We start from the raw sequence: 72089 nt of genomic DNA, 5'->3' as shown, positions 1-72089 counted from the left end.
GCTGAATATAAAAGATGATGATGCAGAGGGAAAAGACAACAAGAAAACACAGATATGGAGTTGCTCTGATTTACCTGCTATCATGAATATTTTAAAAGGGTTGCATTGCCATGCTAGAACTAATACATTTGCTTGCATTTAGCACCCAGCTGATCAATTGTAATAATAATAATTTCCAGCTTGTCCATCTCCACTTAGCTTTCCTATCTTTTGTTTTAGATATTGTTTCCTATATTTGGGCTCTTTTTTTTTTTTTAATTTTGTCTTCCCATCATTCATCTCTGGTCATTTTTAAGGCAATGTTTCACTTTGAAGCTGCTCAGGAAGCATGCTTCTGCTTCCATAAAAAAATATTATTAGTTTTTAAGAATCATAAATAAAGATGAAATTCTGAAAGCTGATTTTTTTTTTAATGAGAGTCCAGAAGCTATATTAAAAAAAAAAAAAAAAAAAAAGCAAAATATTCCAAGGGCTGAGTCCATGTTTCTGAAGCCAACAGTGTTGCCTGGGTTCCTTATTGGGTGGGTGTTTGGGCAGTGACTTCTGAAGGACTCTGAGCTTCCCAGTCCTTTTACACACTGCATTGCAGTGGCCTGGAAGGACTGAATGCTTGGGACTCAGGAACCCGCAAGATTCTGAAGAACTAGTTAATGAAAACCCTAGGATCTTGGTGCCTAGGTCAGCTGCCAAGGTATAAAACCCACTTTGTAGAAAAGCCAAACAAGTGTCTACAGAGATCAACATCCCCAGAATATTTCCATTTTCAGCAGATTAGTTTTCTCCAACAGAAAAACTTCACATCAGAAAATGCCCAGCTGTCATTCTCACCTTATTTGCATTTCTGCACAACGGGCCTGTATGTACAAAATACGGCGCTTAATCACGGCGCCAGCTTCCAGCTTCACTAATCATACATTGACCTCTTCTCAATGCCAAATCTGCATTTACCTTTCTAGACATTTTGGAAGCCTATTTTATTGTAGCATACATGAACCCTTCTGATTTCTGCAACAGTCCTTGATGTAGGTGCTTTGGGTTTTGTGCTAATATAAGGAAATATGAGCTTTTCCCTGTCAAAACATTGTGAAGCAGGCATTCAGTAATCATGTTGACAGCTTGCTCTTCCCAAGAAATTCTTTGGGCTGGACATCATTAGCTCATGTTATATATCACAGCAACAGGTGTCATACCAGTGGTGTTTGGTGACAGCTTTGCATTAGATAAAATGAAAGACAGAAAAAAAACTTCCCTCCCCCAAAAAATGCAGTTAAAGAACTAGAAAAGAGCTGTTCAGTTTTCTTGTCTAGTTACCATATGTTTGTTCCTTAGCAGTAGAGTAATGAGTTGCCTCTTGGAATAGAGAAGTTATGGCCTCATATTAAAGAACTGTGTTTTTCCCCTTGGTTTAGCAAAAAAACAAAAGATTTTTATTGATGTCTAAGTTTGAAGATGGTACTGAACCTGGCCAATAAAGAAACCATAACATATAAAACCATTAAAACCTAAAAGAGACAAAAAGGAAAGGTTACAACTGAGGTAGATCGGGAACCGAAAAGCTGAATACAAAAACAGGGGAAAGATGTGAAAGTTCTGGGGAGACTGGCTGACTATTTATGAGTGATCGTCTGCTGTCAGAAATATGCATAACGTGAAAAGAGTCTACTTTATTGCTCCTGATTCTCATATTTTTACACTCCAATCTGGCATTTGCATATAGGACATCTAATTATGAAATATCTGTTGATACATCTATTGTCTTCTCTTTGATTAGCAGTGATATGGCTGGAACAATATTCTCAGTGGCATCAGTCTCACGCACCTTTTATGAGATGGGAGGTTATGCTGCTTGATTTGCGTCAAATCTGTTCTGACACTGGACCCCTACCTTGAAATAATACTTCATTATATGGCTTCAGATATTTCACAGTGTTCTTTTGTCTAATGCTCCCATGCAAGAGAAAGTGCAGTTGTAGGAAAACAATGTCTTCTAATTATTCTAATTATTTAGCAATATTTTGAATTCTTAATTTTTAAAATTCAATTAAATAATCTTGTGTTGTTTTCATTACTCTAACAAAAGCTCAGTCTTAAAGAAAAGTTATACCACTTAATTTCTTCAGTTTTCATTATAGGCTCTCGTCCTTGGGGCTCTGGAGACAGAGAATAAAAATACATTCATTTCATGACCCTGTCAATAACATAAAAATGTGCCATAGTCAGTTCAGGCCCTCAGTATTTACATCTAGAAAACAGAGCAATTTTAAGTAAATTTTAAACTGCCAAACCCCAAAATTATATATATCATTTGGATTTTACCAGTAAAAATCGGAACACCTGCACAAACAGAATTTTCATTTAGAATATAATATGGACTACCCCAACTAATATTTGATGCCATATTTTGATGGAAAAATCTAGACAAGCGTTAATATCACTATATGTCACTAAACCATCATTTCCTTTTTAAAGATTCGACGTAATTGGTTTCCATTTGGTAAGACATTTGTATTTCATTAGTTTAGATTTCATCTCCAGATATGACTTTGTCTTCTAAGATTGCTTTGCTTATCACCAACGTTGTGTGCAAACCATTGTGCTGTACATTTCGGTGCGGGGGAGCTTTTTTGGTCATTGTGTATAATGTGGGTGGGGGGCATGTCAGCCTTTCTTGTGGGTTCGTGTTATAAAGTATTCTGTTTTCACATACTCCAACTAACATAAGAATCTCCATTTGTGGTAGCTTATTGTGCTTTTTTTAAACTAAAGTACTAAAAACTCTCCCCATTGAGAATATGTAGAGACTATTCATACCTGGCTTTCCGTGAAACTTGCTTTAGGTTTCATATGTACCGAACTATGTATTTTGCTGAAACTTCTTAGAGGCAGCAGAAAATGAATATGCAAGAGCAGAAAGGCAGCTATCCCTATGCTTCTCATGTTCTAGTTTTCAACAAAAGCCAGATTGGCCCCTGAAGTCTGCTTTGAAGGGGATACACCAGCTTACAGTTGTCTGTACACGTCTGCCTAAGAGGGGCAGAGGGCTATCTATTCCAAAAAGCTTCTAGCCTGAGACTACCCAGGGTAGGTAAGGAACTATCCTGGCCCTGCCAAAACAGCCCAAGAATTCCAGCTGTGCCACTGTGCAAACATCTGGCAGGCTCTTCGTGCACCCTGGCAGCACCTAGGATCAGCCCTGGAGACCTCACCGCTGAGTGTGAGACCAGTGCCACCAGTGAGAGCAGAGTAACTGAAAGGGAAGCTCGCTCTGTGCAATGCAAGAGAGGTTCCAGCATCGCCTCTTACCCCCCTGTTCCTGGCTCCTGGGCATCCAGTTACCTTATTCTATGTTGTCAATACCCAAATATCTCACTTTAATGCCATGCTCTACCACCACCAAAAAATTTGATGTGATCCAGAATACATGGTGGTACCACAGTTTATTTAGAAATAGTCATCTGGCTTTAATGTCTCTCTTGCTAACACTGAAAGTGCATTTGTTCTGAATATAGTAGCTCAGCTTGCCTGACAGTGTAATCATTTAAAGTATTGCTACTGCCTGAAGAACCTTGCCACCATCCACTGATCTGTTGTCTATATGTCGCGTGGAGCGTGCATTCTCTGTTTGATAGGATTTTAATACAGCTGTGACTCTTACTAGTTCCCAGAGGTTAGATTTGCCATGTTTCTTTCTGATCCCTGTTTTTCCTGGCTGTCTGTGGCATGTATATACCTTTTTCAGTAAAAGCAAAACTTTCAAACTAATTATCTTTTATATAGCATTAACGTTTTCCCTTCCTGTTTAAGCTCTTAGTTATACCCTGGTTACAGAAACTTGGTTACCCTTTAAACTTCACCCAAACTTCAGTCAATTCCTTCTCTGTTTCCAAAGACCAAACCATTTACGTCACACACAGAAACTAGCCTGTTTTAGGCAGCACTGGGAACATTTGTAGTTCCTGGAAGTTAAGCTTTCCCTATTACTGGCCTTCACAAGCATACATATATTTCTTTTAAAACTGACCTTACTACTGAGAGAGTTACTAAGTGAGCCCCTAATAGCCCAGCTAGCGCTTCGGTAAAGAATAGGCTCAAATAACATTTCCAAACTTCTAAGGGCGTTATTTTAACAACCTACCTCCAGAAGTGAATGAGGAGGTGACAGTCCATCTTAGTGAAACATTAGTGACCATTTTTGAAAACAGTGTCAGTGTGTTCCAAAAATGTATTTTCAGAAGTGAAAATGTAAGAGATCCAGAAAACTCACATGTAACCATTAAGTTCTCAGGGAACTAAAACTCCTTAAAAAAGAGGTATTTCTGCCTATACAGGATAAGGGAATTTGGTGCCTACTTCCCACTTGATCCAGCAGTTATTTGGAAGGTCTTCCAAATATTTTAGTTCTCTAATGAGATTAATTCTGAGCATACATATGCATCTATATTAGGTAATACATATGATACAGAGGAATTACAATAAAACACAGTCAAGTTCACTCAAAAACCTGGCTGATGGCCACAGCTGTAGAGAAATATTTTAAAATCTGTGCCTTATTGTCTCTAAAACATCCCTGAAGAGAAGTTCACATGCTTTAATAGCTTCCAGATGTAATGTTAAGAATGGGTTATCCATGAAGGAGGTCTATCTAATTTATAGCTTGAATATTATCTTCTTCATGTTGTGGTACTACACTGTGATGCAATGCTATAAAAGGCCACGTATATTGAATTGCACAAGCTACTTGCAGAAAATGAGAGACCTGTGAAAATAATGCTTATGAGAAAAAATACAAGAGCGGTTTTAGCTTATCCTTTTTGATACAATGTGCTAGGATTCTTACTGTTTTCACAGAGAGCTAGAGGAAAGTGATAATACGATGAGATATTTAATCTGAAATAGAAGCTATGATTTCAGACAGCATATGCAGTCAAAATAGTCCACTTCAATAAATGTAGCGCTGACCCCAGAAGCACTCGTCCTTTATCTCTCGGCAGTTCCACATGGGCTCAGCATATTTTATAGTAATGAAGAAAAAGGAATACATTTTTACACATTTGTTATGAATACTGAACTCACAGCAAGCAAGATCTCTTTACATCAGCAAAGTCCTCACCACTGCTTTTTCTGCAAAGTTTTATCCATTTTATTGCTGATTTCCCCTTTTCTTTTAATAGTACTTAGGAAATAACAAAAAAGTTTCTATATTGTCCTATATGAAAAAAAGAAGTAAAAGAAATATTAGAAGAATGACTAATCTTTTAAAAGCTATTTCTAAAACAGCAACAGATAATTTAGGATTAGGGATATTTTATTGTGCTTTTGATGAAGAATACAAGGCACACCAGGACAGTGTTTATACTGTTTAAGCAGTGTACTTACGCCTCGAATTACATTCCCCTGGGGAATCTATCTGTATCTATATTTTGTCTGCTCTGGTCCATCTCCATAGCAACATGTTTGTTCCTATGGAGAATCTGGGTGAATAATTTCAAATTGAGCCTGAAATTTTGAAAACAAGGTTTCTGTTCTCTATAAAATAATTATGGACAAAAGTAATTTTTAAAAAACTCAAAAAATAAATATAATTTTGCCCTTGTTTCTTTTACCCTACTGTAGACATGCTTAGCTCTGAACAATCCTTTGATTTTTCTTTCCTGTGATGTTCAGACTGGGAGCAGGCTTATCCACATGACTTCAGCAGCTGTTATAAAATCTGGTGGGGAATTTTTCATTCCAATTTGAATGGCTCACTTACTGTATTCACTAATTATGTTGTTATATACACACATTCCAAGTTTTTCCTCAGAAACTGCGACCTTCACTCAAAAAAAAACCAACAAACAAAAATCTCATGAGGAGAGGGGGGAAGAGAACAGGGCAAGATGACTTTAAAATTACTTTCAAGATATTATAGGTAATTTTAGAGGTGGTCTTTAAATTATAGCCAGTATCACTTCCTGCTCATATTTGTAGCTGTTATCTCTTTCACCTCAGGGAAAGAGTCTATGGCTGAGAACTATTTATTACTACAAGATAACAGTGTTAAAAAATAGTTTTAAAAAAAGAGTACTACTTTTTAGCATTAATGTTAATGAAACAGTTGTTTCTTCATTTCTTTAAATGTATGCACCCAGAGAAATCTAAAAAAAAAGAGAGGATATTTCCATCTGAACCTACTGAAAATAAAATAAATTTTAAAAAAATCAGAGGGAAAAAAAAGTAATTACAGGATTATCCCTAATTACATAGTATGCTTTCTTATAATGAGTTTTCATAGACGAGTAGGTCTTTTAAGTCTAGTAGTAGAATGATCCAGCTAGATTTTCACTCAAATAATTTCAGGAATTCTCATGGAATTGCCAAATTTGTCTGATCAAAGTCAGCTCTTCTGCATTGCACAATATAGCAAAACCAAAAATCCTGTGTATAAACTGACAGAAAAGGAAGGACCCTTGTGTTGTTTAATTGCTCAGGTGGTGTCAGCCTATTGAATCCAGCTCAGACAATGCCATTCACCCAATTTACCAGAATTACTGCTGTGAAGTTTGAACAATTCTGCAATATTTTAAGGCAGACCCAGCATCTGCATCATCTGGATGTAATGAGGCTTTCATTCTCTACGCCAGCTATTCAAGTCTTATATCTGATACTCAAAAAGTTTTCACAGATGGTCCATTCCAACCTGTTCTTTTTCGGCTTCTCCTGGGTTTGTATTTTTTTAGGCATTTCCCATCTGCCTCCTTTATGATCTTTAAATAGATGGAATATTCTGGTGAAAGGAATGAATACTTTTATTCTGCCTCCAAATTCCTTCCCAGTGATGCCACATGCACATTAGAGCTGGCACGCCTATACTTTCAAAAGAAGCACAGAGTTAAGAAGTAAAATATGGACCTGTTTTATATAACAGTGAGTCACTGCTGCATTTCAATCATAGGCTACAGACAATAAAAAGAGAATTGAAGTGTCAACGATTTAATTGGCAGCAATAGGCAAAGGCTGTATAGAGGCAGCGTTATCTCTTTTAAACTATAAAAACATGTTCATTTATGGGATAGGTGCCCTGCCATCAGCCAATGAAGACAGCTTTAAAAACCTACATGGCATAAGTAAACAGGACATACAATTATGGAAGTAGTTTCTGAATATCACTCAGAACAATATACTTGAATGATACAAAAATAACTGAGAAATAGCTACTGAGTAAAGAAAGATGGTGTAATTCATTTTGAATAAAAGTATCAAAAGAAATACATTCCTATTCCACAAAGTAAAAAAAAAAAAAAAAAAAATTAGGAGGTAGCTGTGACAATTTGTTTTCAATCATTTAAGCCAACCTTTCCTAGTTCAGCGAGGAAAAAAAGAACATAGAAAAAGGTGGCAGCTTTGCTTGGAACCAAGATTGAATTTCTGTAAGAAAAAATCCCATGTGGCATGTGTGGCTTTTATTACTGCAATGTGTGCACTGAACTAGTCAACCAGCTTCAGATTTCAGATTGCAATACACTTGATTTCAGTGGGAACTAGAGGAAAAATCAGCTCTTGTCTAAATCAGATATCTAAAATTCTGTTGCTCAGTACTGAGGTACTTTGAAACCCTTTGAAAATCTGGGTTTCAGTGTGCAGCAGACTATATTCACTTGCAGAGTCCACTCGTATTTGTAATTCAGTACTCCTGCTTGAAAAATCTATGAAAACCTGCAGAAAGAAAGAGGAGCATGTTCATCAGAATTAAAGGTACTGAAGACAACTTAAATTATTACTCAGGTTCATGCAGTTTTAGTGTTTTCCGTCCTAAAATTCAAGCTGATAAATATATCCTGCAGTTTAACATCTGTGTACCATCCTACAGTGAAAATCATGGGCATTCATCAACTCTGTGGAATATAAATTAAAAAAACAAGACAGTGAAATACTGAAAGATGGTTTTTATGTCACATGAAGAAATAGGAGAATTAACAAGCAAGTCAGGAATAAAAGACTGAAATGCGAGAAGAAAAAACATCAGACTCATTTCAATAAATTAAAGTGATCAGCAAGTCTCACATGCAGTTTTTTAAAAACTGATGGATAGATACTTCAATGAGATGTTATTAAAAGCATAAATGCCTTTTCCTGACAAAGGAATATTTGGAGACTCGCCATCTAATAGCAAACAGTCATGGATAAATATGTCCTTCTCCTCAAATCCAAGTACTGCCTCTAAATGTGTGGAGACATCATAGGAAGCCCCTGGGAATACTGTATGTGTTTTGGATCACGTAACAACTAAATGACTTTTAACTGTGGTTATGTTGGAATCTATGTCATACTAGAGGTTGTATGAGGATACATAGGATAAAAGTTAAACAGCTGGTGAACTGAATAAAATTAACCATATTACTATTTATCAGTTGTCGGTACCATGTACATTTTGTATAGCCTCATCTCATTCTAAATAAACACTACAGTGTCCTCATGAAGGGCACAGTGGCATGTCATGTTAGAACAGGTTCTTTTCACAAATGTCTTTTCTACCTATCTATGTTAAAAAAAGTCAGGCCAGAGAAGTATGCTTTGCACTTGGAAGAAAATATGGAAATATCTACGGTGTTTTAAAACCTGTAGAAGGCAAGTCCACTGTTCTTTTGCATACATAAGTTTTACTTTAAAACAGTAAGAAGAGTTTTGCAGAGCTGCAATAAGGGCACAATATACCATATCATTCATGTAAGAGACAGATTGACATTCCCACTCACCAAAAGAGTAAGCCAGAAGTTAGGGCACTTGCCCAGAATTTGAAGCTTGTTAATCCAGGCAGTGCCTTAACTAATACATTAGCTTTTCCATCTTGGGTTTAACTTTTCCCCAGAATTGCCAGAAAATATTCTGGTTTCAAAAGAGGAAAAAAATTATAGTTAAGAACTTTTTGCTGGCTCTACAGATAATGAATTAAGAGCATGTTATCGACTGCTAGGATAGGACCTAGCTAACTCGGGATAATATCAACAATCAGAAATAGTGCTTTCTGTGGAGCATCCATAAGGAATTGAAGACAACTCAAACACTACAGGATGAATTAACCAAATGTTAAATTTGCATCAACTAGCCAAAAAGGTGAGCCCTTCAGACTCCTTCTCTTTAACTATCCTTCATCTCTTCTTGGTTGGCTTTAGCACCATCTTCTTCCATGAAATGTTCTTATTCAACATCCAAAATCATCGTGTTGGCAGCGTGGTCTTAAGTAATTAACATTACTTACAACATCTACATTTGACGCTAAACGTAGATACACTCATTCCCATAAAATAAAATCCTTTACATGCACACGTATAGATTTTACATGATAAATACATAAAAAGACATAACAAAATGTGGTAACAAAGTAACAAAGTTATCTAAATACAAATCATGCCCCTGCCAACATTCCCTAAATTCTACCCATTGCATTGAGCCGGTTATGGATGATGCCTTTCTCCGTAAGTGTTCTTCCTAAGCAGTTCTTCCTGAAAAGGCTTACCTAGAAATATAGACCTAATTTCTGCTTTTTCTATTTCATCACCTCCTCTGTGGCTCTGGGCCTCTGTTGTGTTTCTGTTTAGAGAGTAGAAACACTTCTGCTTTAGTGTTTCTCTCCATTTAATGCTGTTGTATAGCAGTCTATGGGTGTTGCCTAATTTGAAAGCCTTGGCCACTTAAAACGTGGCTGTCAGCTCCAGTTGCTAAGAAACTACAACTTAACTGCTTTCAAATACGGTTTTACTAAAGTGCAATTACCCACACCTGCTATTATTATTTATATGAGCTAATATGTAATTCCTTCTTCACCATACTGGACACGTCCTCTCTTACCTCCCATTGCACTAAGCCCCTTCTTTCCAGCAACTTGTGAGATCATTTTGCATCTCATCCTAACAAATATTTTAAAACCACCCCCATATCTCAAATATTCCCCAGGCAGGGAAAACTTAGCGTTGACTCAGCACAAGACAGAGCATAAATGCCCAGCTGGTCACTGTCACTTAGAAAACCATTATTATGAGGCAGAGCCTCCAAAGAAATTTTACCTCAAGATAGGGCCAAACAGGAGGTGGATGGGCATTTTTTAATTGAAGAAAATGTTTATGCAGTAATAAATTATTTAACTAAAAAGTAAGTGGACTATTTAATTAAAAAGTAAGTGGACTATTTATAAGTTCTAAGTTAATAACTTAAGAACTTAATAACTTCTTAAGTTATTAAGAAGCAAATAACTCTGCTTCTAGTAAGTCAGCCTCCAATGTTTTGTTACATGAACAAAAAAAAATGCCAGTAATAAGAAATATACACTTAAGAGGAGTCAGTGTCTTTTGGGTGGGAGACTTTTGTCTTTACCTTTTTTTATCATGTAAATATCTGTCGGTGCCTCCTGAATAACAAGGGCATCTTTTATAGTATCTTGGCTATATTCCACATCAGCTCAGACCATTCTGTTTACTAAGTAATTTCAACCATGTGAATTAGAAGCCTATTCTTTGCTTCCTGGAGGTGAATGCAATCAAGCAGGGACTTGAATGAGAGGAAGTTTTGGGCAGATAATGGGAGAGAACAATTAAAATGCAAAGAATTTGTAAAGCTTGATGCCTACCCTTTTTATGCAACAGGAGGTGAACTAGCATGCAGCAACACAGGGTAGTAAGGGGATAACGGCGTTAATCAGAACAGCATGGCACCTCTCCACAGGTGGGAACAGCCAGGCTTGCTTACCTCTTTGCTGCCATTCTGCTTCCACTCAGAGCTAACTAGACACAAAACAGTGAACAGGCTCTGCAGGGAGGCAGATGTATTAGCCTCAATCCAGGTGTGTGTTAAAACAGCTGTAAGTCTTCTAGAGAGACCCTTGCTTGTACCTGAAGAGTCAGAAATACTGGAAATGGAGCTTGCATATGTCCCCAGTCATTCACGTGGGTACTCACAAAATAGAGAATGTGAAAGAAAAAAGAGAAGGAAAAGGGGAGAAAAAACAAACCTTCTTACCTAATAAATACCCACCATGTAGAAGGTCAGACAGACCTTCTACATTTACAAGCTGTTTAAAAGAAAGTTATATTTCCTAATGCAAATCTTGATGTAAATCAATCTCGTTAATCATTGAATCACTAGTCATTTAAGTTAAACTACTTGATTTTTAACATCTGGTTTGTAATCAGAGTATAGAGTTTCTTGTCTCACTGCTGAATTTGGACGTTTGTTCTGCACGTATGAAGGTTTCTGGCACCGCAATGTTGAATACTTCAGCCTATCTGTGGGATGGTGAGACGATGTATGCTGCATTAGACTGCAGAGGTAAACGTGATTTGTAGCTGCATGTGGTTGTTAATTACACAAAGAAAAACTTTGGGAACAGTACAATAAACAGATGAGGTTATTTGTAAATCTCTCATTTTCTAGGTTTAATTCCCAAAATACATAATACAAATGTGGCCATGTTTTCTAGCATGAAAATGACAGTTAAGAAAAGTAAGTTCTGTATCAAAAGATATTTCTGTGCAGTTATTTTTAAAAACAAAGAATATATTTCAGCAGAATTTCAACATATCTACTGTATAACTGCAGCAAACTAACATCAGGATTTTGACAAGTCCATTTTATGGAAAAAAATAAAAAAATAAAAAAATTCACAAAGCTCTGTTTTAGAGTTGTATGGGGATAATAAGCCCGAAGATGTAATTCGTGAAGATATCATTTGAATGACCACCTTTGGAGACGCAGTCTCCCACGGCATGCCCCAAATTGCCCAGGAGACTTGCAGAGGTATTACAGTGCCAGGGAGGCAAGGGGACCGGCAGCCCCTACCACCCTGCTCTGATGGGCCATGGGGCAGAGGAGACGCAAGTCAAGTGTTTCCAGCCTCCTCCCAGGTCCAGACACACGTTATCATTCACGTTCTGAATACAAGACAAAAGCACTATATTAAATGCCATTTTTATAACAAATTTATCAATAGGAGTAAGATGTTAGGCTTTAGGGTGTGCTTTTAATAGTACTTTGAAGGAGACAGAGGGTGGTGGAAGGGCAACAGACCACAGGGAGAGCTCCCAGGTTCCTTCCTGTATATTCACACACATCCAGCTTTTTAATAATTGTTTCACCTGTGTGAAATTCTTTCTGCTTTACTTTTGGATGGATTAGAAACTAATTCTTCATGATATCCTCTTTGCCACCTGAGGTAGAGACCATAAACCACACAACCAATAAATCTAGGGATTCAAACTGTAGCCCTTGGCTGCCACCTAAAGGTTTCATATACTCCTTCAGAGGGATACCATCAGACTACATTCCTGTGTTTGGAATGGAAAAACGCTTGCCTACTCTTGTTACAGGCAGCCTCTACAGTCACTACGGCTGAGAGAGATTAAAAGGAAAAAAAAAATTGCTCTGGAAGAAAAAAAAAACACAAAACAAAGCAAGAAAAAAAAAAACATTAGTCCAGTGCTCCAGAAAGAATGATTTCTCCTCTCTGCATATACTTTGGATTTGAAAGCCAATCTAAAAATTTGGAAAAAAATAGTATACATTACTTGGTTTTGGTAAAAGAAGAAAGCCAGAACAAAAAAACAATATAAAAGAAAGCATAAACTACTGAGCAACGGATGGCTCAAGAGCAAAAGGGGTGGTGTGCGCAGCCACCATTTGGGTAACGCAACAGGGGCAGCAGGCAGGTTGTGTAGGTCATATGCTCTCTACAGAGTAGAGGTTGTTCTCTCTAGGCACTGTTTAGAAATTCAAGCTACTCGAAAATAGCAGGAGCTCAGATGGAAAAGAAAACCATGGCCACTGACTCCTTTTTGCACTAACAGGCAGAATTCTGCCTCAACCCTCTATTTAGCTACAACTATCTGTAATTAACTTAAAATCATTGTTTCTTACGCATCGTGTCTGTACTAGGTGGTCAGCACTGACTTCTTGCACAGATATTTTGAATCTATTATAAAAATTTGAATTTCAATGAACTAGCAATTTTACATAATGAAACCATTCACTGGAAAACCTTTTTCTAATCTATCTATGTATCCAGAATTCATGACATTATACAGTGAATGTTATGTTTTGCTCCTTATATAAGTGGATCTCATCAAAACTTTTTGGTGGGCTGTAGAATATAGAGTGAGGATCTGAATAAGGAGAAAGAGGACTCTGAAGTGATGTGGCCACAGATTATAAATGTAAAACTACCAGAGAATCAAGCTATCGTTTGAACTAAAGTTGTACTCAACTTTTTAGTGTTAGAGTAATATTAACACACATTCTTTTTATCATTTCTGTGATATGTTCATCCTATATGTCTTACATCCCAGTGCACAAACAGCAAACAAAAGAACAAATTAAGTAGGAGATATTTCAAGAGAAAAAAAAAAAAAAAAACCTATACTATCACAGGCTCAAAGAATTTCTGGACAATAAAGAACTGTATTTCTGCTGGTTTTGGTTTTGAAGTTTAATCCTGATTTACACATCTAACTCCATTTTGACTCCCCACAGGATCTGATCTGCAGTGTTTTCGGTTTACCCTCTCCTCCTACAGGAATAACACCTCTCATGTTCTTATAGGGAAGTGGACTGACCAACTGACAATGATGCACTAAAAAATAAACCAAGAGTCTACAGAGAACTAGTGGTTTCCACCCACACATGGGAAGAAGCTTAGTGACAGCATCATTTTGGCCCCCGTTGTAAAAATGAAAACCCACAAGTAATCAGTAAATTCATAACTGTGCATTTTCGAGCTGTGATCGTAGTGTATTTGCAGTATTCCCTGGGAGACAGTTAATGGCTAAGAGCAAAAGATCTAGTCATTCTCTTCTGTCCTTTTGAGTGGTCCACGTGTCTATGTCTTCTGTGGCACACACAGTTATATTTGAGTTTATTACCTTGATCACATCTCTTAAGATCATAACCTTCCATGGCATTTATTATTATGATGGTTTGTGCATAGGTAGAGTGCATATCACTGGTATTTGTACTGCTTATGGTGCCGGCTGTTCTCTCTTTTACTTCAGTTTTGCACCTATATTTTTCTGTTGAGCATGGTGAAATTTTAGTTTAATTTGATGTAATGTAATCCTTACTTGTTTCAGAGTCAGCCAGGACACATATCCTGCAAGTTAATATTTTGTGTTCCATTTTCTTCCAAGGCCAAGTAATACAGTTTTGTTAATTACCTGTAGAAGTCTGGACACTTAGAAGACTGATAGAATTTAAATCGAGAAAGAATTACAATGATCATCTTTTCTGACCTCCCATGTCATATAGGCTGTACAACTTCACGTAGCAATTTCTCCATTGACCTTAACACTTCTGTTTGACCTATAGTCTGTCTCTTATACAACCATTACATCCTGAATTAAAGACCACTCGTGATGGAAAATGGTGCCAAAGAAGAAGTCTAATCGGAAGCATTTCTCTTCAAACATAGTTAGGCTTACTAAATTATTTTGCAACCTCTATTTCCCCTCACCTTCCACTGTTCATTAGTGTGTCATGTCACAAGTATCACATTAACTAAATTCTAAAGGAACAAATTACTAGTTTGGCTGTAACTTAATTATGTAAAATATTTTCCATTTGAGATAAAAAGATAAGGCCTGGCAAATCCTAAGGTAGCTGCGTACTTTTATCAAGTATATGCTAGCAGCCTTACCATAATTTTGGTCCTCAGTCTACACTGACTCTCTAAATATTGTTGAAGAATTCAGTTACTCCTAGACTGCCTCAGCTTGGGCTAGAAGTGCCTGTCCCAAACAAATTGGTGTCTGTCCCTTAGCAATACATGAATCCCACATCCCTCTCATGCCTTATCCTGACTTCAGTAATGGTCAGTACCAGATGCTTCAGCAAAGGTAGAAATAATCTTTAAAGGACTGCATCACTATATGGCTGCAGGGGAAATTTCTCTGCAGCCCCAGACAGCAGTTCGTTCTTGTTCTGAAGCATGAAAGCTTACCTACATTATGAACTTTTATCCTGGCTAGTATAATGGTACATAAAATTCATATAAATATCTAATCTATTTTTAAATTCTACAAAGTCCTTACCTGGAGCCAATGAACTCCACAAGTTTATTATACATTATTTTAAAAAGAATCTTAGCTTTATTATAGCATGAAGGAAAAACAGTAAAACCAATAACTACAGCTCTACTGGATCCTGGAATTAGACAAGCAAAGATTTATTGATATGAATAAAAAAAATTTCAGAAGCAGGGATGAACTTGTATGAGGTGCTGCCCAAACATAGATGCTCTATGCCAAAGTGGTAACACTCTAAGGATAAGCAGGATGTGAGAGGCACGGAGACATATATACAGACACATATTTGAAACAATTACAAAAATCAGTAAGTAATGTTTTTTGTTGGGTTTTTTTATAATTTCTAAATGCCCCCATCTGCCTCCATTTGTTCTCAATTTCACCATTAAACATTTCTTGATTAATTTTAGCTGTCATGTTAGCAGTGAGTCTTGAGCAGGGATCTGGTGAAAGAGGGGATATGCAGATAAATACCCCACAGAGAGCATGCTGGCTGTAATGTGCACACCACGTTTCAAGACTGAAGACAAGACCAGATGAAATCCTATCAGAGAGGCTCAAAACCTTTGATAATTCTGGAAAACCACACCCTCCCTGTCCCTGTTCCCCACCCCTCCCACTTCCCCCCTCTGCCATGCACACACAGAGTTTGCCTGTGGGATTTTTCCACTCGTCGGCCACCACTCAATGCACCAGATAGATTGAGGAGCTTAGCTATGGACAGGAGAAATGATTTGTAGTCATCAATCACCCAGTTACAAAGTTCTGCGTTGTAACTATAGGATACTTTTGAGTCTGATCTATAGAGGCTATACTGTGCTAAAAATGAACTTCCAATTTCTGTTAAACAATACTAGTGCTGTTTCTAAACCACAACTTAACTTTCCCTTTCAACCTCTAACACTTAATTTCCTCAATAGTTTCTCAGGAGGAACTTTAACCTTTCAGAAGTCCCAAGAAATATTTCCTAGTATTTGTCCTGTATATAGTCTACCTTTTTCTTTCTACTAGTTCCTTGTAAAACATTACACAGGAAACCTCTGAGAAATACAAGTGAGCTAATGGTGACAGGGGCTTACCTGGGAATTTTCTCTGAAAACTTTCCAAAATGTTGTCAGGCCTGCTGTATTATTATGGAATATTTCATCTCCCCCTTTGGTAACCCAATATCTTAAATCCTGGGGATGGAGAAGGGCTGAAATCATCAAGGAAAGAGGATGAGGGAGAAACTGCAGCGCTGCTTGAGGTAGCTGCAGCAGCAGCAGTCGTGACCTTGGGACTCCACTGGGGAAGTGAGAGGAGCAGAGGGGGGGAAGATGGGGAAAGCAAGCAGCCTGTGAAGTATCTGAGGATCCATCTGAAGTGACTGGGGGGAAAAAAAAAGAGAGAAGAAAGAGTAAAAAAATAGTTTTAATGCAGGTGAGGAGGGAGGCAGAATTGGAGTAATAGTCTTCAATGCAAAAAAGAGGAAAAACTAGATTTTGAGGAAGACGAAAATGAAAAAACCTGAGGTGTAACACAGTCACTTGATTGGCACCTAAGCTGGTTCTCAGCAGTAAGTGGAGATTCCATACCTTTTTCAAGGACCAGAGAGAAAGGTAGGAGACAGGCAAGAAAAACAGAAGGAAATGGGTGGAGGTAAAAGAAAGAAAAACACATGGCGTGTCAGTGTAATGTGGATCGTTTCAGCTTGCAACAACACAAAAAAAATCTGATAAAAGTGCATGACTTGCTGAACTTCACAGTGGCTGTTGCTCCTCTATAGAAATGAAAATGCTCTTCGTGTATGTCACAAACTGTCCTTTGAAATCTATGTTTCCAGAGGAGCTCAGCAGCCTGAGCGTCCTTGGATCTACACCTACATCTGCCAGGAGAAAAACCTGGCCTTCACCCATCCTCTGTCGAGCTGGAAAATCACAGAGTTAGCATCAAAATTGTAATGACTGCTTTGGGGTGGGCTGCAGTCCTTTGTGAATATAAAACTAAGTAAAACGATAATGCTCTTCATTCTCTGTTAGTCATTGAAGGAAAACAGGAAAATGACACAAAGATTAGTAACACGGGGTCTGGTCTTCAGTCCTTCAGGCAAAAGTCCCACAGAAATAAGGTTAATGAAATAATTTATCTGGCTTACTGCTCTTCTATCCTATTCCTTCCAGAAATCAAGCCACAGTGCCTGTAAATCTGTGATGTAATATCTGGAAAATATTAATGATAGCATTTAGAAGAACCCCAGGTAAATTTTATGCTTTAAAGAGAGGCCACAGGGGAGCTCGTCTGTCTGAATCAGAAAGGCTCTCCAAGCATGCCACAAGTTTATTTGTCAAAAGGAAGAAAACACTTCTATCTGAAATACCAGTTCCGTCACATAAAAAAGTATAGTGGAAGTACCGAAAAATCTTAGTGTAACAGTGTTCTTTAAAACTCTGCATGTGACAACAATTAAAATGTTCTTCTTTCAGAATACATCTGTTCAACTGAATGTACTGCTGGGGTTTTTTCAGTAAATACTTCCAGAAAGAGATTATTAGAGCATTTCAATAAACAACCCTAAGCTTTGACCACTTGCTACAATACATGTTTTTCTGCTTTTGAGCATCTTAGTTGGATTATATAGATAATTTCTTATGCTTGCTTGTCTCTAGAAAAATCATCCTACTCTTTCTTAAACAGAGGACAAGGGCACCTTCACTGAGGCCCCCCCCAATGCTAATTTACAGATCAGCTGTCTGTGCTACAGATGTCCTAAGAAATGGGTGTCTGTATAGAGCTTAAAGCATTGGTTTTGACCTAGTAAACCCTAATCAGACTGATACCTTCTCACCTGAGAAGCCACTGCTGTCTCTGTCTCAACTGCATGCTGACCATTTCAGTTGAGAATCCATCTGCATTGCCATTTTTTTCTCACAATGGTGTCAAATATCTCAGGCTTATTGTCTTATAACACACAATTCTTCAGTGGGCTTCTGGCAAGCACCAAAGCACACAAGACCAAGATCTGGGATTTCTAGATGATTACATATTCTATTTTTAATATATAAATTTTAGAATTTGATTGGTTATATAAGAAAGGAAGAGAAGCATACCGCTGGGGTTTTGCAAGTAATCCTCTACAGAAAAGCAGAAGGGAAGGAATATTGCTGGCACTTAGACCAGGAAAAAAAAAAAATCATCTTATAGTTAAACCCATGCAAATAAATGATGAATAAGAACAAGAGTTAGACACAGTATACACAAGTCACCAGGCTGAATGTATGGAAAACAGAAGGTGTTATTCCACCTGTCTCTGCATAACATTGTCCAAACTGTTAGTGTCAAGAAGGTAAATGCAAAAAGATAATGCTTCAGGTGTTGCCAGATTGTTTCATGCAGGCCTGCTGAAGCCACTGAAGTTGCAAACCCAAGCAAGATTTGAAATGCCCATGTGAAATCAATGGAAGCCTTCATGAAAAACTCTATTTAGAGTATCACTCATTTTGGATTATTGCTTTTCCTTAAAATGCACCATTTTCTTTTCGTGCCATGTGCATCAGGAAGTTCAGTAGTGTGGACTGGTAACTAAGGTAGACATGAATGAAAAAAAATCATGAAAAACACTATTTTGGGGAGTAAATATTCTATTTGACATCACCAGTTTTCACAGTGAGAACTGAGCCTAGAAATGAGAAACAATATGTATAGTTTTAATATCTTACATGGAAATGCATCACAACTTCATCAAAATGACAAAATTACATTTTGTTAAAAATTTTGTGTATTGCACAAGGCAGTTGGAATTTTATATAGAATTTTACTGGATATAAAAACCAGCATAGGTGGATTGTTCATAGCCCGCACCACTGGGGGTGAGGCCTACGATTCCTTGGCAATCTGTTTCTTGGGAACAGCTATTGAATTCGAATTGTTCCATCATTTTAAATTGCTGAGTTATGAAAGATTTGCAAAATACACTGACTTCTTTATATGAAACAGATGCAGTTTAGATTCAAATATTGTGTAAAAAAAAGAACCCAAGCTATTGCAAATGCAATTGTATCTGACAGACAAGCATGCGATCCTTTTATTTAGTTATATAGCAAAGAAATAGAATTTGCATGTCAGTGGGACCAAGTGAAGCCACCAAATCCAAAACAATTACTGTACTCCAGCAAGATTTTAAATTATTAAAATAGGGAAGTTGGAGGAAACTGCAATTAATTTAAGTATACCAAAATGCTTTCTATGGGAATTTTAATTGTGTCTAAGATGCTGTGATAATGTAAGAAATCACATGACAGGCTAATGAACACATAATGCATTTTTCATTTTAAAAAAGTTTTGCTAAAACACCATCACTCTTCCCTTTGTAATCTGGGTTTGGACTCTCCCCCACGAAATGGCACATCAAAGATGGCTGGAAATATACAACCAAAAAAGGAACGTGGCTTTTGTAAGAAATGCTTTGGGTTTTTTGACCAGATCTCGTGAACATTAATTGCAGATGCAACATTTTCAAAACCGTTTCCTGAAAAGAGAGGCTATTTGCCAGCACTGTGGTAGACAACTGTATTTTGTTTTCAATAAAGCAAATGTAAATGATGGAAAGAAAGCACAGTTGTAACACTTCAAGAAATTGGGTATACATGTAATATAAGAACAGAGAATTACACACTTTCCACCATAAAAATTCATAGAATAACTTAGGTTGGAAAAAGCCCCCAGAGGCCCAACCAGCCCTCTGCTCAAAACAAGTCCAATTAGATCAGGCTGCTTGGGGACTTGTTCAGCTGAGTTTCAAATATCTCCAAGGACGGAGATCCCACAACCACATTACTTCAAGCATTCATGGCCCTGTGGATAAGACAACAGATTGACACTTAAATTCAGTTCCAGTGGTCTTGAACTCCTTGTTATAAGTCTCTTACGTGGCCTTAGATGATTCAGCTTCTCCATTTGTGAAACTAGAATTATTATTCAAATCTCCTGCATAATGTTCTTTGAGACGTGGTTTATACTATTGCATTATAAACACTGTCTAAACAACAATATATTCAAAGCTGCTATCGCTGCAAAGTAAATATTTTTAAGTCCTTGGCTTCCACCATGGGAAGAATGAGGCTAAAAAAATGGGGACAGGCTGCATTTTTCATAAACCAGCAGAATACTTCGAACGGTTACAGTGGGCTCAACTGATAGAGGCCTCAACTACTGGCGCCTTCAGCTCTTGGCTTCTTTGTTACTGCTGATACTGGTGACTTTTACAATTCGGGGTGCCTAGTTCTCACCCAATACTGGCGTCCTTTTCCTCAGTGTTTAAATTAATGAATAGAGTGTGTTCATTTTGGTTCCCTTATTCTCAGATTTTATATTCAAAATTATCCATTTTTTTTCTTCCACGTTAGACTGTAGGTATTGTCTTCCCGCCCAGCATGCCAAATCTTTGGACATCGTTCTCACAAGGAGTACTACGTGCAAGGACTCCCTTTCCTATTTGTATGGTGAACAGCCTATGCTTAGAAATTCACAAGATAATTCATGCTGTTGAGAACAAAGACATTTTCTTTATGATGCTTATGAGAATTTAAATTCTGATCAGATAAAGAGATTCATACAGAACATACCCATATGGAGCATTAGCTGTATTCTTCCTCCCTTCAACACTACTTAGACTCTGCAGGTGAAAATCCCAAAGTAGAGAGATCTCGGTTTCAGCAACTTTTGCTTCTGCCGGGATTTTGTTTAAAGGTATTTCCTCGAATTTCTTTATGTTTCGTCCTGGACTCTTTTTTCCAGATACATTTCAATCACTGTGAATTTGCAACATCAGGACCCAGGAGTTAGAAATTATAGTGTCAAATAGGAGTAAACTGAGTTTAGTTCACCTGTCAGAAGTGTATCTCATTTCAAAGAACAGCACCCAACTGAGCTCTCATGGGACATGTAGCTCACCACTTACATAGTTTCAAATTGTGACCTCTGAAATCACAGAGCTTTTAGGTCAAGAGTGCCATAATATTTGAAGTCATGTAGATGCTACCCTTTTGTGTTACCATCACTGCACTTGGCTTTCTCACATACCATACCCCCATTTGGGCTGTGGCCGCTTGAGGAATGACATTCCAATGTCTGAAATGGTGGATTTTTCCAAGACGAAGCAGAAAGATGATACAGCGTTTAAAAACTCACAAGAGGGGGAGTGTGGAACTGCTCTTCCTCAGCGACCTTGAACAAACCCAGCATGATGACCTTTGACGTGCAGATGACAAACCATCCTTATCTCAGCGCGGTGAGGCTTAGCGCAGGGTCTGAAAATGCTTCGACAGCCTTTACATTTGTGAAGACTGTGAAACAGCACAGTATTTACAGTGGCTGCATTTGCATGATCTATTAAGGTTGTACCCTGCGCAGGCAGAGCTGGACGCCGCGTCGAGATACTATTTTGGGATCCTGCGTGCACCGACATCTGTTGGGTAGTAACAGAAATGAAGTGATGACACCGCGATGGCTATCGCTGCCTCTGGGCTCGGCCCCGAGGCCGGCACCCCTAACCCTGCCGCGGGGCCCGGTGCGACAGGACGAGGTGCCCAGGTGCGCTCCACCTGCCGGGAAAACGCCACCACCGCCGCCTCCTCCGGGAGCGGAGCCCTGGAGGGGAGAACGATAAAATGAAGGGCCGGAGAGCCGGGAAGCGGAGCGGGGCCGGGCGGGCGGGAGAACGCACCTAGGCCCGGCGGGGCTTTCCTGCCCCGCACTGCGAGGTACTTTCCGCCCGGCCCAGGGCACAGTTAACCTTTTGCGTTACTCCCACTTGGCCCGAAGGGGTGGAAACTCCGAGCAGAGTTTACTCGGGGAGGGCGATAGGAGCGATAAAAGGAGGGGAGGTGTTTTTAGGTAACGTGAAGTAACCGGCGGCGGCGGGCGGGGGTGGGGGGCGGTTTGCCGGCTCGCATGCGGGGCCGGGGCGCTGCTGGCAGCGGGGCGGAGGGACGCCCGGGGCCGGGGGGGGGACACACGGGGGTGTTGCTGAGGTGAGGGGCAGCGACGGGGGGGTGAGGATGAGGAGGCGGGAGCGAGGGTCGCAGGAGCGCCCGGTTGCGGCGGCCGGCTGCACAGGGAGAGAGGCCCACCGCCGCCGGCAGGGAGGAGGGTTGCTGGCAGGGCCGCCCTCCGCCGCGCGGGGCCGAGGCGGCGGCCGGGGAGGGCGGCGGGGGCGGGCGGCGTAGCGCCGTGCCCGCGGCCTTCGCCCGCCTCCCCGCGGCAGCCGGTGGCGCGGCCGGGGGGCAGCGGCGGGGCCCACAATGGGCGCCGCCAGCCGCCGCCGAACAAAGAGGCGCGGGCGGGCGCGGTGACTTCACCGCCGGGCCCGGCCCCGCCCCCGGCCGCGGAACCTGCCCCGCTGCCGTCTCCTAGCAACCGGGGAGACCCGCGGGCCCGGCGCGCACCGACCGCGGCGGGGCCCGACGCCTCTGCGGGCGGCCTGGGCGGCAGCGGCGGCGCAGCGCCGCCGGCCGCGCTCCCCTGCCTGGCCCCCGGCCCCGGCCCCGCGGCGCGGAGAAGCGGCCCCGGCGGCCGCTCGGGACGGCGCCGGGCAGCGCCCACCTGGCGGCGCGGCGCCCCGGCGGGGGTGCGCGGCGGGGGCGGGCGAGGGGCGGCAGCCGGGCGGGGCGGGGACAGCCGCCGGGCGGTTGTTTCCCTGAGGGAGGTGCGGGGCCGCCGCCGCTTCCCGCGCGGTGCCAAGTGCCTCCCCGCGGCCGCGCAGGGCGGGCGGCGGGGCGCCCCTTGCGCGCCGGACTGGAGGCGGATGGAGGGAGCCGCTCTCCGCGCTCGGCCTCGGCCGCAGCCTCGCCGCCGCCGCTGCCGCTGCCGCCGGGGGGCCGCCCCTGGCGGGGCGCGGGGGCGCGGCGGGCGCTGCCCCTGAGATGCGGCGGCCCGCGCCCGCCCCGCCGCCGCCGCGCACCCTACCTGTGCCGGGCCCGCCGCCGCCGCCGCCCCTCCCCCGGCCCCGCCGCCGCCGCCGCCGCCCCCGCGGGGGCCGGGACTGAGCGCGCCGCGGCGCCGAGACGCGGCCCCGAGGAGAGGGCGAGGGAGCGGGAGCGGGAGCGGTGCCGCCCTGGGCGCATGATGTGGGTGCCGCTGCTGGCGTGCCTCACCGCGGGGATCGTCTCCGTGCCCAAGTGCCAGCGCGGCCCCGGACCCCTCCTGGGGGCGGCCCGGCTGCTGGCGGCCGTGCCGGGACTCTGCCAGCGCCGTAAGTTGCCGAGCCCCTCGGGCTGCTCGCCGTGCCCTTGGCTGGTTGGGGTCGGGGTCGGGGTTGGTTTTGGCGCGGGGGCCGTGCGTGGGCGGAGGGCATGGCCGGGCTCGGCGGCTGCCCGCGGGGCACAGCCCTGACAGCTGGGGCCGCCCGGCGCCGCGGGCGCACGTCGGGCGGCGGGTACCTGCGGGGAGCGCCGGGCTGGAGCGGCTGGCCCCTGCCCCGACTTGACGCTGCTCGAGTACCGCCAGTGCGAGCCCGGGATTTAATTGACCGTCCCGGGGGCGTCCAGCCTTTACGGAGCCGTGGCAGCTCCCCGGGAGCGCGGGGAGTGCCGCGCCGCGGGCGGCTGCGGGTCCTGCTTCGCCCCGGCGCCCTCGGCAAGCCTCCGAGCAGCGACACACAGACCCCCCCGGGGGGGCACAGCGGACGGGCGGTTCTTGGGAGTGAAAACACTCGGGTTTACGTCCTTTATATGGCATTTAGTCGCAGGGTTTAAAACGGATTGAGTTACGGGAAGATCGTCTTCTCTTTACCTTGGGGTAACCTGCATGCTGACAGTTCCCTAGGAGCTACGGTACTGGTGGTGGCAAAGGCTCAGATAAATGTGGGTAACCCTTCCAGTTGTGGAAGGGCTTCCCAAATCCCCGGGCATCAGTTTTGATGCATGCAGGCTGAGAGGAGTTTGTGCAAATGTACCTTAGATCGTACAGCGGTTGATCAGACAGAGCTATCACATTAGTAAAGTGTTTCATAAAGGATCTTATTTAACTGGTCAGAAAAGCAGATCGAGTTGTCAATCACCTTTCCTTTTTTTTTTTTTTTTCCTCCTTGTGGAATAATTGCATATTCCAAGTTTAAGCCTGGAGTTAATTTAAAATGTTAACATGTAACCTCTAAAAATAAGATTTACAATGGGAACAATGTATTAGTCTTAAGTTCTTTATTGCATATGTGACAAATTCATGCCTAATTCAGTGGGATTTGCCCAGTGCTATTAAAAACAATGGAATAATTTGTTAACTTTCATAGGATAATTTATTTTGCTTTTTTGGCTTCATATTTTGAATTCAAAACCAAACTAAATGTCAATAGGAAAAATAAAATATAATATTATTAAATTTCTTATGAAACATGACATCTTGTATTTAGTATCCCAGATTCTTTTTTATGCAGTGTAATTGAGTCGAAAGGCTAATTGGAACTTTATGGAGAGGATAGTTCTGTGCCTCAGTGCAGCGTTGTGCTTGCTCATGAGTGTAGCTCTTGGGTACACACCAGTGCAAATAATGCATCAGAACAGAATGCCATAGGGGAAGATTGTGCATGGGGCTTTTGCAGCAAAGGATGCTTGCTCTCTTTGTCGTGCTTGATAGTGAAAATATACATGGGTGATACGTCATGGGTTGCGTGTTTATTGTGACAACAGCTCCCAGATTGGGCAGACTGTAAATCAGATAGACTTTGTTTTTTCCTCTTCATTTGAAACCTCTGCTAATTCATGAAAGCTGAAAGTCATACTGAATTCTTTCCTTCATACATAATCACTTTACAGGCTAGAGCCACAGTTGAAGCAAGAAGTGTGTTTTGTTTTGGTTTTCTGTGAATGAACACATGAAATGTTTCATTATTATTATTGGTGGTGGTGTGTGCTTTTTACTTTTGGTTGTGATAGCTCTATCAGCCAGTGCAGCACCACCTGGATTCTCTGAACTTCTGCGGGCAGCTCCAGGAGAGACTCTGGGCAGCAGCTCCATGTACAGCTATTTGGCAGCACAGCTTTGTTGAAGCAGCCACTCCTCTTTGCTTCTGCGTTGACAGTGCTGGGCATGAAGAGCATCGTGCTGTTCCCGTGCCATCAGAAAGTTCGGTTTATTTATGTGCAGAGTTGGCAGAACCTGCATGTCTGTTGCATTGAATCTCCAGTTCTAAAAGAGACTGGAATGAGTATGAAATGTACATGGAATTCAAGTTTATTCATTCTTGTTGGACCATTTGTGGCTCTCGTAATTGAAAAATGGACCATTTGATGCTACTTGAGGTATTTGTTCTGCAAACTGCAGTTTGAGATGTGAGTTACTGCTTGGGGATAAGTAAAGGTAGAATTTGGCCCCGGGTTTGGAGTTACGAGGAGCGCAAAAGGAAATCTCACAACGCTGTAAGGTTGCAAGTCCCAAATTAAAGGTTCTGTAAGCTCAGATAAAAAGGTTAGTGTTGCTGCCTTCTACAAAGGGTCCCTTGTTCAGTAAGTCTCACCAAAGGAAATTTGCAGTTCACTAAGCCAACTAAAACAAATACCTGACATAAGAATGGAGCTAGTTCCATAGTGATTTCTACAGATCCCAAATTTATATTTGAACACTAAAACCTGACAAACTCCTAAAGATGTAAACCAGTGAACTGAATAAAAGCTGGATTCTACAGCGAGAGCATGTGTGTGCGTTGTGTTAACCAGTTGTGTAAGTGCTCACTTCAGTGGAGACAGTCAATTCCCTTGCCTTGTTCAGAAACAAAACTGTTGAAACTCTTTAGTTTTTATCTGCTGTATATAAGCACGTGGAATATGTAGGGCTTAAATACTGAGGAATGGCTGATTGGTCAAGGTTAACAGAGGACATTGGTTCAAATCTCAGCAGTGTCTCAAAAACAGTTTTTACGTATATTAAAATTTGAAAACTAAGATATTTGGTGCTTTCAGAAATATCTAGGTAGTCATTCCTATATGAAGCTCAAGTAAACAGAGTTTACTTGTGATGTGCACACAGGGATGGGATGGCGTGAAAATCTTTATCCCTAATTTAAGAGTTGGAGAACAGTCGCACAATAATTCTGTTACATAGTCATGGTTGACAAATCTCTTGACCCTTTAAAAGTTCGTATTTTCAGTCTTCTTTAGAGTGTCACTTGGAAAGAGCCATTAGGGGGTTTTGGGAAGGTAGAGGATGTGTGATCATGGCAGGGACAACTGTTAATTGATTTATCCCAATAGCATGACTTCTGATGCCAAACAGATTCACTGATGTTCCCTCATCTGGGTCTTTGGTGTTTTGCCAGTCTTGTTACATCAGATTCTCCTGTGTGTTCCTGCTAGTTAGAAAGTTTCGTAAATCATTACTGTATTACTTCTGAAAGGAATAGGAAAAGTCATCCAAACCACCCATGGAAGAACTGGTTTTCAAGAGAGGTGGTCAGGAAATGTCTCTGCACACACAAAAAAGTCTGAAATAAATGATACATCATGATAGCTTTAACCAGTGTTTGTCTGTTGATTTCTCTTCCGTGCTGGCCCATTTCCTTTTGGGGCTCAGTGGAAGAAGCTGTGCTGTATGGGATACTCAGCACTGAGCCAGTTCTGCTTTTCCTAAGGCTTAAAACAATCCAAGAAGATGAGAAAACCCATTTTTAATTTCCTGAGTCTGTGTGGGTGATCTGCTCCCCAGGGGTACTTGACCATCTTTGGGAAAGCCAACCTGGGTGTTTGAGAGGGCCGTAGGTTGCAGTTCTGAGGAGTAGCGAGGGGGAGGTTTGCTTATCTGCACATTGCCCAAGAAGCATGTATTACGCCAATGGTATGCATAAATTTGCTTTGCAGATAGTACACTTCTCATAATCTGTTGCAATTTCGTGTCTCTTCAGGGGTTTTATATGGTAGGGTTTTTATTTTACGGTTTTTGCAAGTTGAATTATACTGGTGGTTGCATGTATAGTATTTACAATGTTTCCATGCTACATATGTTTGAGATGGGGTGAGACTGGGAAAAGAGAGGAGGTGGGCAGTTTACCAACTAGAAGAGCAATGACCATACTCTTGGTGCTCTGGGAAGGTTGTCTCTATGTCATTCAGGACATGCTGTTGCTGAAGGAAGTTGTGAAGGCAGCCTGAAGATTGCATGCAGCAGGAATACTCTATAGCAGTCTGAAGAGGCAGTAGCTTCTTTTCTGGGCCTTAAACTTTTAAGGGCTGGAACTGCAACAACTGAGTAAGCAGGAATTACACCCCATTAGTCTAGAGGCCTGAATGAATAAATTTGATTTTCCATTAAAGTACAACCTAAGTTTAATTTAGCTTCCCAGAGTATCAGAAAGATGTCAGAATGTGACCTTTGTGGAAGCTTAAGAAAATCTTCATCAAATAAGCCCTCCTCTGCTTGTATGTTCAACTAGAGGACATTAAAACATCAGATTATAATCTCCCTTATACTTCACAAAGTGCATAAATGCCAGTAATATTTTTCAAGTCCCTAGAAGGAACTCATGATGACATGTCCATGTTAATTGTGTCCTGAATTTGGGACAATTCACATTAGTTACTAGTTACAGTAGGAGATATGAGAAAAGAAACATGATATTATATTTACAAATTGTGTAAGTTGACATGGGCTGCTGATATTTATCAAGACTTTTTCAGAAAGTCAGATTCATCATCATTACTTTTGGGAGTAAGTCCTTAGTTAGAAGCTAGGGATCTCACTTCTGTAGAATAGGCCTAATGTAAGAAACATTAGCCTTATTGTACAAATAAAATCTACACTACATCCATGAATTGTTTTATTTATCAGCAATGTACATTTTAAAAACTGCATGTAGCAAAACCATACTTTTTTGGTATCAGGATAGGTGTACCTTAGGTGGTGACTGGGATTTAGTGAGTTCGTCAGGGTAAGAAGGACAAGTGGAATGGCTTTGTGTCCTGAGCTGTAAAGTTTGCTTAGTGTTCTTAAAATACATTAATGACACTAAAATCATATATTATGTTTTCAAGAATCATATATGTGAACTATCCTGTGCTTTTATTGTAACTGGTAGTGCAGACATCTTGGTATAAATCTGGCTTCTTGAGTTGAATGTACTGAAAACAAAATTCTGGAGAAGAATATCAGTTCCTTTGTGTTAATAAACTTTTTGTGTTTTTTTTAATCAAATTCTTAAGGCCTCAGTGTTTCTCTTTCTACTTACATCCTCCTTTCCAGCAAAATCTATCTTCAAAGCTCCTGTATGTATCCATTACTAATTGCTGACTTCTGTCTAACCAGTGGAAAAATGTAACACTTCTTTCTGGTCTGCTTAAACAGGCATAATTTATGATGGACAAAATAGGATATGATCTGTTATTCTTTTCTAAGCGCTTGAACTTTATTAAAAGATTTTTTTTTTTTTCTTTTGGCAGTTTACATAAATGGACTTGGGCTATTTAGTTTAGCTTTTGGGAAGGAAGTAGGGCTCTAATGAATTAGTTCACTGTCCACTGTAATGGAACCTTTCTTCAAGAAGAAAAGTAAGCTTCTTGCCAGCCATTCAGGATTCCCCCTTGTTCTGGTGGCAGAACAAGAATAACCCCTTGAGCAAAATGTAAGTGTTTCAAGATGATCGGAATTTACAGCATTAGAAAGCTGCCAAAAAAGCAACTTCTAGCTGAGGCTATATTTGCCTAAATTGAAAAGTTTGCAAAGCTCATAATTGACTTTTTTCTTCATATGTTTCTATGCTTCCCATGACTTCATTGTCATATGCCTGCAGTGACTTTTTACTGCTATTACCCATGGTGACAGTAATGAGTCTGAAGTATTTATAGTTATCAAAAGATACTAGGACAGAGATTTTAACTACAATTACTGGAGGAAGAAAATTCTGTAGCTTCAGGCAGGTGGAATGATGTTCCTGGATGCTCGATTTTTATTTTTCTTCAGGCTCCTTCTCTGCCCACTGACTTGGGAGTTAAGTTATTAGCAGCAGTATTTCACTGGGTTCAAACCTTGAAAACTTAAGTATTTTTGGTATTCTGCTGTTGTTGTAGCTGTGTTATGAATACAGCTGTATGATGTATGGTGGCATCACAAAAGTAGTCCAAGTCTGATTAAACCCGTAACTGCCCTTTCCAAAATAAATTCTGTTCCTTCTCAGTGTTCAAGGGAAGTAGGCTAAGTGAATTCCACTTGTTCTACTGTACTTAGGAGCACGATTTATTCCCATGTCATCTCTGCAGGGTGACAGGGGTTAGTCCTGTGCTGAGGACAACTTGCTTCTCTCAGATGGGAGCTTCTTGCTGGAAAGCTGAACCGAGATCCCATCTTCTTGTACAAACAGGACTCCCAGGAAATAAGAAAACTTGAGACAACTTACACTCTGGCACAAATGATGCAAGATTACCTAAATAAAACTAATGATATCAGCAAGCATGCTCTTCCAATCTAAGCAAAACTGTTGGATTTCATTTTGCTGTCAAAAATGTTGTGGTATTACTTCAGAACATTAAATAAACCACTACCTGTTTAAAATCTTGAATTTGCGTGTTTGAAGGCTGTCCCTTACAGAGCGTTTAAACTGCACCTGCAGGCCATACACATATGTGAATACTTACTTGCAGAAGCACAAGCAGAAGCTTGCATTCAAACAGTATGCGTGCACCAGTAGTTATAGTTAGTATGTGAGTCTGCATATTTTATAGCCTGCAGTCATGTTTTGTGTAATCTTTGCCCCCAAATTATAAAAACCTAACAGGCTTCTATAAACCTAAAATGGAGGTTGGATGGTTGTCTGTTCCTAGACAGGTATGGTTGGGTTTCGGGTTTCTTTGTTTGTGAACAATACATGTATCTCCTATTTGAGAAACTAATTTCTCAGTATACTATTGGAAGATCTGTGTGTTCATCCATTTTTGGTCTGTATATTCAGAAAAGCACTGTAGTTTAACTCACCTTTGAAGGACTTTTAATTCAGCTGTTAATCATCAAATGGGATCTTGTGAGTCTTTTGTGCTGTGTTATCACCCAGTTAATTAAAATATGATATCTAACTGTTTCCGCATTCAAAAAGCATAAAAGTAACAAACATAATTAGGAAGAAAATCCCAGAAAGTTTTTACCACATTCCATTTGTCTCAGGGCCAATAGCCATGCTTGGAGATTGAAAACCCTATTGAAAAGCAAATTACTGAAATAAAAAATACCAAACACTTTGTATTCCAGAAGGCAATAACATTTTTAAAACAGCCCTGCTGAATAAATGCTCCTCCTAGACTTATGTACTACATACTAGAAGTCCTTAAGGAGTGGTGGTTATCCTCTCTGATACCAGTCTTAGCTTTTATTTAATATTCTTGAGGTTTTCTCATTGTGAGTGTAAACCATGTATTATGTGTTCAGTGTTTTGCTTTAACCCTGACACGTCTTCCTAGTATACACATGCGCACAGTTTTTGGTTTGGGGCTTTTGGGTTGTTTCAGGAAAAACTTCTGTAGAAGCGCAATTCGGTTATCATTTTGTGTTCAGAATTGAGGGACTGGTTCCATTAGGTTTTCAGCTTTGAGAATTACGGTCTGAAATACAGAGTAGGTTTGTTCCAACTCACAACGTATGCAGATAAAAGTAAGTGAATTGAGCTGTTTGCATTGCTGTGGACAAGGAACCTGTGGAGCAGGTGGTTTGTGGTGACACTCCTTGGGAAGAAATAGCTCTGAGCTGTTGCCCATCCTCTGCGCTGCTCCTGGGTTTGTGAGTGAAAGTGCAGTGGCAGGAAGAGGTAGTGCTCTTACGGGGCAGAAAGCAAGAATTTGGAGAAGACTAGATATGCGATAGAAAGGTAGATTAGGGAGGCGGCTGGGGGTTGAGTGCCCGGTTTGAGGAGATGGAGCTATAAAAGATGGTGGGAGATACAGCTTGGACTTGTGTTTTATTCAAGGTTGAACTTTTTAAGCACGCAAAAAATAGTCATTTGTGTCTACCTTTATATTCATCATGACCTCATATTTACGTAAAGACTTTATAGTATACACAGGACTATACTGACCATTCTAGGCTGTTGATGTGCTACTTGCTAGCAGTGCTTCCTAAGACACAAGAAATGAAATGAGCAATGAAATACAGCAGTAGCTGTTCCAGCCTTTGCTCAAGCAGCATGACTGTATCCAAGCTGGCCAACTCCAAGGGAGATTCTAGCAGCTGGAAATGACTAGAGTATAATGATTCCTATGCCCATGTTCTGTCCTAGGAAACCAGGGAATTAACATAGCTCTGCACATCCTGAATTTCCCTTTAAATCAAGGGATTTAATAAAAAAAGATTTAAGCTCTCTGGTTCCATATGCTTTGCATTTTTATTGGTGCAAAGCTGTGCCATAAAAGCTAATGGCTGTGGGAAATGAGTCTCTTCTAATGATATAATCAGAGTAAATTGTCCTGTATGTTTTCATTTGCAAGAGACAGAATAGGTTGGTTTCAGAAGCCAAATAGTCTTTGACTCATTGTTTGCAGGCATGGATTGCATCAACAAAACTTAACCATCTCCTGTAAAAGCAGGAAGTTTCATAGAAAGGAGAGGCTACAAGTAAAGTTGGCCAAGAAACAAAAATTGTGTTGTGAAAAATTTCAAGGTTACATTGCTTGTTTTCATTCTGTATTGCGGCTTGGGAACAAAGTCAGTCTGGTGTAGTCAATAGCTCTGTCTCCTACACTCAAGGTCATGTTTGAGGCTGTGGTTTGAATGTTGTGTTTGTGAGTCCTAACTGCTATACCAGCAGCTATTTTGGGTAGTACCTTTTCCAAAATGCTGCTATATGCATCTTTCCGACAAAATAAAAAAAATCCTCTAACTTGATATATATATATATATGTGAAAACCTTCAGTTTATATGCATCTGTGTGAGACTTCTGTTCTCCAAGTTTTCCTCTTGAATGATGTGCAACATTCATAGAAATGATGGAACTTTTCAGAGAGATGAGGCTAAGGCAGACACGTGCAGGCTCAGAGAGGTGTCGGGAGTACCTCCTTGAAGCCTAGTGTCTATATCATTCCCAAATTATGCAAGTGTCCATACACTGCTTGGAAACTCCATCTCCACGTGCCTTTACACAGCAGACTTCTGATACATTTGCTGTCCTCCAGCATCAGCTACCAGTGTCCTTTTCTGCCAGAGCTTTCCTAATGCTGTGTTGACAGAGGTCTCCCCTTTTTTTGTCTCCCCCTTTGCCTTTGCCTTGTTCAGCTGATATCCAGCATCAGTTCTCTCGAGTGGTGTCACTCAGAGCTTGCACAATGTGCAAAAAAGGAAGATCTTGGTTATTTTGCCGCATAGTTTGCAAAGGCATGAACTCTCTCATACAATAAGACAGACTGCTGCATTACTTTGCATTTTGATGGCTTTTTATATCATTTGTGTCGCTCTCAGTAATGCCCCTCATGTTCACAAGGTACTATGTCCATATGGTAATGCAGATTAATTGGGGAACCCCAAAAGTATCAGGGGGATATTGGAAGAGTTAGGAATGGGAGCCCCTATCAGTCATCAGGACTTGTACACTGCTGATGCTTTTCACTGCATTTATCCGGATGTGCATGTATACTTCGTATTTATGTCTCATTTATCTCTCTTCTCTTCTGTATAACCACATTATGATTTATCTCTTCCAGTATGCTCCATTTTTCTTTTTAGGAACACTGTAACACTTGATGTTTTTTTTTTTTTTTAATGACTAGTACAAAAAGAAGGTTGAGGGTGTTTGTTGGTTTGTGGGGTTTTTTTGTTTGCTTGTTTGTTTTAATGGAAAGGTGTTTTGACTCACTTGCCATGTTTACAGAAGTATTTTTCCTTTTACTCACTTGTCAGGTTTACAGAAGTATTTTTCCAGGACTCAGGATTTAACAGTGCCAGTCATATTTTGCACCTTTCTTTTACGCATCTTTTTTCTTAGCAAACACGTCTCTTACGTGCTGAGTTTTAGTTTACTGCTGCTTCTCTTGCTGGTAAAGGATATTTGCCAATTGGTGTGCAGCTTAGCTCCTGTCTGAATAGGGAAACTAAAGTGGACAATGATTAATAGAGAAGTGAAACCAATTAACAAATCCACTGTGTAATAGAAAAAAGGGAGAGGGAAGAAAAGCTGTCTGGTATTTTTGCTCAAGTAATCCTAGGAATTTATTATAAAGCATAATAGGTGTCCAGTTTTCAAGTTAAAATCTCCTTTTCTGGGCAAGGGTAAGGACCTCTTAAAGCTGATTCTGAGGCATACCTTGTAACCCTCTTGGAAAAACTGGTGGTGACAAAGCATGTTTTTAAAGCATGGCATTGTGCACAAAGGGTAGAGAGAATTATTGCTTGTTTGGAAAAAGGGGGGAAAAACCCTAATTCGAGGATTAGGTTTTAGGATTGGCAGTTAAAGCACAGGCACTCATTTTTTCCTTGTAATCTGAGCAAGAAAGTGTCAGACACAATAATCATAGAAAAAAATTCCCCCTCTGTAACATTTTTACAATGCTTTTCATTGTATCTTCACATTCAGCCAAAGTGAATTGAGAAGCTGTGTGTTAGCTGGGACAGTTACTGCCCGTCCCCTCTGCAGGAGTCACGTTTAGCTCCTGAAGAAAGACAGAAGGTTGAAGATAACTGCAGTATACTGCATAAAAGCTGCAACTTTCCTCAGAAGTGATGCTACACGCAAGTTATTGAAGGCCACATTAACTGTGGAGAGGGACAGCCTGGCTGATTGCTGCCCTAGAACAAGACTGGATACAGAATTTAAGGAAAAAAGCTCTGTAGAGGCTAGGTAATTTCATAGCTTCTTGCCTTAACTAGTGTTCAACAGTCTGAGGACCATGATCAGGGAGTATAAGCTGCTGATTATATTCTGGCTTTCTCTTTTAAGAAAGCAAACGGTACACCCTCCAAAAACAGCACAAACGTGTACCAGCAGTGAAGTTGATATAAATCCGAATTCTTGGCTGTACTTGAACAGAGTGCTGTCTGTTTGAAAACCTGTTTAACATCCCCTCTCAAACGCCAGTGTGCATTATTGTTACTCCATCTCTGAGATAAATACCCTGATCATGATAAAGTTATTTTCATAATAGGGAGGCAGGATATGATTATAACATATATTTGTCTTGCCTTGATCCCTCTTGCTTCTGAGAGTTTAGGCTTGCCACACCTGTGATCACTGTAAATAGCTGCAGTCATTGGAGCACAGTTGTATTTTGTGGAGGAGGCTGGAAAAGTGCAGTTTAACCTGCTGCACTCACTTTTTATTATATGCATATGCCTGTGCAATTCCCAGCACAAAATTTGGCCCTTGTTGAAAATACCTTTTGGCATACATCAGTTATAACTAAGCCAGCAGAAACTTGCCCTTAGCTTTGGCTGAACAGTAACTCAGTCTTGTCTGGACTCTGTTTTTGGTGAAGTGGCAGGAAAAATCTCAGTTCTTTTTTCAGCCAACTCATAAAAAAAAAAGTTTCTTGCTTTAGCATATGATTTTTAAAAGAAACTGAGAAGTTTATACTAAATCAGTTATGGTTTTAGAGTAGGCTTATAACTAAATAATAAATATTTGGTGAATGAAAGCACACCCATAAATGTTACTGCTATAGGGGACTATGTGCTTGGGAACTACAGGAGTGATGTAGCCAGAATGTGTCTCAGGCATTAATAAACCTTTTTCAAGTTTCTCCTTAGTCCAAAAAAATCAGCTTTTTGAGCCAATGGTACCAAGGTTGTTAATTGCCAATCCATGACTTCATGTTGTGAAAATGGGGCTCTTGAGACTGGCGAGTTATCAGCAAAGAGATTTGCATCCAGCAATACTATATATCTCATTTGTTAAAGCATTTCATCTGCCATGATCACATTGAAAACCCAAACTGGATTTTAAGATCTTGTCTTCTGCCTTAACAGTTTAGAAAGACACAATCCTCCTATTTTACCACATAGGTTGTATTAATAAACTAAATCAAACTTCAATAGATTCAGTACCTAAACTAACCATACAGAAAAAATTTGGGACGATTATTTTTCAGTGTTCCGATGCATCTGGAAATATGGTACAGTTGTTCCAGTCATAGACACATACTTTCTTTTTTAGCAAGTGCACATTACAATAAGACATGAATGTTCTGTTACATTGTCAATGGCATTTAATTTTGGGAAATGTGTATTATGCAGATAGGATTACACATTTTAAGAAAGGAGTCTCAGAAATTCCTGCAGGAAACGAATTAGGCCAAACTCATTATTTGGCTTACTTTGGTTTACTGATTATGATGACCAGAAATTAATCTGGCTTATTCCTTATCTGTATAGCTAGATACACAGGTCTCTCATTTCTTCCTGTCAACTATTTATTCTTATCAGAACAGCTCTGTCTCTTACGGTGGATGTTACTTGACTGGTAACTTCAACGTTCACGTCATCTCCTCCCTGTTTTGTCCCATGGTGGTCTTTACCCACTGTTACACTGCACATCAACAGTTCTTATCTTCCCTTGTCCTTTGACACTTTTACTGAATCCATCACTTTACTCTCTTTCTTGTAATGTCTTTCATCTCTGCTGTCTTTGGTATCCAGTTGAAGATGGGAGTGATGTTTTTCTGCCAAGAACAATTACATTCCTTTTATTTTTACTCCTTCAACAACTTTTCATCCTGTGTCTTTGTGCTTTACCAGTAACGTCTAGAAAGGGATCTGTGGCAAGCTCTACAACCCTGTGCATGTCGGTACCTACCTGGAATTCTCACCCTCGTTATCCTCTCCTGCAGTTTGCAGTAACTTTTTCTATGGCCTCCAGGTCTGCTCTTTCAGACTGCAGATCATAAAGTTCTGTTGCCATCTTCTTACAAATGCAAAGAAGTTTTATTTTGTCAGTGCCGAATGAGCTTGCTGTCATTTTACATCCAAGTCAAACTTGCTGTGTTTGTTTTTATAACAAACAAACAAAAACCTTTGGGATTTTGTCTTGTTCTTTCCTCTCTCCTGAGCGACTCCTCCTTTATTTATCCCTGCCCACCTCTCCCACCCTTTAATCAGTTTTCCCTCTCTTCCAGCACCTTCCTGGGCTGCTTTTCAGTTTATTGTTTCTATCATATCTGTGAGAGTTTCTCTTCCTTCCGTATATATTTCTTTTCTTACATTGCTTGCATGGCAAAAATTGTCAACAGCAGTTTGTATGAAATAGAAATATAGGTCTGACCTTTGAAATTAATGAAATTGCCACTAACCTATATGTTATCAGTATAATGCTGCAATTGTGCTGTCCTAGGCTTTTCTATGTTAATACTGATAATGTTCTTGATACTAATAGCTTGCAAGCTATGATTAGTTCCATGGATCATCAATTATTCAAAGTGACCTATTGAGGACTAGCTATTTATGTGATACGAGATCTCGTCTTTGAATCCATAGGTAAAATCAGTTAAATAAAGGTAAAAAAGATACTTTAGTATGTGTTTTCCTAATACAGCTTTTCACTGTGAGAAGTTGCTCTCATTACCCTAAAAAGAGAGATGGTTTGCATTATTACAGCTTGGAAAGAAATAATCTGAGAGACAGTACATGTAGCCAAAAATTTGGATGAAAAACAAACCTTTCTTTAAACTATTTTAGTATAATGATACGCACATTATCATGACGGACCAATTAAGAAATGTAGCCTTTCCAGTACACAGTAATTCATTTTATTTTGTTTCCAGTGTATTTTATAATCATATAATATGCCATGCTGAATATGCCACTAAGCAGTGTTGTTAAACAGCACTACTACTGTGCTGTGCACTGAAGAGTGATATTATGTGCCTTCCTTGTAGCTCTTGGCAGGTGAATTCTGTCTCACGTAGAGGCACGCTGGTCTGCAAGAGCCTTGTGCTGAACGTGCTGAAAGGGTACGCCAATGCTGACATTCAAGTTGAGCTGACCAAGTTCCTTGAAAGGGCTATCTCTTCTTCTCAATTCCGACTGCCAAAGTTTTGTAGCAAATAGTAGTAACTTAAGCAGTGACCTATAAAACAAAGCTGTGAAAAGGGTATAAAGGGCTTTGCTGATAGACCTGTTAGTGGGCACAGCTTTTGCAGTTGTTAGTACGGAACGATGTGTCTTCAATCTGTGACACACATGCAGTTGGATAAATTTGTATTCGCTTCTGAAAAAAAAAAAAAAAATCTGCCTCTTCTGGGAAACTGTTCATTCCAGAAAATGCAGAGGGGGAATATTTATAGAAAGTGAGAAAATATTTTGGGTTCCATGCAGAGTGAATGATGAATAACTCAGACAAGTGTAAATGACTTAAAAGGAAAATGTCTATGAAGAGATAAGCTACCTGGTAAATTTTTTCTGTTGGGCAGTAAATCAGCAAGGTACATGCCAAAGATAAACTTTCACTTCAAAATTATTCTAAATCAGGATCTTAAAAATTTGGCCTTGAGAATGGAGTTTATTCAACTTGTACATATAGTTCTAGACTGTAGATAAAAAAAATGCTGCAAGTATTCCCTCACCGGGCTGCCTTTGTTCTGTTTTACTTCTGTTTGGATACGTTGTCATCACTCTTAATCTGGTGAAGTAATTTTTGAAATCTTGGTTTAAAATTAGGTATTTTACAATTCCAACATAGCATCATAAATCATGAATGTTTGGTTTTATATTTCATTGCAGCGGAAAACAGATGTGCCGCTTCAAATGCAGTAACATGCACAAAGTGTCTTGCTTTGGGTCCAGAGTGTGGCTGGTGTGCTCAAGAGGTATGGCATTTTGCTTATTTACTTTTGACTTTATATTTTAGCAGCTTCTGATCTTTATAAAGATAAAAGACTTTTAAACTGTGAAAATTATAGTGAGAAACAGCAAGAAAATCTTTAAATGGCCTCTGGAGACAGAACCTGAGAAATCATGTGAAATATATTTTGTTTCCAAAGGAGAAAATACAATCTTTTATTTGGAAAATTGCAGTAATTTTAAATAAAGTGAGAACTTTTTAATGCGTTCCATGTGCTTTGTAGACACCTTTGGCAGACTTAAGTAACTTGGAAAGTTCAACAGTTTTTGCCTTCAAAAGCAAAATTACTTATCAGTAATTTATATTAAGTCCTCATTATATATCAGCAAGTCTATACATATATGTGTGTTGCATTTAGCAAAAGGTTTTACTAAGAGTGGGGTTAACTTTGATTTCACCATATGTTATGACCCTGTCACAAATGGAAAAACTGATATTTTTCTTATTTTGACACTTGAAACTATCAGTTCTGAGACTTATCACAGAAGATAGATCTTAGGTAGCAAGAATTATTCTGAAATTGTTATTGCTTTGCAAACTGTAAGAATATGGGAATTGCTGGTTTTGTTTGAGAGAAAAAACCAGTTGATTACATGATTTCAAGTAAGGCTGGACCATTTTAAGCACTTCAGAGGAGCAAGGTTTTTAAGAATATCACTGGCAATTACAAACTCATATGCTTTTGAAGGTCACATGCAAATTATCTGTAGTAGCTTTCATTAGCAGAGAAGGTAGATAAATTCCTAGGGTGTGCCTGGAAGAGATAAGGAGTGTAAGGCACTGGTGTAACTTTACCCGAGATATTGTATCTTGGAATGATTAACTTAGTCTGAAACAAGTCTAAGGAAAAGTAATGCAATGGAGTCATGGAGGGCTTGTTTTCCAAGAGGAGCCTTAGGGCGTGTGTAGATGGTACAGTGGATTACGACGTGGAGTGGTCCATTATTGTGGCCTGATGTCCTGTCTTGCAAAGGGCACAATTTTATCCTGCTACATCTGTATTTATTGCGGAACAGCACTTCTTAGCTTTGCAGTGCTGTGGAGCTGCAGTAGGTCTCCTTCTAACTAGGTACTCAGATTTGACCAGGTTTCACTTCTGCCCTGCTTCTCTTGCTTCACTTCTCGTGTCAATCCCAAGAGCTGTTCATGGAAGCCAGGGCTTTGTCAAGTCCTCTTAGACCATGCTTTGATAGCCACTTCATCTGTGCACCATCCATGGTTGTGGAATGGCAAAACTCATATTAATGCAGATAGAAATTTTCCAGAGTAAAGTTACAGAAGCAGTTTTCAGCTTAGCATGCCTGCTTCTTCTAAACAATGTTTTTAATGAGAAAACCACCCCTGAGGAACACTTGAGATGCTTTGACTTTATATCCCCACACAGCAAACTTCAGAAAATGCTACATGTCTATCAGTTGTTAGTGATAACAATGAGAGTAGCTAAGTTCTTCATACATTTAAAAATCTGCCTTTTTGAAATATATATATGTCAAAATGGTATATAAATAGCAGTAACCTAAAAAAGTAGTCTCTGTTGTCTACGTTAAAGAAGGTTATGGAAAAAATATATCAGAGGTAGACTACAAAAATGAGTTGGAACTTGGAAAACAAGATAGATGACTGTTGAGTCTCATTCAGGGACTTACTCTGGTCTTTTCAGGGTCTGGATGACTATTCTGTAATACACAGTTGGCTGTATGCACTTTTTGATTGTTTATTTTCCCCATCTGCCTCTGAAATATCAGAGATTGTCCATTGTTTGGTCTCCAGCTGTGGCTGGGATGGACCAATGCTTTGAAAGAGTACAAAGGATCTTGTCTTTTTTTTCCTTGCATGATCAGGATCATGTTAATCATCAGATTTGTGGTCAGGAAGGAATTTTGCGTTGGATCATGCTGGCACAATTTTGGCAACTTTGCCCTTTCACAGCAACAAAGGATGTGCTGCTTCTGAGATCATCCTACTACTAATTACTTTGCTGTTGTTACAGGGGCTTTTTTATGTTGGTGGCATCTTAAACTGTCCAGTCTTGTACTACATAGCTTCCTCTTCCTGCAGATTGAAATGCTATAGTCCAGCTTTGGACTTGGTGTAGGGTATGGGATAAAACTTAAACATCTGTGATAGACAAATTCAGGTTAGATAAATCTAACACTGACTTCTGCTGCTACTTTTAAATATTAGCCTAAGTAACATTACCAGTCGATTCTTCTGAAAACTAACCTGTTTTGGTGCTGTATGAATGACACTTGCTTGGCATAACTAACTCATAGCATAGCACAGAACTTTTTTTAGTGACATAGTGGCAGTACATAGTTTCCTTTTTCTCCAAAGTCAGCTTGTTCTGATTGTGCAAGATTCTCTTTCTCATACAAAAGTTTTGTCCTTTGTAGAAAAAAGTCATTGTGGCAATTAGGTTTAACTTCTAATTTAAATATTTTGTCATTGCCCTTATTAAAAACATATGGCTTCCATGAACTCGTTCTACAATTTGTGCAATTATAGTAGGATGTTTTATTGTTTCAAAGACTATTATTTTGTTTTTCTCTTTCCTTTGAAGATATTACAGTTGTTTTTTTCAGCTCAGATTGTTTTGTACTCTTTGTCTCTTATAAAACAGGATTTCATGGCCGATGCAACACAGAAGGGACGCTGTGACACTGTTTTCAACTTAATGAAAAGAGGCTGCCAATCAGATTTTGTAGAAAATCCCACAGTTCATGTTACAATACCCAGTGACCATGAAACAAATACACAAGTGACACCAGGAAAAGTTTCAGTCCAACTGCGTCCAGGTTGGGTTGTCTCTAACACATTGATATTATAGTCAATTAAAACTAAATACAATAATAAGTACAAATATTTTGTGAAGAAGCAGCTGGAATAATTCTTTTGAAGAATGATGCTATAACATTATATTGTAGGACTGTGATGTTGTTGCTCCTGTATTGAAGTATGGTCTTCAGCAAGAAGTGTTTCTGTCAAACACAGCTGAAGGTCAGAATAATGCAAGTAATAAATGGAAAAGGGATGTTAGGTAGTCTTTTCTGTTGTGGTTTCTTGATTCTTTTTCTTTAGCCACTTACACAAATAGTTTTCCCTTACATGCATATAAACTGTATTCCTTACTGAAAGTAAATTGGGTTAGAATTCCTAAATTCATCATTTGATAAGCTTCTTGATTACTTGGTTACTTTTAAGTGCATTGACTAGACATCTATGAAGACACCAAAGCCAATATATAAGAAAGGACTGGATTCCTAAAGGTGAATTAACTATTCACTGCCTAACATTTCATTTATAAAAAGTGAGACACGTGGCCCTAATAGAATCTACAAGTCCCTTTATGGATCTGAGATTTTCTAGTATATCTCTATTTGCCCTCAGCTGAACTTGAGTTAAATCAATGTATGTTCTCTGTCTCTAAAAGAGCTGTAGCCAACAGCAGAAGTGGAAGGTGATGTAAAGGGATGCAGGGTATGTTTCATATCATAAAATTTAATTTCTTTCTTTCTTTTTCAACAATAGTTGGAGAAACAAATATGTCATTTAAGAGGGATCAATCTTTTGTACAAAAACATTAAGTGAATAGGAAAAGCCTGAGTTATCATAGTATCTTGCTGATCTTCACTGTGTAAAAGATAATTTTCAGTCAGTTTCAAGGGAAAAAGAAAGGATCTGCATGAGTATAAAGCACAAAGGAACTCTGGTTTTCCATCTTTATAATAATAAAACTAAGAAAGTAACATCACCACTTCCTCTCCTTTCCCCACTCTCCTTTCAAAGAAATGACTGATACTCTGCTTTGTACTGAGAAATGGTCTCGGGAACTGAGCTAGCTCTAGAAATGTCTGTAATCACATTTATTTCCAAAGGCATACTGGATTCATAGAAAACACTTAGCTTTCTAAAATTTGGTTTAATGAACGGTTTTGCCAGTAAATAGTGAAATTAAGTGTGGGGTTCCGTATGCTTTGCTGAAGCTCCTGCATCAGGGAGGCAGAAGACTGAAATTCTGAGGACTCCAGAAGAATAACTTTTGATATGCAGACATCCTGCCCGTATTTTATTCCCCAGGGAAATACACAGATATACAGCTATAGTTGTGCCTCAAAACAGAAATTTGATACAGTATAATCATGCAAAGATGTTTTTGTTTTGATACTGGTTTTTTTGTCACTGTTTACATATACCCAACTGTCAGGATTTATGTGGGAAAATATAAAAGCTGCACTCAGCATCTCACTATGTGCAAACTGGAGACCTGCAAGGGTCATTTACAAAAAGTAATTCGATTTATGTTGGCAAAGAAGAAACACATAAGTTACAGCACACTGAAATTCTCTTTTCTTCATGCAAGACCTGATACAGACAAATCCTGAAATTTTCAGGTGGTTTATATTCAAAGACCATTGGAAGAAAGTACTTTGCATGTTTAACTTCCCTGGGTCAGATCTTTGTTACATGTACTTTAATTATGCTATCTAGCAATGTCATATGCACTAGTAAATGTCATGAATAGATAAGTCACATTTCAGGTGGGATTTTTAGTGAATCTGTTTCTGCAAGTGTTTAGATAGCTTTTATGGAGAACCTGCATAATTCTTCTATAACGTCTCCCTTCCTCCTGTCCTTTGCTGTATCTTCATTGCATAAGATTGAATTACATTCTGCACTCATCATGCAAAGATCCTGCTCCCTCGTTTCTTCTGTGAGCTCACACTTTGGGTGAACGGTTTGAAGTCATGCATTACTGCACCTGTGTTACCCATACTCCACTCACTTCACTCTTTTTGCTGGCATTGCAGAATATCAGGCAAGCAAAAATGTGGGGACTATTTTTAGTGGCTTCCAAAGCATTAACGTTTTTATTACATATGAGAGCATGATGTGGTTCTGCAGGAGAGGCAGACATTTATCATCAGCTCTGTTTTGTATAAACCAAAAGATGGATTTTTTTAATATTAAGACCTTTTTTCTCATCGAATCTTTGGAAGTAGATTGGTATAAGCTTGAGGCATAATTTACGTGAGTTTTTCAGGCTGTGCTGTCTTTATGGTACACACGTAGTTTTAGACTCGTATGACAAACTATTTGCAGGATACACTTACATACTTAGAAGTGTCAACCTTGAAGTGACTGACCACTATTTGTATGCAGATCTGTGTCCTTTGTGAGTCATAACTGCTTTTTGGTATGATGCCAAAGGGATTGCATAACCAGGAATTTAAAAGAAAATGGGGAGAAGTCAAATTTTTACAATAAATTGCACAGTGCTCCTGCGAGGGGAAAAAAACCAAGATGTTCTACAAAGAGCCCCTTTATGGCTTATTTTTGAACGATGCTTCAAAGTTTCATTTACTCTTGGGAGGTTTTCTTGTTTGTTTTTTTATTTGCTGACACAAACAACTTTGTGCTGAGGTTGCTGCAAAAATAAATGTATTTTTAAGAGTGTCCATTCAAAAATAGTAAACAAACTTATTTGTTTCCTTTGAATCAGGAAGTGAAGCAAACTTTATGTTAAAAGTTCGTCCTCTAGAGAAATACCCTGTGGATCTTTATTATTTAGTTGATGTCTCAGCGTCTATGCACAACAATATAGAAAAACTAAATTCCGTTGGATTTGCTTTATCTAAAAAGATGGCGAATATTTCTCTCGATTTTCGACTTGGATTTGGATCCTACGTGGATAAAACTGTATCACCCTATATTAGCATTCATCCAGGTAGAATCCATAACCAATGCAGGTATGTAGTCTTTGTATATTTACTGTTATACTGAGAAATTATTTAATTACACAAATATGCATTATGCATATTTATTTGTAAAGCTCTTCAGAATTGGTCTTTGTTTCATTATACCTTGGTTCTCCAGCAAAGTTCCTAAGAAAATGCTGCAAATCATTATACAATGATTATTGCTGAAATATCTGGTGAGTGATTTCAGAAAAACTGTTTCTGTATCAGAAAAAATGTGCAATATTTTCTTCAGCAAAACAAGCCAAAGAACATGGTGCTTTGGTATATTTGAATATGTTTTGCATTTAATTTTATAGTCAACTGTTGTGTTCTTAGTTATTTTGGATATATGTTGCCTAGATTCATCACAACGTTTTGTACTTTTTGACCTAGGACTTCTTTTCTGGTGTACGGTCATGTATTCGTTAACTCTTTTCATAAAACTACTTTTGTTGATGTGATGCAGTTTCTTTCAGCTCATTGAATGAACAAAAGCGATCCTCTGATCTAATTCCACAGTTGTAATATGAATGAACTCCCATTTTAAATAAGAAAGGTGTTCTGGCTTGCATTTGTTTTTTCATGCCATGTCTTTTATACCTTGTGTTCAACACTTACATAAAGTGAGGGATCACTTCCAAAACCTTCTGGAGAACAAGATTATTCATAATCAGTTCAAGTCTGTATAAATTGTAATACTTGGAAAAGTGAATATTAACTATTCATACATTCTTGCTCATTGTTATCTTTCCTGGGAAGACATGATCCAAGGACTGTGAAGTCCATAAGTATCTTTTTTCATTCCAGTGATTTTCAAGTTGGACACTGGTAGTGGAATTCATTAGATAGATAGATATAAATGTCTATGTCTGAAGCAGTCCTCTAGACTACCTATATAGTCAGTGGAGATCAGTTAGCACTACCAGGACACAATTCATTTTGCCTAAAAGTAGACATCTGCAGAGGTATTATTCTTTGCAGTGCCAGTTTCTCTTCATTGACTGTAAATTGAGTCTGGGGCAGGCAGGTTATAGTCAGATGCCTACATCGTATGCATCAGAAGGTGAGACGAAACCTGCTCAGCATCTCTGAATCAGATGAGCACCTCAGCTAGTGCCATAAATTCCACTGCCCTAAATGGGTCGCAGAGCAGCGACCTGTACAAGTGCTATGGCATTAGCTTACTTATGTCAGACTTCATCCTTTCTTCCCTTATATATAATTTCAAAAAGTATCATTTACAACTAAGATGATACAGTAAATGGAGTTTCCTATCCATTTAATGAGGTAACTGTCACTAATCTCAATATTAGTTTTCCATACATTTACTTACTAATAGTGGATTTAGTAACTTAAATTCTATATTAGTTTTGATCCAGTAACCCGTGTATCATCAAGCTATTAAAGGATCTTAATACTGCGGTGTAATAGTCCTTTCTCAGGATAATGAAAAGCAAACCTGTACGGCTCCGCAGATGTTCCAAAAGAGGTGATATACTCTCTGCGATCACATCATCGCTCACATCATGTTTCTTCTAGTTCTGTACAGAAATCCTACATACGTACTGTTAACTATATGAACTAAATTATATTGTATACATTTCCGTAACATACCAAAAAAAAATCTATTGTTCATAGTAAATTCAAACTAATCCCTACTGAACTTAATCTCACTTGAAGATATTTTTCTTTATTTAAGTATTTCTTTCACTGTGCATATATACATCTTCATTAGTAACAAGGTTGATAGGGAATATTTACATCTCCTTCAAATGGAAAATATGGAATGTGTTAGACTTTTGTTTTGTTTTTGTTTTTGTTTTTGTACAGTGATTATAATTTAGATTGTATGCCTCCTCACGGTTATATTCATGTGCTATCCCTGACTGACAATATAGCAGAATTCAGAAATGCAGTGAATAAACAAAAGATTTCTGGGAATATTGATACACCTGAAGGGGGTTTTGATGCGATGCTCCAAGCAGCTGTGTGCCAGGTAAGGAGCTTATTAACAAAAGACTAACTGGTAGTTCAGACACGGATATATATATATTGGTACAAGAGTGCTCAGTGTTCCTGAATGCAAAATGTCAGTTCTAGGACTGATAATAGTAAAATTTCTTCCTCCTTTTCTATTATTTCCCCTTTAGCTATACATTTCTGTTTCCCATTGAAACTGCTAAAGGAGAGCATAAGGAAATATTTTTCAGTATTGGTTAATGATGTTCTTTAACCAAACTAACCAACATAGGATGGGCAATGAAAGCCACTGCTTCTTGCTTGAACAGGCACATGTATTAATTTCAGCCAATTACAAAATTCATTTCAAAAATTATTAAAGCCCTCCTTGTGTTCCTAAGTGAGGACATACCATTTGACATTTCTTCTACTTAAGAATGTATTTGAAAACTGAAGGATCAGTTACATATCCGCTCATGTAGATAAGGAAAACAAATGCACTTCAGTGTTATCAAAAACAATACAAATCAACAAAAAATTAAATTTTGTATATTGATAAAATTTCATCACCATCTCTCCCATGCACAAAAGGATGGAAAAGATCTGCATCAGTAGTTCCCAGACTATAAGCATATCAAATAATAAGAATTTGTTTGCTGTAAAGGGCTCTTTTGCATGTTGTTTTTCTTCTATGCATAGTAGTGCAATAGACATTTTGAAAGTTGGCTAATTCATGGGTTTGCTAATGCTCCATATGATACTCTTTCTGGTGCTCTTAAAGAAAGTAATTCAACACCTGTCCAAATCACAGGTTTGGTGTGTTTCTCATCTCTTGGGATGGTGTCAGGACAATTCTTTTATCTTGTCCATCTTCACATTGTCTTTTGGAGCAGTAGAATGAATCAAGGCCAAAAAGGAATCCAAACTGTGTTAAAAACTAATACTTTGGCCCCAATTTTATTTTCACATTTTGATGAGCTGTAAAACAGGGAAATAAAAGCCACTCTTCACAGACAGAGCGATCACAGTTGTTATAAAAAATTATTCTGAAGCTTTGGAAAAATTCCTTAAAATCAGTGTGTCTCATTGGACACATTCCACACTTATGACATGTAAGCTCTAGAATAATATATGCTTCCAAAAACAATAGAATGGAAACATTTGTGAGAATGAGGAGGCTTTCCTGCTAACTGAATTGTGAACCAAAATGGATGAGAACAATGTGCAATTCATAACTACCATAATGAACTATAATTTATATTAATGTGCACTCATTTGCCTACAACAGAACTTTATAACTTGCTCCATCTTGCTTTAACAAATACATCCCTGTTGCAACCACTAGCAGGTTAGGACATGAAGCTTCTTTAAAATTTTGGTTGCTGTGATGTATGTAGGTAGGAGTCTTGAGGTGACAAAATTAAATGATGGAGTCTTAGGAGCAAGAAGTTTCTACCGTGCTGGAGAAGAATTTGAGATTATTTAAGATGTTGAAGATTTAACCTGTTTATAAATAAAACTTGAAATACCCCTTCTTTAGGGAAACACTGTCTAGGATTGCCTGAGGGAGGCTGATGCCTAATGTGTAAGTTGGAAAAGACACCACACCCCTCCGTACTTATTATCCCTCCTGTTATGAGATACTCCTTCCCCATTCAGAGCTAGCAGAGAATGACCCTGAGAAGGGAGCTAAATCCCTCTTTGCAAAGCAAAGAAAAGAAAGGTAGAGAATAAGTCGTGAAGCCTAGCTGAATGCATGGACTGCATTGCAGATGCGCGTTTCACATGAGATGAAAGATACCTGGCAGTGTTAAGGGAAATGGTAGAGATGAGACAGCCTGGTAGGGAGGAGGAGCAAGGAAGGAGGAAAACGGAGGAAAAATGGAATTAGTGAAGACGACGATGGAATAATTGAGAGAGGGAATAATGAAAAAGAATATGAGGTGTGCCTCTAAAGTTTGATTTGAAGCAGCCATTTATTGCTTGCAGGGAAATAAATGTTATGGAAATACAAATTGGCACCTAACCCAGTTTAGGTATCAGCTTGCCCTGCACTGAATTTCTAAAACATTAAATTCACCCTTGCAGATACCACTTTGCTATTAATCCCTTCAGATGGTGGACAGATGTACTATTTTGCTGCGTAATAAAGAATTTCTCAGTTTGCAGGTGCATGAAGACACTCAAACTTTAGTTTATTGATTGATCATATGCCAATGTCCTTTCTGGAAAGCTGTGTAGGAAAATTATAGAATGATGAGAATATAAAGTAAATAAATACAAAGTAAAAATAGAAGAGGGCACCAAGTGCCAATACAAATGAATGCATATTTTGTTGATTGTAATGCTTTGTGGATCCCAGAGCATTACACGAATGCTATGCATTTGCATTTGTATGTAATGGTGACACACACAATGTGGCAGCTGCTGCCCAAGCCCGCTATATAATGCATAACTTGAATATATTTTAGAGAGATCTTTCTTCAGAAAGCAAAGAAAGTGGTAAGTGGATCTCTGACTCTCAAAAGTTGTAGTTTTCAGATGTAGGACATGATACGCGTTTCCACATAAAAAGCTTTAAATAGCCTGGTTTAAAATCAGTGCTGCTAAGCAATGTAATATCTGAAAGTAGACTTTCACATTCATTTTTCATTTTGTTTATTATTTTAGAAAATAGGTAGTTACTGCTTTCTTATGCTTAATTTTGTTTTCTTTTTAGAGCCATATCGGATGGCGCAAAGAAGCAAAGCGACTGCTTCTTGTGATGACAGATCAAACTTCCCATCTGGCTCTTGATAGTAAATTAGCAGGGATCGTAATTCCCCATGATGGAAACTGTCATTTGAAAGATAATGTGTACGTCAAAGCTACAAGTATGGTAAGGTATATGTCATACATTCTGCCTTCAGAGAAGCGATGTAAAACTGCATGAATGAGGTTTTAGATTGCTGCCAAAGCATTGCTTTTAATTCAGTTATTAGAATAGTATTTTCCCAGGTAGGCAAGATGTGAAATGAAGAATCAATCACCAGGAAATACTGACATTGTTTTTGTCTGGGATAAAGTACTTTGGAGTCTGAGACACAGCAGAGGAGAATATGTTACTGGGTTTGGTGTGATTTTTTATTACTATTTCATACGATGAGCAGTTCTTACATATGCATGCATCCTGCTAGTTAGACAAAGGTAGTGGTCATGCTTTACGGACTGAAGGTGCATAGTTGCATTGATCAAAAAGACTTGGTAAAACAGAAGACGTATAACAGTAATGAGCTAATTCAACCATGATGGATTAGAAAATATTCTTGTGCCACAAAGCTTTATGTAGCATTAAATACATTTGAATCTCTGAGGTTGAAACCAATGTGTGGTAATACATATCTGTGCAAAAAGTTACATCAAATCTGCTGTAGCAAAATAATACACCTTCAGCAGATATTTTTAGCTTTCAAAATAATTTCTTCAAGAATGTATAAAGTAGTCATGAGTGATTGAAGACAGGCATTTTTTTTCCTAAGATTTGTAGTTTTTAATTGCTTTGGCTATTTCCATAAATAAATATGAATCATTTATTTAAGATACATGAATCACTACTTAATTGCCATGTAATCACCAGAAAACAGAAATATGAACTGTGGTATCATTAGAACACATTACAGTTTTATTCTCAGTGCTAGCTGCACTTAGTTAAAGTATATAGCCTGTGTTCAGCCCAAGCCAGCGATGTGCTAGTGAAGTCAGTGAGAGCTATGTGTAAGTTAGGCTAGACCTGAACTTAATCCCAGCAACTGGTGTTTGCAAGGATGGTGGGGCAGCAGGAAGCAGCTGCCGTATGGTGTGTGCTCATGAAATACGGGAGGTTTCTGGGAATCGGTGGATGTCCTTGCTGAGCGGAGGAGGGAGCTGAGCGTGTGCTAACAGGAAGGTTGTTTGGATTTCCGATTATCTGATGTTCTTGCATTCATATACTCCCTCTGTCACCTCTTGGATATTCCCTCACAGATATCAGGATTATTTATTTCCTTCCAGCCAGTTTCAGTATTTCCACAGTGTTCCTGGGATATAAACAAACCCTTCCTTTATTTCACTTAAAGCAAATAATCCCGAAACTTTCCTTTCCCAAAGCAGAGCATACTTACAGGTTATGGTGTTCCTATCTCTATTTTTCTTTCTTCTCCCCCCTCCCCCCCCCTTAATTTCAGTGCTATAAATGAGAGGGATTTTGCTCTGCTTATTAACAATTGCTGAAGGTACAAATCTTATTCTGGTGTTGAAGATTCCTTTGGTAATAAAGATATTGTCTGTTTCAGAAAAAAAAAAACCAATTACATTTATTTTCTGTCCAACTTGAGAAATTAAATTCTGTTTCAGCTGGAAAACCTTACCAGTATAAAATACAGACAAATTAATTAATCTCTTTCTGAGGAACTATGACAGATTGATGGCTGACTGAAGAGAGTGTTTTCTAGATTCTGGGCTGAAAGACCATGATTTTACTGTCCCGTATAGAATAAGAAATCTCCATGATTATTGATATTGATGCCTTTTGTGAAATGAAGTAGTCTTTTTAGCCACCCAAACGAAATGACCATGAAGGATGCTTAGTGGTAGCACGTTTTGGCCTATGTGTTTTCTGGCTGCTAGCCCGTATCTTTTTCAACCACAGGCTAATTCTTGCATGCCCACGTGTAATAGTGGGCATGCACTTAGTAAGAGAAAAGGGGTAGAATGGAAATCTTTCTCAGTATTAGATATTTTCTGGAGTAGATTTGACATGATAACACAATAGTGTCTGTAAGGGTAGGTGTACTGTTTCCTGCTTTTTTTTCTTCTCACTGGTATATAGCCTGTGATTATTTTAGTCATAGAGATCCATAAAGAAACTTCAAATGAACCAGTAAAATCAAGGGGAAAAAAAGACTATTTGATATTTAAATGAAATGTCATGAAAGGCTGTCAGCTTTTTAAAAAATATGTTATATGAAACATATTTTTGCTTTTTTTTCCTTACCAATGCAATTTTGTTGTGCTATGCTAAATTAAAGAGCCATCTGTAATCACATTGTTTTCCTACTTTGATTCTTAGCTTCTAGTAGTCTTGAGAAGATTACATTTTGGCATATTTTATTTCCTCCTTGTGCCAGTTAAGAGGACTTTGCTTTATTTATTTGCATAAGCTTAACCTTTACATCAGAAGTGTTTCCAGTTAGTCACTTTTCTGCCTGTTTCTTTCTAACTTTTGCTAAGCAGTCACACAGAGGTCAGCAAAAAAGCATAAGATAGGCAAGAAATCTAGTCCATTTTAATTAGATCTGTGCTTGGTTAACTCCCTTCCTAAAACATCTGTATTAGTTATCTTCTCAGCTTAACAAAGTAGGTTAAAATAATAAAATGAATGACGTAATTGGAACAAGAAAGATGATCTGAAATGAAAGTACATTCGCCTGAGCAGTAGTGGGAAGAGTTAAGATAAAAATACATAAAGTACAGCAAAGTTCTTACAGCAAGTAGAATGAGGCTCCGAGAGTGACCAACAGTTCCTTATGTCATCTCTTTACATGCTTAAAATGAAAAAGATAGTGTGGGTCTGCAGATGCTTTTTTTTTTTAAAGTCTCTTCTAATAAAAAGAAAAGTTTTCTTTCTAACCTGAAGTGAGACTTTAATGTACTACTAACCAAGCTGGACACACTCTAGTGAGTTAGAGCTGACAAGTATACTTGTAAGCAGACTAGGTAGTTTGGGGATCTAGTCCCTGCAACCCTTGCATGTGTATGCATGTCATCTCTTGACTTCAGTAAGCTCCATCTGAATAAGTTTTTCTTTCATGAGGGCTTGGAAACCCATTTCTGATACCACTGATCCCAGAGTTTTGCCATTAGTTGCAGAGATGTTGAAGGGTCACTTTGCTGGAATTCGGACATGTCTAGTGTCATGTGTTAAGCAGGAAGATTGACTTACCTGACCACCGTCTCATGATCCCTCAACACTGTCCCTGTCTTTCACACATTTGTAGAGCAGGAGGTATTTGCAGAACGTCTGGCTTCACTCGCCTGTTTCCTGGGACCACTTGGTGTGCCTGCGATCTGCCAGACAGTTGCATGTGGCCTGTAGAGTTGTGCAGCACAGTGGAGGCCCCACCACTGGTCTGTGGTCATGGAGAAGGCAGGATGCTGTAGTACTGTCTTGCAGGCTGTTGAGAACAGCAACAAATCCACTGCTGCTGCAACTGTAAGAAGGCCCATTTATTGCTACATTTCATCACTTATCTTAAGGAATATAATCTCTTACCAAAGGGTAGAAAAGTTGAGAGAGGCGTGGAGCCCGGCTAAGATCAAACTGCAGCAAGAAACTCCTTTGTTCTTTCTATATGAGGCTCTTTATAATGGAGCAATATGATGGAAAACGGATTTTGCCCCCTTGCATAACTTTGCCTCAGCTGTCTTGGCATTCAGATTACTGTTAGGAGAGCAGTCGACTTACAGGGTGCCTTGAGTAACAAGTGGCACTCTGAGGAGAAATGAATTGTGCAGGGAAACAGAGTGTGCTTGTGCAAGAGAGAGACAATATGGGGCAGATGGTGAAAAATATCAGGAAAAGAAAGACAGCAGAAATAAGTGGGGAAAAGAGGTTGAAGGACTTGACATAAGTGGAGGTGTCCAGATGAAATCTCTGTAGGGGGAAACACAGGCCAAGGCCCCAGTCACTTCTCTATGTTTTGTCATGAATTTTAGTGTTGAATTTACTTCTTGAGAAGTATTCATACATGTATGGTAAATAAGAAGTGACTTTCAGATACAGTTTGTACAAGCCCAGGTGTACAAGGCCCACTGGGAGCACAGAGACACCCTTGTGCTTCCCCAGATCTTAGATGAAGGGATAGCAACGCACCTCTTGTTCTCAAATCCATGTCAGATCTCTCAATATGAGAAGTGTAGAAGGGCAGGTCACTGGCACAGCACACGTCGTCATAGGTGCTTCGCCAAATAGAGCAATGTCATTACTGGGGAGAGACGTGAAACTCATGTGACCTTCAAGCACAAGAGTGGTTAAGAAAATGTAGCAGGTCATTGCAGTGAGGACTGGAGGCATCACTCCTAGGGCAGGTCTTGGACATACAGAGAAGGAGAAAGCTGTCAGCCGTAAGTAATATGTACAGAATACTGACATTGCTAGAACCTGACCCAGTGGCTGCATTTAGCTGATGTGTCTGATCCCTGGTGCCAAAATACATTTCTGAAAAACAAACTTTTAATTACTTGCCTTGCTGTTCCCAAAAGCACACCTCATCTCAGTGCCTTCATGTTGTACTTTCTCCCTGACTTTTTGCACAAGAACCCACCAAGATTCTCTGGAATCTTGTTATTCTTCTAGGTGGACCATGGACAACATCATATCTGTATTTCTTAAGCATCGGACTCAAACCAACAAAATAGTACTATATGAGTTAGTCCTCCCACTGTGCAGCACCCCTGCATAGTTGGCAACAGATAAGCCTGTCACAGTCTGGCTAATGCCATGATGATTTTTTTTGTCATGATCTGTTTATTTGGTTGGTCCCACCTTCTTTTGGGTGTAGACTTAGCATTTCTCTATACATTCAGAAATAAGGAGTGAGTGGGGTGGTTTTGGAATCCTGTATTGTGTCATATGTGAAATATAATGGTTTTTCCTACTAATCTGGAGTCTTCTCTTTTCTGTTTTATTTTCCAGGAGCATCCATCTCTTGGGCAGCTCTCTGAAAAATTGATTGACAATAACATCAATGTTATTTTTGCAGTTCAAGGAAGCCAGTTCCATTGGTATAAAGTAGGTTAGAAACCTGATTTCTTTTTCCAATTTTGAAAGCACAATATTTATATTAAAAATTAAAACTGTGCATAAATTATTGTATTTTTCATAGGACCTGTTACCTCTGTTGCCTGGTACTGTTGCAAGACAGATAGAATCACAAGCAGCAAATCTCAATGACTTGGTGGTAGAAGCCTATCAGGTATGATGAGAGTGATAATGTTGTATGACGTATTTGTACAGGGATTTTTCACCTTTCATAGCCTAAAGTTGGAATTTCCAGGATCTTGACTTCTGTCTGAAGTCCACGAGGATAAGTTCCCTACATTTCTGAATGTCCAGGTTGGTGTTGGTAGGTGACACTATCCCACAATAGCTCTCAAATTCCCAGGCTGTCTGGGTCTCAAAGCCAAGAGCTAGCACTTTTTCTTTTCTAAGGATGCTTCTAAATATGCTGTTTGATTCTCTGCACCTGTTGCCATGTAACTTCAAAAGAAATGACTGACTTATTTGAATTTTGGCATCTCAGATCTTTAGTTACAGACCAGACACCACTGTCTAGGCACCATATAAATTCAGAGCAAAAAGCGCAGTATCTAGAGAGTTTTACAGTGTAATTCTTAGAAAATAGACAAGAGGTGGGAATTTACAAGGAAGTAGTTTGACAACAGTGGATATTGTGGTAAGCAGGATTTACACTGCAGAAAGCAGTGTAATGACTCAGGGGTTTGAGGCATGGCAGTGAAGAAAAGTTTTGATAGGGATTTGGGAGAGAACAATGGCAAATGGCTTTGTGAGCTCTTGCCTGGAGTTCTCAACTGAAAGTAATAGTATGGGAAAGAGCATAAAGTTGTTTCCCACAAATGATTGACAGGGAATGGCAGCTTGAAAGTGGAAATTGGCATCTTGATAGTGAATAAGAGATAGCCTGGTAAGAGGGGGCATAAACAGCTTTGAAAATGAAGCCAAGTAGTATACATTTGATGTACTAGAGCACAGAGAGCCCATAGAGCAGCATCAAAATGAACATGATGGGTTAGATGGTTGAATGCTGTTAAGGTGTGCAAGTTACACAAACATGAAGTTGAAAAATCAGTTACAAAGCTATATGCAAGGTATCAACATGTATGACATTATTTTTAATTAGTTGGGCATGGGAGGCTGAAATTATCCATTGTGCTAGGTTAACCATCTAAATCAGGCTATTTGCTTTCAGCAGATTGGCTGTAATGCAGAGCCAAGTCCCATGTCTGTTCCTAGTCAATAGAGTGTGTTTGTGCACATTTTTCTCACTGTCATGTTGGAAAAATTATGCAGAAGGCAAAGGCATTCAAAAGCAGAGGATGTTAGGTGTAATCAAATTGCAGAGAAGTTCTCCTGATATTGTGCTTTCTCTTATAAAACTGAGAAACCTCATTTTGAATATGGAGGTTTGCAGGAAATTGCTGGCAAAAAAATTTTGAAGATAATAGTCCTTTTGTATGCCACTTTTACACTGTCCATCCTAAATTGTATCCCGGTTTTCAGAGCACAGTGCAGGGCAAACATTCAAGGAGAGGAAACGAAAATTTACAAAATAATAATTTAGTTCAATTGAAGATTCTGTGGGACTTTCCTGCTCCGGCCACCCCCAGTTTGCTCTTGCCTTATTTTCATTTTTGTAGGCAGTATCTTCCTTCCCATCCTAAACTTCATTGGATTTGATGCTTTGAGATTTTTATCATAGTTTTAGGGGCTTGTAATATACAAACACATGGTGAACAGGGCTTAAATGTTTTGCTTTCTTGAAAGCAAAAGTACTTAGATAAGAAAATAAATTTAGTGTTAGTGTTTGATGACAGTGGGCCTCTTGGACTCTTCTTCTAGGCAGGGAAACCTTAGGCTTAGTTATGGAAAACCCTGGCTGAAAATCCCTGGCTAAAAAGCCAAAGATGATTCACTAATTTTCAAAAAGTTACTAAGATAAACATGTGTTCGGATTCATGTAATTAAATTTCCATTTGTAGCAGTAAAAATATCCCACTAAACTAATTTTTTAAATACTAATATGCCAGGAATTTTAATAATCTCTTTGTGCAATTTTCAGCTCATAGGTTTGTACAGAGCTTTAATAAATTTTTAAAAGGTCAAGAAGCAATATTCCTTCTTGGAAGGAAACAGGATTTTAGAGCATACAGTAAATACAAGTTACAAAGTAGCTGGCTTTTTCATTATTTTATATTGTAAAAAGCCCTAAGGGGAATCAACCAGTTCTTGACTTACATAGTCCTAGCTGACCCAAATAAATCAGTAAGAATAATCCTAATAGCCTTTTGATCACCCTAAGGTTTGTTCAGAGAAAAGTTTTCCAAGACAGATCCAAAATATCAGAAGTTTATAAAGTGTCAAGTCAATTAGGAACCTTTTCTGCTGGGTAACAATAGTTGTATGTATGTTTACTCTTTTATTTTAAATGTGTGGCTAAAAGGCAGTGTAGTCTCTCAAACAATAAGCAGTTTTTGTTGCGCACAGTTGTTAGAATAGATTTTCAAATTGCCAAAAATACAGCCTCAGAACCATTTTAGAAAAGCTGGAAATGTTTTTATCTGGAAGACGTAATCCTCTTTATCAGAATTACCAGTTCACTGGTTGTATATATTTGGAATGTAATCTGGTCTTTATATGGGAAACAATGCTTTAATTCATTCCTTTATTCACACAGACAAGCTTTCTTCATTTTTAGTCAGACATAGTAGCCGTACTTGGTGTTAGTCACTAATGCATATTATATGTTGAGATGCAATACAACTAAAACTTGTTTTCTGGTTACAGAAACTAATCTCTGAAGTGAAAATTCAAGTGGATAACCAGATCCAAGGTCTTCATTTCAATATCACTGCAATCTGTCCTGATGGAAGTAAAAAAACTGGCATGGAAGGATGTAAAAATGTGGGGTATAATGAAGAAGTATGTTGATAGTTCTCATTCTTCAAGGAACTGGAATACTTATTTTTCTGTTTGGTTGGGTTTCAATGGTATGAAATCCTCTAGGGACTTACTTAAACTGAAAATGGATTTATGTGATTAATGATCACAGACTCTCTATTATTCTCTGGTTTTATTTTTCCTGAATCTTATTTTAATTCTCACTAATCTCATGGAACTAAGGCTCAAAGCTTTTCCTGAAAGCTAACGTCCATTAAAACTCTCCTCCTTTGTCCTCCACTGGGCACAATGGCCATGTTCATTGTGATGAAATCTGTACGTAAAGAGGGTGAAAGATAATCACCCAGTGGAAAAGAATCACTGAAATTTGTGCTCCTTGGGTCTGTACAAGACGCCACCTTTCCCTCTCCTTGCTCTAGTAGTCTTCATGCACACTCAGGGCTATGGATAATTAGTTTATTTTATAAATCAAATTAATAAAATTAGTTATCCCCATTTGGATTGGTGCCACCTACAGAATGAAACAGATTGAAAAACTGGAGCATCATGCACCGTGAAAATGCGTGGGAAGATGTCTGGCTAATATAAAGAACGTGGTTTTCTTCCCAGAACAACTTCCCTGCGCCTTGATATATTTATTTAATTGCTTGGACTAGTAGAGTAATTCATTTAGCTTGCCAGGAAGAGATCTGTGTTTCTGAAGAGCAGGGTCAAGGAGTTCTTTCCTTCTTGACTTGTACATATGTCTCAGCTGATGTGATTTTACTTGTGTCTGTGTGTAGAAATAGCAAAACAAATCAGTAGATTAAATGTGTGAATTTTGAATATGTTCATTTAGATGTATTTTATGCTCTTCTGAATTTTGTCTGCATGACTTGCTGATTACCTTCTACAGTTTAAGGGAGATCTGCTATGTTTTTCTTCTTAAATCATCTCTTTTCCAGTGTTGTTCCCTGTACATGTCATAAGAAATAGGGCTGGAATTTGTTCTGTTTAATGAAAAGAAAAATATTTATATCTGCTTCTTTTTAATAAAAAGCCAAGACAGTTGATTGTAAAAGATTGCATGTGGTCCTAAACCTCTACTGCTGTTGAAAATGAGCCATCCTCAAGAGATTAATTTATTTTAACTGTAAATCCTCCTTTCAGTATTTGTTTACAGGCAAAATGCTTTTCCTTAATTCTCACATTCCTTTCATTGTCTAATCTTCTTCCTTCCTTTTCTTACCAAAACACAAAGTGTATTATATTCTGGAAGAATCCTATGGCCTCTTCAGGGTGCAAAACTAACTTTGGCTATGAGTGAGTGTCAGTGTTCAAGGTGGTGTAATTATTTAGTCGCAATATACTTAATCTTTCTGCTGCTGTGTTCAGACCCATCAAATTTCACAACTCGTATGCAAGACATGATTTGCCTTTCCCTCCCGTCTCCCTGCCACCCCTCCAGTAGTGTGTTGTACATGAAGATGATGTTTTCTAGCAGGGCTCTGTGTTGAATAAAAAACACATTCTCTAGCTGGAGCCTGTCCTCCCCATGTGATACGCACCTGCCATATGAATTAGTTAGTGCATAGCAACACTTTTGCCCCGTAACTGAAGGGAAGAAGTCTCATGAACGGAAAGTGTAGGCAACTCAGGGGTTATGTGTGTAGTGGCACATTTAAGAAACAAGAAGAAGAAAAGCAAAGGGCAAGACAAAGCCTGTGTGCCCCCTCAATACGGCATTAAGAAACGCATGCTTCTGCACAGCATTCTTCTCCTGTTGTCCGTGTAGGCAGCCGCAGCCCCGCTCGCCACAAAGCCACCATTGTCCCCAAGGGCTCGGCTGTTCTCGTGTGGGGGTGCAGCAGGAGAGGGAGACAGCGATGAGAAATGAATGGTCTTAGTCTTTGCGGGTAGTTTCAACCTCATACGTAATCAGTTTCTTAGGTTTTTTCTTTTTTTATTTGGAAATCTTTGTTCTTTGGTGGTAAAGAGTGAAGGTATTTGTTTCTGTTGCGCCCCTTTCTCGCCTTTTCCTCTTGATTGTATTTGCTCTGTGAGGAGGCGAGGAAGAGTTGTTTTCTGACAGCAGGCTAAATAGCCTTAGTGAGAATACCCTGTCAGAAGCCTACCAGTCAAAAAAAAAAAAAAAAAATCGTGAAATACAAGATTGCTATCCAGTGAAAATATCACAGATGTCAGAGCTGCCAAAGAGTTTTGGTAGTGATTGATGCAAACTCTGTGGCAGTCAGCTAACCACCAAAATGATCTGGGGTCCTGTGCCGGGACTCTGGAAAGCCACGGGGGCTGCTGCTGCAGTGGGCGCTACCGGGGTGAGGTCCTGAGGCATGGTGGTGATGGCCATGGTGTGGCCAAGGGATAGGCACTGGGTCTACCCCAAAGCAGCACTTGGTCTGCCCAGGGCCATAGCAAGAGCAGCAAGACTCTCTTGCTCCATTCCCACTGTAGGAAAGGCAAAAATAAGCTGCTGCTAAGGTGCGAGCCATTTCTGTGTTTTAGTAGGAGTAGATAGGGCCATCCAAAAAACCCCTGTGTTTTCTATTTGCACAGACCATTTCTGCAGCAAGAACATTCATTGTAGGTTCTTTTTATGAAGAGTATCTCTTTCTGTTTGTGTATTGTGTTGCTCAATCTAGTCGCAGTTCTCAGCTGAGTATTTCTATAATATACACAGGATGTACGCATTAAATAAGATCAGGAGGATGATGATGGTAATTCTATGACTATTTAACTTGTATTAAACTTGTATTCTGGAACTATGCTTTCTTCACGTGAAATGTAGACTGCTGTCAATCTTCTAATGTTAGGGTTCTAACTGTATTTGTGATGCTTATCATTATTAATATAACATATTTGACAAATGGCCACTGTGTATTTTGCTATTGCACATTCATGCATAACGTAAGATTCTGCTTTATTTATGTGTTAAAAATTTTAAGCAATTTATAGGAAATAATAATGATGTAAAATCTGTCTTTATTTCTTCTTAGGTACTTTTCAATGTATCAGTTACGATGAAAGGATGTGATACAACTGGAGGAAGAAAATATGCAATACTTAAGCCTATTGGTTTCAATGAAACCGCCGTCGTTAATGTGCAGAAAAGCTGTGCCTGTCAGTATGGAGACAGTGCAAGGCACAAAAGAGTATGGGCTGATGAAACTTTTTCTGATGGCAAACAGTCCCATTGCAGTGACAGTAATTGTAGCTCTAATAGAGATACGCTTCCTTCGGAGAGATGCAGACAACACCAGGACCAGCCCATCTGCAGTGGTCAAGGAAATTGCATAGATGGAAAATGTTTCTGCTACAAAAACAAGCTGGGCAAGGTGTATGGCAAGTACTGTGAAATGGATGATTTTTCCTGCCCGTATCACCAGGGAAACTTATGTTCTGGTAAGCTGCAGAGTTTATGTCTGTATTGTGTTTTGTTTTGTTTTCTGAAGCTTATATATATGATGCAGCTGAAAACAATAATATAAGGCTGTCAAGTACAAGAATTGTGTGGGCAGAATTAGTGTGTGAAATGTCCTGAACAGCCTGGTAAGAACTTGTGCTCCTGGGCTTTCTTCACCACAGAGCTATGCACGGTCTTCAAAACTTCAGAACTCCTTTTTAGGGATTTATTGAGTTTTTTCTAAGTTTAGCTATTTTAAGATTTAAATCTCAAACTTCTTCAGAAGTAATGGTATTGTTATCTTGGATAAAACAGTAAAATTATTCCAGTAAGTAAGTTTATACATTTGAATCTAATGAGAATATGAGATACTAAGAGATGAGGAGGAATCGTAACTTTCAGAAGAGGTTTTGATTTTCTAACACCCTAAATCACTCTTGTGAGAGATACAGTGACACTTGATTTCAAATACTGATATATACGCTAACACTGTTCAGAACACCTGCTCCAGAAAGGAGAGTGGAATTGAAACGTAAACAGGGAGAGTTGTTAGAAATTCTTATTCTTTTTGTGGCCTACTTTATATTTTTTAAAGAAAGCATGTAAATGAAAATTGCATATGAACAAGATACAAAACATGTACTTTTAAGTTAGAGTTATTAAGGAAAAATGGGATTGGATCAGTATCGTTACTGTATCTGTACCAGAATATTTTTTTTCCTCTCAGAAGTGATTAAATATTTTAAAATCTATACTGCTGTCCTGCATCCTTCCATTTCACTCTGTACTCACTAATGAGTGAATTGAGGGACCAATTTTTTCGACCACAATTGGATAAATTTAGAGTAATACCATGGGCTTTAATAGAGTTATTTTGGTTTTGCTCTGCTGGTCACTGAACTTTACATAAAATGAAGAGAAATAATGTTACCTAATCCTTTAAATACTTCATTCCAACACAAAGAATTACAGTTCATCTTCTCACTCTTCTTCCCTCCCACCAACCAACTTTGCAAATTTACTGCTTCTTAACCATAAGCAGACCTTTCAAACTTATAAGCTCCTAAAGCCTGAGATGTGGTGCCCTGGTCAGCAGAGGAGACAGGGAGATCTTTGTCTAAGAGGTGCTGGAGACTGTTACCTGTGATGGAGGTAGGTGGTACCTGTCCTAGGGTACCACCAGGGGAACCTGCTGCCTGAGGCTATGGCTGAACAGTGTGCCTCTTCGTGGGATATCTTCCAGTGCAGAGCCTGGCTCTGAGATGTCCTATGATCCCCTTCCCCCCTCCATTTTGCCCAGCCCAGGCAAAAAAAGAGGCAGCCTGTACCTTGGCCTCACTCCCATTTAGGGGATCCCGTCTGTTAGACGGGACTCTCTCCCTGCAGCTGCTCTGTGGATCCCTGGAGCACAATAAGGGCCATCGCGGTGTGTGTGAAAGAAAAAGAGGAGAGGAGAGGAGAGGAGAGGAGAGGAGAGGAGAGGAGAGGAGAGGAGAGGAGAGGAGAGGAGAGGAGAGGAGAGGAGAGGAGAGGAGAGGAGAGGAGAGGAGAGGAGAGGAGAGGGGAGGGGAGGGGAGGGGAGGGGAGGGGAGGGGAGGGGAGGGGAGGGGAGGGGAGGGGAGGGGGGAGGGGAGGGGAGGGGAGAGGAGAGGAGAGGAGAGGAGAGGAGAGGAGAGGAGAGGAGAGGAGAGGAGAGGAGAGGAGAGGAGAGGAGAGGAGAGGAGAGGAGAGGAGAGGAGAGGAGAGGAGAGGAGAGGAGAGGAGAGGAGAGGGAGAGGGAGAGGGAGAGGGAGAGGGAGAGGGAGAGGGAGAGGAGAGGAGAGGAGAGGAGAGGAGAGGAGAAGAGAAAAGAGAAGAGAAGAGAAGAGAAGAGAAGAGAAGAGAAGAGAAGAGAAGAGAAGAGAAGAGAAGAGAAGAGAAGAGAAGAGAAGAGAAGAGAAGAAGAAAAAAGAAAACAAAAGAAAGAAAACCAATCTGGCATGTGCACATGAACTTGGTACTCCTTCCTCCGACGAATCTTGCTGTTTATCTGAATTGAATGCTTTCTTGCTAAAGAGAAGCTTGTTTGTTTAGTTTGCCTGAAGACTGTTTTCCTGGTTATTGTGTAATTTTTAATCACTGCTGCTTTGATCCAAGGCAACAGGGAAAATTCTAGTAAAACGTTTTAGGATGACATCAAGGTAGCAACTTTTGCTCAACTTAACAACAAACAGCAGCCAGAAATATGTATCACGCTGGTAATTTCAGCCCAAATTGTTAACTTAAAAACTAATTAGGAAGTGAAGGTCTAAATTAGCTCTGTTTAATGTAAAGCACCAGCAATACAAACATATGCATATAAAAACTGACTTCCTATGTTTTCATAAAACCATATGATTCACGGCTCTCTGATGTTGCAGGTAATGGTGAATGTGAAGCTGGTAAATGCAAATGCTTTGCTGGCTGGGAAGGTGACCGTTGCCATTGCTCTTTACAATCAGCAAAGCACTGCCTGAATTCAAACGGCCAGATGTGCAGTGGAAGAGGAAAATGTGTATGTGGAAAGTGTGAGTGCACAGATCCAAGAAGCTTTGGCCGTTTGTGTGAATATTGCCCTACTTGTAACAAAGCCTGTGAAGAAAACTGGTACGTTTCTTGTGCTAGATTTGACTTTTTAACTCTATAGTGTTGAAACAAGGAGAAATATTATTGCTTGGCTAGATGTGTGCTCTATTTCTTAGATATTTAGACTGTAGGAAATTGAAACAATTCATACTTGAGACTTTTCTCTATGTAGCTGAGGGGTTCACACTGGCAATTAAGAGAACTGCATGTCCATATCTGTGGTCACCAGTCTGTGTCCAACTTCCAGCTTTCTGAAGTCAAAGGAGGTGTGTCCTAGAGTATCTTTTTTTTCATATATTTATTAAAAGATGGTTCTTCATATGAAATCTTCCAGGTTGGAAATAAAGCCCATGAATTTGGAGTTTTAGTTTACTCAGTTTTAAACCACTTAGTCTTTGCTGTGCTAGATTTAAAGCATGCCATTTTTCCTTACCCTTGTAAAGGAAGAGATAGAGTGGAGGTCGAAATAAGCAGCCCAAGGAGGAGAGAAGCTAGACCAAGCTGTCAGTGGCACACTGGCTGGTGCTGGCTTAAACAGTCAGTGAAGCCCTGTCTTTGGGCACGGCTCTTCTATGCCCTCCCGTCAGCACATGTAATCTTCTGCATCCCACTGTGGCCAAGAGGGTGAGACATCAGCCTTCAGTTAGAAGGGAATTGTCATCAAAACAGAATTGTTGTTTATTTGTATTCATTTGAATTATAGCTCATCTGGTGAATATACTGGAGAGACAAGATGGGCTATGTCTGAAAAGGTGACTGCTAAGACTTCACTAGATAAAATGCAGTTAGCCTTGCTGGCTTACACTTGTTCAAAGTCGCTGTGAAATGCATGCCTTTGATAAATTCAGAAGATGGCATAGCTTCGTTAAAAATTCAGTCAGGGCTTTTTCAGGATCACTTGTGATGTCCATCTTCTGCATGGCTATAAAGTGAAGATGGCAAGACTGGCAGCGCTGCCTCCCACTGTGCTGCTGACCCTCTGAACTGCCCAGCAGCGGGACCTTACGTGGCTTTGTCTTAACGTAGCATCCAAAAAATTATTAACAAAGCTGTGTTTCCTACACCTATCTCTTCCCTTCAGGCCCAGCGTGTATCCCAATGAGACTGATAGTTAAGAAAGACTAGGCCTGAACTAGAGGCTGACAGCTGAAGAAAGGGTGCTGAACCCTTAGCTACACCCCTGAAAAGCACACATCGCAAAATGCAGAGCAGGGGCCAGATGAAGGTGGCACGAAGCCAAAGACATGTTTTACTTTACAACTTCTGGCTAGTTGGTTCTGAGAAGCATCACAGGGATAAAATGCTGAGAGAGCATCACATTACAGAAAAAAAATAAATAAATGTCGCAATGTTTTTACTAACAACAGGAAAGCATTATGTGCAAGCAATACGTCAGCCTGTTTATACAATCTCTTTAAGGGGAGTGCAGAGAAAGACATAGGTTTTTAATTACATTTTTATTTTACAGGAACTGTGTTCAGTGCCATCATTCTAACAATGCATCCCAAGCTAAACTTGACCAGTGCACAACCTCATGCGCTTACCTGCTGCATTATCTTGACCAAACTTCAGGTACGTGACATTTTCTAGGCAATTTTAATAAGAGATGAAAATTGGTTGGGATTCATGTTGAAATCACCACTGTTCCAATGTCTTTCAAAAGTGTGTCATATGATTACAATAACAAAGAAAGAAAGAAGAAGAGAAAAATCACTCATAGCTTCAGGAAAAGTAGAAGATAAATAATAACAGGAAATGTGATTGGCAAGCATTGCTAAATCAGATTTCCCAGCTCCTTGAGAAGTCACATCTAATAATAATGAATCCTTCCTGAGCAATGCTTAAAGAAATATTTCTAAAAATCTGTTATGGCATCCATATGTTTTATTACTTTGGATATGCTTACATTATTTGATATTACCAGAAACAAGGAAGAATGAAGTAGAATGCTTACCTCATGCTCAGTAATGTTTAAGTATTCCTTTCAAGTATAAAAAACTGCACAGTTATGAGGGCCATGGAAGAATAAACATTTTTTTAAATAAAATCTCATAAAGCTTAAGCAGTCCACACTGCAACAAAAATGCAGGTAAATGGTTATCTTTTGTCACTTCACGTTTTTGTACGTCTTTTTATCTTACAGTTGTTCATAAATGAGAAAACTAAGTGCGAATACTTTTCTCATAACTTTAGTATTAATTAAAGGAAAGCTTGCTGTGTGAGAGAGGTTTACCAATGAGGAGAGCACTGGACAAAGATTCAAGGAACCACATTTTCTTTCATATTTTGCCAGTGATCTGCACTGTAATCTTGTGAAGATTAAACTGTCTTGGCCCCATACATCTCTAACTATTCGTCCTCTCTATTTCAGCTATAAAATCACCAGCTTACAGAGAATTTACGGTGGCCAACACAATGAAGCCTGAGTCTTAGTTCTGTAGATTAAAGGAATAATAGTTTCACCATTTTTCTACAGTGGATCTTAATGGGAATTACCTTTTGTGATATGCCCTGCTTTAAAAGCTTTCATATGGCAACTTTTCCCCTTAACTTCCTTACTTTCCCTTAACTTTTATCAGGCTCGTGTTACATTTATGCGACATTACTATGCAGTGGTAGGTTTAACTATGTTTGAGGGATGTGCCTGTTCCATACATTAGGCTTTACACTTGTGTTTTCCTTTCGTTGCAGAATGTTTCTCTGGACGAAGCTACTTTAGAGTCTTTTCCATAATCTTTATAGTTACCTTTCTGATCGGGTTGCTTGTTGTCCTTATCATCAGGCAGATAATTCTGCAGGGGAGTAGCAATAAAGTTAAATCTTCAGCTGATTACAGAGTATCTGCAACAAAGAAGGTAATTGATTTCAGAGCCATCATATTCAGTAATCTTTTTCTTGCACATAAAAGTTAGCTAATTGTTGATAAAAATTGTATCTTCTCCTTCAAGGATAAGATGTTTTTGCCTACTGTTTGTACAAGAACAGTAACATACAGACGTGACAAACCAGAGGAAATAAATATCGACATCAGCAAGTTACGATTAAACGAAACTTTCAAGTGTGAATTCTGAAGACAGTGTGTTTTCTGCAAATGTCTATTTCTGTCATGCTCGACTTTTAAAAAGTTACCTTTTGTACTCTGTCAGAGTCTTGACTGTTGCCATATGGTTTTGTGTCATGCGTTTTGTTGAATACTGTAACAAAGTGACATGTAAGCATATTCACATAATGTGACTATGTTTGAAACTATAGCTGCTGTATTTTTTTATTTTTGAAAGAGAAATGTGCGTTACTACTGTTCAGGAACATTAGTGTTGATGTAGCACTTTAGCATATTCTAATTTATTTAGTTATGGTGTAGAATGTAGATATGAACCGGTCTGACAAAGCACTGATCTCACTCTACATGTAGCTAGTACTGATGTGCTCTATGGGAATGGACAAAAGCTGTGACTGAAATATTAACATTGCTGTATATTATAGCAATAGATAAAACTATTCAAATGCTCTTAAATAGAGTAAACGGTACTTTTATAGTCTTCTCAGTTGACTAAATTCCACTGATTTGTCTGCTTTAGCCTCTTAGCTTCTCCTCATTACTTAATAAAAATGACTGGATTGAATGACAGCTTAGTTACTGGTGTGGATGTACAGCTGTGTGTATATACACACACATGCATGTGCACACACAGAGATAAATTTTTTATATGTAGTTTTTCATATGTTATGATGTCACTTAAAGATAATTTATATCATCTGATGAATAATTTTTAGCTTTTTTACTTGTTTCAACGTAAAAATTTATATATGAATTTTAAAGTATTTGGAAACTGAGTGGCTACAGAAAACGAGAGAGTTCCTCTGTCTAACAGCATAGTCTACATGATGATCACTGCCGGCTGACTTCACCTTTGGAGTCAGCAGCATCAACTCCATTGCAAGCAGATAAATTACAGCAGAGCTGTGTTTGGTTTGCTAGCTACATGTCAGTGTTTTGCCAAATAAGGGCTTTGTTCTTTTCGTATGATGTCAGACATAAGTCTGATTTTACACACATGCTCTTTTTTCCTATGTAAATTAGTTGACAGGATTAGATTTTGTGAATCCTTACATAACCACTTCAATTTTTGTGACTGTGCATTGAGAAATGTGTCCAGTGCGATGTGGAAAAGAACCTGCAATTTGGAAGAAGGTGAGGCAAGCAGGATGCTTTTTCTGAAGATAACACATTCATTGACTTCATAAATGTGGGATCAAATTCTGCCTTCAGAAATGGGCAAAACACTTCCAAACACAGCAGGACCAATATGACCTTATCTAAGAGCAGAATTTGAGCTACAAGGTCAAGCAGAAGCATTTTCTTACCCCTGAACCCGGCTATAGTGGTAGAAGACGTGTTATTGTTGTATGCTAGTTGGAAGAGTTAGCCAACAGTCTGATGTACTAACTTTATGCTGCCAAAACCCCACGAAAATCTCATCAACCTCTAATGCACTAAAATCTTTCTGGTAAAAAAAAAATAATCTCAGAAGAGAGTATTCAGTGTATCACTTTAGCAATATTAATTACTGATAACTAAATGTTGGTCTGTACTGGTCATAGATAAGAGTTACAGAAAGAAAGCAGGACCTTTTTATATGCAGGTTTTAGAAATTAGTATATATTCATGTTTCCTATTCTGTATTTCTTCTGCAAATTCCCACTGAAATCTGAGGAGTATACATGTGAAAGGAAGGCAGGATGCAGAAGAAATGACAAGCATTATGTGTGTGCACAATTAATTTATTGGGTCGTGGATCAAGTGGGGGATCAAGAAAAATAATACAGAGACAGTGGGCTTTCCATTGTCGTGAAAGCTTTAGATTTTAGGGCTTGTTTAAAAAAAAATTGTAAACTCGACTATTAAATGTTTCTAAAGCAGTCTTCAAAGTAGTCCCTGAGCTTTCTACCATACAGGTAAAAGTGTCTCATTGAAAGAAAAGGGGGTTTCCTTACATTGACCCTGACTTCAGTGATAGCTCCACTGTAATATCTTAATTAGAGATTAATTCTGTAATCTATCAAGTATAACTTAAACTTTCATTTTCTTTTAAAACACGTAGAACAATTTTCCTCCTGTGTAAATTAACAGATTCCAAGCCATTGGTTTCAGTGGGATTAAGATAAAAGATCGATAAAGGTTTATCTGCTGTTGGCCTTGTCACAATTTGTTAGTATTAAGTGAGTAGGAAACAAAGTCTCTGGGTATCTGTTTCATTTAACAAAACAAATTAAATTTAAAAGCTCAGCAGAGAGTATCTTGAGTATATAACAAAAGATGTGATTATGTTCTTTAAACAGTGTGATTTTTTTTTTTTTTTTAAGCAAAAAAGATTCCTCAGATGTATTTCCCATAATGGCCCTGAAAGCATTTACTGAAGTGATAGCTAATGTTTTTTCTTTAGAAATTAGTTTTCACTGTTAGGGGGAGTTAAATTACGTGGGTAGAGGACAATGGAGCTGGGTTCTTTGTGGGAGAAAGATCTGAGCTGTAATACCCGTCTTCCACACGCATCACACTGCTACTACTTTTGTTCTGCAGTGCTGCCTGTGAAGGGGCACGGCCAGTATTTCCTTAGCAGACACCTGCCTGAATGTTTAAAATGCTCTGGTCACATAGAGCAGGCTCACAGGACAAATTGCACTGTAAGCTGCTTGCTGTCCTGAGGTTAAAAAAAAAAAATAATAAAACCCAAGATTTTTAAGGGGGGGGGGGGGGAAAGAAAAAAAAGCTTTTTTGCATCTCCCTCATGGTTTTGGTGTATTGTGGAGGAGGCTAGTGAAAAAGAATAAGCTGCTGCTAATGTGACAGGTCAAGGCTTTTAGAAGGCCCATGGGGAGCTTATACAGAGCAGGATCCTTGGGAGGAGGCTTTGTTTCTAGGGATGGAATCAATCCATGAGAAACTCTGGCTTTGCTTGGTACTTGTTTCCCTCTGCCTTTGACCATGTTTTTCAGAAGAGCTGCTGCAAGAGATGAATAGCCCAACAAAAGCCTCACTATTTAGGGAGCTGTGTTCCCTCAGCACATGACCTTAAATGAGAAAGCAGCCTGTAATTCACAAGGAATTTCCTCAGCAATTGCAGGAGGACTCTGCTTCCTATAGTGCTTAATATGGGAGATATTAAACATGAATTAGTTCATATTAGTTTTCAATGTATTGTGCATCAAAGATGCTCGTAAAAATAGGGGAAAAAATATCTAGCCTCAGAATAGAATGTTCTAAACTTCTTAAATAAAACTTCTTATACTAAGCTTCTTCAAAAAATGAAAAAAAGTCAAATAATTCGACTGCATGCCTATACCCAAAAATATACCGGCAGATACTGTTGCATCTCGTCATTAGTTTTGGCAGTTGTTTTTAGATTTGCTCCCACAAACAGAGCATGTTCATGACTTTTCACAGCACATTTGTTAATGTTAAAATTCATATGTATAATTTTCAAATTCTAATATCACTTTTTTTACCTTTAACTGGTTATTTGTCTAACGTTTCAGATATGACATGTTTATGCAATTGAAAAGCATGCATTTTACTTCAGATTTCTTTTAAAGACTGTAAAATGAAGAAATACTATGAATTGATTATTTCCAAGTGTCGTGAGTACGTTACTAACATTGCTACAGAAGTGTGTGGGAAAATAGCTGTTTCATCCAGAAAACGTGCACATGGTATGCAAGGAATTTTCATTGTGCCCAGCTGAAATTCCCTTACGTTCACAAGGAATGTTGAAAGTGAATCTTAAAAAGGAAGGACGTTTGTATAGGCATAGTTTACATTTTATCCATTATTTTCAACTGGATTTATTTTTTCCTCTTTCTGGTGTCATGAAAACCTGCCATGTAAAGTATTCTTCAGACTGCAGTGGAAAAAATTATTTTCCCAGTGTGATGATATATAATATTTGTTTCCTGCTCAGTATGCATACCTAAATATAGAATCATAGAATTGTTTAGGTTGGAAAAGACCTTTAAGATCATCTCAAGTCCAACCGTTAACCTAGCACTGCCAAGTCCACCACTAAACCATGTCCCTAATCATCACATCTACACGTCTTTCAAATACCTCCAGGGATGGGGACTCAACCACTTCCCTGGCAGCCTGTTCCAATGCACATGTGTTGCAAACTGTGGGAGTGAATGTGTGAAGCAGCTTCAAGGAACCCTTACTCCTAAAGTAGCCAGAAGGCCTAGTTATGCCCAAGGCAGAGAGATGCAAGGGTACTGCTGCCTGCGCAGGGACTGGTAGAGGGATGGTGTCCTCAGCAGACACAATGCGTTCTACAGTTCCCAGAATTGGGAATGAACCTACAGCATCTCTACAGAGATGGTGCTCTCTGACCACACTTATCCATTTGTCAGGGCAGGAAACCTCTTCAAAGTAGATTGGCTTGGCAGAGGTGGTACAGTTTCTGTCCTAGGCACTTGGCCACACACTATCCTCAGCACTGCAGGCTTTTTGCATCTTTACTCATCAAAAAATGCGTGCATGTAACATAGCAAGAGACTGCCTGTGCCAGTATGTACTGTAAACCTGGATGCTGCAGACCTCCATTAAAGCTTCACACCAGCCCCAGGATCTCCACCAGCCAGTCTTAAGGAATGTTAAGCTGTAGCTAGGAAAGGACACTTCTCATAGAGGCATTTGTGCTGAGTCAGTGCTGGGTGACGCTTGCTCTGCTCTGACTATGAGTGAAGCGTAGTGCCAGTGTTCTGGCTGTCCATTTGCAAGAGAGGGGAAAGATGTATTTGCTGAGCAGAAATGGAGCAGTAGTTAAGAAGAACACTACTTTTTAATTATGATCTTGACACTGCTCTGATGCACAGACATCTCATGGATCTTGCAGAGAATTGAAATTCATGGAGAGGGAAAAAAGATTAAAATTAGCCAGCGTGGATGCATTTCTATAGCAAGCCAAATCAGTGGGGTTTCACTGAGTGCAAGCCAGCTCAGAATGGTTGGCCTTTTCAGGCGGGGCGAGAAAAAGAAAAAAACTAAAATTAGCAGATTCTTAAGCTTTAGAAATGCTGCTCTGGATTGCATGTTCCCTTTGTTTCCTTTTCTGCACACACTCTTAAAAAAATGGTACCTACTTATTAAAAAAAAAAATTAAAATGTCTGGCATTTGTTAAAATAATGGCTTCTACCCAAATCTTAATATTTTATGCTGATACCTATATTGTGTTTGGGCTGTTTCAATTATATTTTGAACGGAGGTGTTGAAAGATGAAAGATTCTTTTGGGAAGGCATTAGTGTTGGATGAATTCACTGTGCTAACATCTTCTTCACTTTTACCTACTACTGCTTCAAAAAATAAAGCTACTTTAAAGTGTCTTATTTAGCAATGGTGTGACAGCTATTAATAATATTACAGTTTTTAACTTTCTATTTAACATATACTACCTTTTGTAAAAAAGTATATACAGATAAATAATGTTTCTCTAGATTTTATGCATAGAGAATGTTAGTAAGGGAAGAGGTTTTAAATAAATTTATAACTTCTTACTGTTCATTTTACATTTTAAATGATACTTTTAAATCACTACTTTTGTTTGTCTGGAAATATACTGAATATTTTATTATTTAAAATAGTATACTTTTATAGCTGTTTATTAATTTCAGTTGACTACTAACTTCTATTTTGATATTTATTAATGAGTTGACACTGTAGTATATTGAGATGTTTATTTTTCTATCAGAGCTGTAACAACTATGACATAGCATTATTTTAATGCAACATCATTGTACTTGCTCTCTAAAAAATAAAATCAATATTTAATCCATATGGATTTTTCATATTTTTAATGTTTAATATGTCTGTGATAAGGAAGAGATGCTCACCTCCTTGTAAAAATATAAAGCACTTTCATTAAGGTGCACAAATGTCTGCAACAGTCTGATTACAGTCATTTTTAAATGGAATAATACTGTGTCGGGAGAGATAAAATACAAAGAATACCATGTTTATCAGACATAGGCAAACAGATGAATGCGCGTTCAGGATGAACTTTGAGGAGGTGGGAAGGAACACAATAGCAGTTAGCAGTTTGGAGGTGCAGCTGGTTTACCTTGCCCAACCCAACTGAAACATGAATGCAGCAGGAGGTGTTAGCACTTTGTAGGGGACAAGAAGGTACTTCTTGTAGAAATATAATCTATAGATTGATAGGTGGTTACAATAGCCTTTCCTCTGCTTTGCTTTGTTGGGTGCTAGAGGAGCTGTTTTTCTGGGAATGGGTAAATCTCTCCGCAGATGCCTCATCTATGCCACTCACTGCAGGCTTAGGTTGCTTTATGAGTACTGGTGAAAACGCATCACTAAATTGGGAAGGTGACGCACGTTCTGTTCTCGAAGAGAATCAATAATAGCATTTGCTTTGCACAATGCCAGAAAATTTCTCATTAAAAGGACTTCAGACATGCTGTGTGTAAGGACATTCAAAGTTTGTGCTGTGAGACCGTGATGCCTCAGTAAGAGACAGCTGTGATGCTAAGACACCTGACAGACATCACTGGTAAAACTAGCTGTTTATGATTCTAACATGATCCAGTTTTTGCTCTGGGGATGAGAGAGCAAGCTAGAATCAAGTGACAACTGATATATGCTCAAGTCATCACATCACTTAGTGTCCAGGACTTAACAATAGAAAAATCTGGGAAAAGGTGTACAGCAAAACTAGAAAGAAAAATAAGTGAATATCACAAGAACAGTCTGTTCATCTTTGTTGCTTCTTCTATCAAAGCAAGGAACATAATCCCAATATACGCCTGATGGGATTGAGGCTGAGAAATTTCCTTTCACAGAGGCAGGAGTCATCACCCTTCGCTG

General features: G+C 39.2%; 1 protein-coding gene across 1 annotated transcript; it reads left to right on the top strand.

The window, feature by feature from the left end:
• Positions 1-23141: 23141 nt before the first annotated feature.
• Positions 23142-65290, top strand: ITGB8 (integrin subunit beta 8; the record flags this gene model as incomplete). Its single annotated transcript, XM_082308929.1, has 14 exons — positions 23142-23271; positions 37684-37769; positions 40425-40599; positions 43305-43551; positions 45373-45538; positions 48221-48379; positions 53213-53308; positions 53403-53492; positions 56102-56236; positions 59209-59614; positions 62015-62240; positions 63688-63791; positions 64911-65074; positions 65168-65290. 14 exons carry the CDS (start codon positions 23142-23144, stop codon positions 65288-65290), a joined length of 2307 nt encoding a protein of 768 aa, XP_082165055.1.
• Positions 65291-72089: the final 6799 nt, after the last annotated feature.

The sequence above is a fragment of the Platalea leucorodia genome (genome assembly GCF_965183815.1).
Source record: "Platalea leucorodia genome assembly, chromosome: 1".
Lineage (NCBI taxonomy): Eukaryota > Metazoa > Chordata > Aves > Pelecaniformes > Threskiornithidae > Platalea > Platalea leucorodia.
This window is presented reverse-complemented; position numbering and strand designations above follow the sequence as displayed.